Source organism: Muntiacus reevesi, chromosome 1 (genome assembly GCF_963930625.1).
Source record: "Muntiacus reevesi chromosome 1, mMunRee1.1, whole genome shotgun sequence".
Classification (NCBI taxonomy): domain Eukaryota; kingdom Metazoa; phylum Chordata; class Mammalia; order Artiodactyla; family Cervidae; genus Muntiacus; species Muntiacus reevesi.
In genome coordinates this window covers 275,280,497-275,352,585 of record NC_089249.1, presented here as the reverse complement: position 1 = coordinate 275,352,585, position 72,089 = coordinate 275,280,497, and the positions used below count along the sequence as shown (strand labels likewise).

Genomic DNA, 72,089 nt, shown 5'->3' with positions numbered 1-72,089 from the left:
TTCAAAAGTATGCATTGGTAAATTGCTTACTGATATGGTAAAGAAATTGCAGTGTGAAGTCACTTTTCTTCTTAGATAACGATAAGTAAGAACATTTAGGTGTACTAATGAATATTGTAGCACATCCTTTCTCACACTCATGCACCTGAGTGTGACTGGGAAATTGATGAGTAAACTAGAATTCTTTTGGTAGGACGGCCTGGAAACCACTCCTCTGTTTTGTTTTATTCCTCGGTTTTCCTGTGAGACTAAACTCAAATAGCCTGACTTTGACACGGATCTTAGCTATTTTTACTTCTTTGAACTGCATCCTCAATCCCTACCAATGGTTTCTAAAATTCCCAAAAAAACTCAAATCTCTAAATCTCTATCTTAGAATCAGTTTCAAGGAAAAACCACTCTAAGATACCTAGTTTTACTATCTTGCTAAAGTAATACTGTAGCCTGCCAGGCTCCCTCTATCCATGGATTTTTTTTCCAGGCAAGAATACTGGAGTGGGTTGCCATTTCCTACTCCAGGGAATCTTCCTGACCCAGGGGTCAAACCACATCTCTTGTGTCTCCTGCAATGGCAGCTGGATTCTTTACCACTAGCGGCACCTGGGAAGCCCACAGTACAGTCCAAAAGAAGCTCAATTATCTGGCTGTTGCACAGAATGTAACTGTAGCCCTCTATATTAATGATCTCATATTAATCAGAAATGAGAAGCAAAAAGTAATAAGTATCTTTCATGCCTTAGAAAGACGCATAGAAAGATGTGAGAAATGAAATATAAAAATTCAGGAACCTGCTATTGGTTGAAATTTTAGTCAGTGGCCTGGGGAATACCAGTGTATACCTTCTGAAGTATAAAGCAAATCATTACAGGTGTCCTTCCATTTACTAAGGACATCAGTGGTTGATGGTTTTCTTCAGGGTTTTGGAGGCAATGCACATATTGATTCAGCTCATTTATCAACTGACTTGTTGGCTGATATAGGAAATTCCAACTAACCATGTAGCTTTGCCTTTAAGCTGGGAGATCCCATTTAAATCTAGACATTTAAGAAGGATGATTATCACACAAAGAGAAATTTAAGATTCCTGAAGTTAGAGATTCTAAATATTAATCACACTGTTGGCTTTATCTTGATAAAACAAGGTGATTCTTGTAGATACGAAGTTCACTGAAGCCATAAAGCAGGAGAATTTTAGGAGGAAATATTAGAAATCATGATAGTCAGCCATAGATGAATATAAATAATTAGAAAAAGTGAGTAAGGGTTCAATTCAGGTCAAACAAAAGCATACATTGAAATTAACATGGATGGTTACATTATCCCCCCAACAACCCTCACCCATGTCAAATAAGGAGAGGAAAAAAAACAAGATATAATCGAGATGCCCAAGCTAGGGCTTCCTTGGTGGCTCAGTGTAAAAAAGCTGCCTGTCAGTGCAGGAGACATGGGTTCGATCCCTAATCTACAAAGATCCCTACATTCCACGGAGCAACTAAACCGATGCATGGCAACTGCTGATCTTGTGCTCTGGAGACCGTGGTCTGGAACAAGCGAAGTCACTGCAGTGAGAAGCCCACCCAACTAGAGAGTACCCCTTGCTCGCCTCAGCCAGAGATAAGCCCTCACAGCAGTAAAGACCAAGCACAGCCAAAAGTAAATCAATAAAAACCCTAGATTCTTAAAAAAAAAAAAAAAAAAAAAAATTACCCAGGCTAGATACTGGTAATGTGGGACTGGAGCAGAAACACTCGTGTGGGAAGTAGGGAGAGTGAAGTTGGAGTGAGTGGAGTGAAACTTAGCTGTGTATCATATTGCTGCCACAGGGCGGGGAAATGTAGTTTTTGAGCAAAACTCAGACCATTTAAATATTCTTTTAGGTTAAAATTTGCAAAGAAATCTTAAACTTCTTTTACCTGATGTATTGTTGGTAAAAATATTGGTTAGTTAAAAAAAAATGTATTGGTATTATAATTTTGAAATAATTACATTCAAATTGAAAGGCTTGAGCAAATGAAATGTTACTAATATTAGTGACTGAGATTCTACATGTAAGAGAAAAGAGGCAAAATTATAGAAACAACAAAGTTAAGAATTCAGCCATGTGAAATTTTAAACTTGCAAACATTAAATGATGATTCTTAGGTCACTGAAAGATCAAGACACTATAGTAGCAGTAAGTACCTCTAAAACTCAGAAACTCGGGTCTTGGTTTCCATATGCCCTGCTAAAAGAAACCGGGGCTCCTGGACACATTTTAAGATCAAACGTGAGAAAAAATGTGAGCCTAGGACTTTTGTTGTGCAAGAGAAGAAGAAAACCTATTGAGAAAGTGAAATGGCAACCCACTCCAGTATTCTTGCCTGGAAAATCCCATGGACTGAGGATCTTGATAGGCCACACAGTCCATGGGGTCGCAGAGTCGGACACAACTGAACGACTTCACTTTACTTAATGGGAAAATTGTCAAAAGGACATAAAATCAGCTTGAAAGGGTTTCATTGGCCAATTAACATGTAACAAGTGATTGCATTTGAAGGTAAAACAATGAATAAATAAGTCTGTGAATTTTTTGTGATACTACAAAAGAAGAAATATAAGAAAAATTTATATTTATATAGTATATGGCAAAAATAGTTATATTACTATTTAAATATTAAATGTGAAATCATTATGTCGGCTATATTCAAGAAAGAAATGATTTCTAAAATACACAAATTAGTTTTCTGATAAATAATGAGGGATTCTACTGGTAACTTTTACTTTGCTAAAAATAGAAACTTATAAACTTTGCTACCTAAATTTTACAACATTTCACAGGTGCTCACAGGAGAAATTCAAATTTATTTTTATGTTTCCTACTGGTACAAATGCTAGTTAATAAAAACCCATATCTATAAAAGAAGATGAATTAAATACATATTTAATTTGTGAAATAGTCTCAGTGGAAATTATAAACTCTTTAATAATGTCATATTTAAAATAATTATAATCACATTAACACATAATTTAAAGTAAAAATAAGAAAATACCATTGATACTCTTTTAAGAAATGAAAGTACCATACATCTGTTTGAAGTGGATTGCAGAAGGAAGCAAAAATTCTTCATTTTTGCTGACTTCGTTTACTTCTGATAAACAGTATTAAAGATGCTTAAATAAAAGATGCTTAAATTCATGGGCAAATTAGAAAGCTCTTCTATTCTGGGATGAAGAAATCATAAACGGATGGCACTGACATGAAAAAGAGCATCAGTGTTCAGAGTTTATTTGACTGTAAAAGTCAGGATGGTGGTCTTGAAATAACTTATGTGACTGGGTGGCCACTTAGGAAGCTGCAAATATGACATTTACAATCTTTGCTAAGAAATTGCGTGCTTTCTCCATGGGAATGTTTTGACTTTCTGTGAGAACTGTGTCTTTCAAAAATAACTTAGTGCGTTCTGATTATGGTAGCTTCATAAAATCCCTGCTTCTATAAATTCTTATAAAAATAAAATGCACATATTTACATCTGTAATTTCACTAACTTCCATTATTCAAAAGTGATTAATGTTTCTTTCCCTTATATTTACAGAAATCGGTAAGCATAAACAGAAGCAATCACAGAAAGAGAGCCCTTATTATAGCTATATGTTAAATGAAAGCAAATTATTGGTAGTTCTGAATATATGTAGCAAAAGGTGCCAGTTGACAGAGATAATTCAAAGAACTTAGGAATTTAGACATGGTGGTACACATAGTACATTTTTAATTCTAAAGGGATGTGGAATTCCATCATAAGTAGCAAAGCAATCTAAACCTATCCATTGATGGCATGTTTCAGAATGCAAAAGGAAGACCATGGGGTGTGTGTGTGTGTGTGTGTGTGTGTGCACCCGAGCGCATATACATGTACTTGTGTTTTGAGGGAGGGAGAATTCTTCCTCCAGTAATCCCCCTGGAATTGTTGTTTCTTCTTTGTGAATAATAGGCAAGGTTTTGCCTGATGTTTTAAAATGCCTGGACCTATGGGTACAAGTAGATATGGTTACAAAGGATACTGTTTACACAAATAATTCACAAGAAATGCACTTCTAAAAATATAAAACTGTTTTCCTTCAGAAAATTGAGGAACACTTTTAAGCAACATATTAAATATTTAATTCTCTCTAAGAATCTAATTTGCTTAGCTGGTGGAGTGTCCTTTAGGAAACAAGTTTTCACTTTAGTGTTTCTTATTCCTGGAAATGTGTTAATTTATTTCATGGTTATTTATTAACCCTATTCTGTGTGCTAGACATCATGTCATGCCTGGAGTTGAATACAAATGAACTAGGCAAAAAACTTGCTCACATGCAGTATTCATTTCTGTGTTGGTGGTGAGAGGGAAGGAAACATCAATTAAATAAATAAACATAAGCTAATTTTAGGGTGGGATTCAGTTCAGTTCAGTTCAGTTGCTCAGTCGTGTCCTACTCTTTGAGGCCCCATGGGCTGCAACACGCCAGGCCTCCCTGTCTATCACCAACTCCCGGAGTTTACTCTAACTCACGTCCATCGAGTCAGTAATACCACCCAACCATTTCATCCTCTGTCCTGCCCTTCTTCTCCTGCCTTCAAACTTTCCCAGCATCAGGAACTTTGCCAGTGAGTCAGTTCTTCGCATAAGGTGGCCAAAGTATTGGAGCTTCAGCTTCAGCATCAGTCTTTCCAATGAATATTCAGGACTGATTTCCTTTAGGATGGACTGGTTGGATCTCCTTGCAGTCCAAGGGACTCTCAAGAGTCTTCTACAACACCATAGTTCAAAAGCATCATTTCTTCGGCACTTAGCTTTCTTTATAGTCCAACTCTCACACCCATTCATGACTATTGGAAAAACCATAGTTTTGACTAGACGGACCTTTGTTGGCAAAGTGCTGTCTCTGCTTTTTAATATGCTGTCTAGGTTGGTCATAACTTTTCCTCCAAGGAGCAGCGTCTTTTAATTTCATGGCTGTAGTTTCCATCTGCAATGATTTTGGAGCCCCCCAAAATAAAGTCTGTCACTGTTTCCCCATCTATTTGCCATGAAGTGATGGGACTGGATGCCATGATCTTAGTCTTTTGAATGTTGAGTGGGATTAAGCAAATGCAATAAACAAGACATGGTAATAAGGAATAACTGGACTGAATTACAAGTAAAAATGGGAGACCTCTTTGGGACAGTGACATTTAAGTTGGTCCTAAGTCATAGCTGGACTTCACTACATGTGTGAAGAACCAGTAATGAACTCCTTAGTGACTACTTAAATAGCTTGCCCAAGGTCTGTTAAAATGAAGCCTAAATTCAAACTCAGATTTTCTTAGTAGAAGATTATTCCTCTCAGCCCAAAGCATTTCTATCCATATGCATATGCTAAGTCATTTCAGTCATGTCCGACTCTTTGTGACCCCATGAATTGCAGCATGCCAGGCCTCCCTGTCCATCACCAACTCATGGAGTTTACTCAAACTCATGCCCATTGAGTCAGTGATGCCATCCAACCATCTCATCTTCTGTTGTCCCCTTCTCCTCCTGCCCCCAATCCCTCCCAGCATCAGGGTCTTTTCCAATGAGTCAATACTTTGCATGAGGTGGCCAAAGTATGGGAGTTTCAGCTTCAACATCAGTCCTTCCAATGAACACCCAGGACTGATCTCCTTTAGGATGGACTGGTTGGATCTCCTTGCAGTTCAACGGGTCCTCAAGAGTCTTCTCCAACACCACAGTTCAAAAGCATCAATTCTTAGATCTTCATGACCCAGAGAATCATGATGGAGTGACCACTCACCTAGAGCCAGACATCCTGGAATGTGAAGTCAAGTGGGCCTTAGGAAGCATCACTATGAACAAAGCTAGTGGATGTGATGGACTTCCAGTTGAACTATTTCAAATCCTGAAAGATGATGCTGTGAAAGTGCTGCACTCAATATATCAGCAAATTTGGAAAACTCAGCAGTGGCCACAAGACTGGAAAAGTTCCATTTTCATTCCAATCCTAAAGGAAGGCAATGCCAAAGAATGCTCAAACTACCACACAATTGCACTCATATCACATGCTAGCAAAGTAATGTTCAAAATTCTCCAAGCCAGGCTTCAGCAATACGTGAACCGTGAACTTCCAGATGTTCAAGCTCGTTTTAGAAAAGGCAGAGGCTATGCTTTAGGTACATACAAAATTATGATTGATGATCTTCCTCTTAACATTAAGTAACCATTTTTCAGTTTAATTCAGTTCAGCTCAGTCACTCAGTTGTGTCTGACTCTTTGCAGCCCCATGGACTGCAGCACGCCTGGCCTCCCTGTCCTTCACCAACTCCCAGAGTTTACTCAAACTCATGTTCATTGAGTCGGTGATGCCATCCAACCATCCCATCCTCTGTCTTCCCTGTTTCCTCCCGCCTTCAATCTTTCTCAGCATCAGGGTCTTTTCCAAGGAGTCAGCTCTCCTCATTAGGTGGCCAAAGTTTTGGAGTTTCAGCTTCAGCATCAGTCCTTCCAATGAACACCCAGGACTGATCTCCTTTAGGATGGACTGGTTTGATCTCCTTGCAGTCCAAGGGACTCTCAAGAGTCTTCTCCAACACCACAGTTCAAAAGCATCAATTCTTCAGCTTATGTTCTATTTAACTTGCTCTAAGTTCTGTTTTTCACATAATGCTGCTTTTCTTTTGTTAGTTGTTGTCTACTGAATCCTTTTCCACCCTTTAATTTCATCCTCTTTGTATTTTTAAAATATGGAAGTTCCTCTTTTAATAAGCAGTTATATTTATATAATTTGACTCTTTTGTTCTGTAAACAATATGCTTATTCCATCTGTCTTCACTGCTGATATTAATAATAGTGTGCATTTGGTCTCACTTTGCAGTCTTGTATATAAGCCATGCTGCTTTTGCATTGTTTTCCTTTTACCCTTTTTTAAATCATAACTTCCTTCTCTCCCTCACTATTCCTTAAGTGATAAACTCTAACTTCATTGGTTAGCTTAACTATTGAACAAACTTACTAACATTATATGTCTTCTGATGAAGGTCAAAGTCAGCACATAAATATATTTCACCTCGTCCCCATGCTTCTCCTTTTCCCATCTTTTCCTTCTTATAAATTTATTCTATTTGCATTTAGCAACTTGGTTTGCCCATTAGTTTTTTTTTACCATTTCTTCTCGCTTCCCACTCTTTTTCTGTGCTCATTTTATTCTTTGCTGAAATATATCTTTTAATAGCCTTTCTCCTAGACTTCCCACAACCATTAAGCTCCTAGTCATGTTTTGCTTAAACAAGTATTTATTTTGTTTTCACTTTTGAGTAAAATATTAAGTAAATAGAGAATTCTAGGTTTATAATGAAGTTACCTTTCCATTTAAAATATACAATTATATTGTCTTCAGATATTTTTATTATAGATAAGGTGTACTATGGTCAATATTTTAAAAAAATTATTTGTAATCATTCTCTTTTCTTTGGTGAGATTTTTCTATTTGTCCTTTGTATTAAGTAGCTTTATTAGAATGTATAAATTAGTGGTGGTGTTCAGTCACTAAGTCATGCCTGATTCTTTGCAGCCCCATGAACCGAAGCACACCAGGCCAGCCTTCCCTGTCCTTCACCAACTCACGGAGCTTGCTCAAACTCATGTGCATCAAGTTGGTGATGTCATCCACCATCTTATCCTCTGTCATCCCCTTCTCTCCCACCTTCAGTCTTTCCCAGCATCAGGGTCTCTTCCAATGAGTTAGTTCTTCATATTCAAGGGACGCTCAAGAGTCTTCTCCAGCAATTCTCCAGCAATTCAAAAGTATCAATTTCTTGGCACTCAGCCTTCATTATGGTCCAGCTCTCACATCTGTACATGACTACTGGAAAAACCATAGCTTTGACTATATGTACCTTTGTCAGCAAAGTGATGTCTCTGCTTTTGAATGCTCTGTCTAGGTCTGTCATAGCTTCCCTTTCAAGGAAAGCAGATGGATTTTAATTTCATGGCTGCAGTAACCATCCACAGTGATTTTGGAGCCCAAGAAAATAAAATCTGTCACTGTTTCCATTGTTTCCCCATCTATCTTCCATGAAGTGATGTGACCAGATGCCATGATCTTCATCTTTTGAAGGTTGCATTTTAAGCCAGCTTTTTAACTCTCCTCTTTCACCTTCAGTAAGACGTTCTTTAATTCCTCTTCACTTTCTGCCATTAAAGTGGTATCATCTACATATCTGAAGTTGTTAATATTTCTCCTGGAAATCTTGATTCTAGCTTTTGATTCATTCAGCCCAGCATTTCACATGATGTACATTGCAAAAAGTTAAATAAGCAGGGTGATAATATGCAACTATAAAGTTGTTAAGGCTGTATGAAGTGTATCTTTTAGTTTTTGTTCTGTGTGTTTTATTCATTGTTAATTTAGTACGCACAGTTTTCTTCAATTCCCGAAAGTTTTAGCCATTATAATTTTAAATTGCATCTCCCCCTGCTTGCCTCTCTGAGCTATCCTTATAAATTCAATAACACACTTGTTTTCTTTCTCTGTTCTGGAACTGAGTGGTTTTCTGTTTTACATTTCTAATTATATGTTTTGATGTGCTTAGTTTACTGTAGAGTTTTTCTATTAAATTTACTATATCAACTATTTTATTTTAATTCCAATATTTTAATTAATTTTTAGATTCTCCTGTTATTGATTGATGACTACATGCTTTTATTCCATAATTCATTTGAGTGTGAGACTCCAAGATACCCACTAGCAGATTTTGCATAAAAGCGTCATTGCCACTTTAATGTGGGGCTCAAACACCTGCCTTCCATGCTTCCGCATGCTCTTTACAACTTCCTGTGTTCTTCAAGATGGTGATAAGAGCAATTTCTAAAGCCAGATACTAACGATGGGCAACACATATAAGTCCAGGTCACTGAACAATTACACGTGTCAAAGTCAGCGCCACACTCAAATTCCCATCCTTTACTGTTATGTGGGAAAGAACTGAATGTCCTGTCCTTTAAGTCAGCAAATCTTAATTTGAAAATGGGTCTTGCATTGGAATATTTCTGTTTTCTACTAGATCAGCCCTCTTTGTGCAGTATTTTCTGTGGTCATCAGTCCAGCCCCAGGGACCCAAAGCTCAGGAAAAGGTCATCCAAATGTGTTTGGAACTCTGGACAACAGGGTCTCTATCTTAGAAACCAGCAAATGGCTTGGCCCGGATCCAAGCGGTACTGCGACCTCTTTATACTCCCTCCACCTCATAGAAACAGTTTGCTTCTCCTACAAGGGGACCAAACCTTATCAACTACATTCTGTGACTCGTGCATGAGCTGTGAGGCCTTCTGTTCATATGCAAGGGTGGAAATTCTAGACTCAGTTCCTGTTTCTGAGCCTAGGATCTCTTGGACCGTGGTACTTCATTTCCTGTTGTGATTTCCAAAATATTCTTTGTTCATGTTTTTTTTTCAGCACTGTGATACAGTTTTAACTTTATAAACCATTTCTATGTATTTATAGAAGTTGAGAGCAGTTATCCTGTGTACTTTATCTAACATCATGACTTCTATAACTTGTCCTTAACAGTGAAATCCATGCACAAATATATATATATAAAGATGTTTATTTTAGGATTCTTAACAAAAACTCAGAAACTAAATAAATGCTTAACTATAGGGTTTGATTAAATAAATTGCACTATTCCACAAAATAGAATATGAAATGATGTTAAAACTATTGACTAAACTGAACATAGATTAATTTTTAAATTTAAAAATAGCTGTTTATATATATATTTATAATAGCTGATCATATATATATTTATGCATTTGCAGGTTTGAGTGCAAGTTTGTGAATATACAATATATTTTAGTGATAGGACATCAAGTTATTTTAAATATGTAGGCTCTGAATTTGCATTTTCTAAAATTTTTTATGATGAGTATTTTTTAATCTCAGAAGACAAGATAAAAAGCTAAACTTTTAAAGGTAATATTGATCTTTTGTAGTGAAAATAGGGGGCTTCCCAGGTGGCTCAGTGGTAAAAAATCTGCCTGTTAATGCAGGAGACATGAGTTTGATCTCTGGGTTATAAAGATCCCTTGGAGGAGGAAATGGTAACCCATTCCAGTGTTCTTGCCTGGGAAATTCCATGCACAAGGGAGCCTGGTAGCCTACAGTCCATAGGGTCACAAAGAGCTGACATGACTGAGTGACTGGGCGTGCATACAATGAAAATAGAGTTGATGTTAACTGACATTTACATAAATGCTTATAATAAGACATCATTCAGCTTCTGATCTGCTCATTCTATGGTTTCTGGCACAAAAACAATACCTATGCTTATTTGCAACAGCCTATTTGCAGACAGGACTGGATCTGGGATTTTGAGCCTGCTGCTTCCTCTGGCTTGTGTTTGACAAACAGATGGATCTCCCATCATGCCCCAAGGGCCAGAAAACAGAGGCTCTTTCAAGCGAAGCAGTAAATTATTTAACTTCCCTGTGGTTCCACTAATGACCTGATGGATCCGCACGGCAATGTGATTGGTAAAGTGCACTAAGTTAACGATGGTATGAAAAATTCAATCAGTATAAAGGGGAGAAACACATTGAGCAAAGAACCAGTAGAGAAAAAGAATTGCCAACACACGTTCTTTACAAAGGTCTATGGGAAATAATGAGGTAAATGGGAGCAGTGGAGAGAAGGATCAAGAAAGAATGAATTTGAATCTCTGAAGATGCCTTTTGATTGTGCGTATGTTTAGAAAAAACAAATAATATAAAAATTTTTGTTGTGAACTATGTCTTAAAAACATATTTAAAACAAAATCTAGAGGGCTCATGCAACTAAAAAAAAATCACTAGGTTCAATTTCTTTTAAAGCATTATATATAAGCTCCTTGAGGACTAATATTTGCTCCTTGAGGGCAAATAGTTATCATTTTTATTTTCCAATGTGTCAGCCCAGTGCCCTCCATGTAATAAGTGAGCATTACATCATTGATGAATTGAATAGAATTGACTGAAATTTCCAAAATTAAAAGGTAATATGCTTTATATACACGTGAAAAATGCCAAGGCTGAATTCAGAAAACCTATTCTTTATCTGATAGAAATAATGTGTCCTTTGCTTTTTCTACATGGAAACCATCCTTTACAAATTCTTGGGTTTTAGGGGATTTATCCTTGCTTTTAATTTCTTCCTGTGGCATTTACTTACACCTTCCCTTTTAAGATCTAAGAACAGTAGGAGCAGAAATGGGTATGAAATGAGCATTTTTTTCTAAGTGAAGCATTTTAAAACTCAAAGTTTATAAATAATTAACGCATCTTCACATAGAATTTAACTGATGCAAACATGAGCTGGTCTACCCAGTGAGGCTGACTTTTTCCTAAGCCTGGAAGGCAATGATAGCTTTAAGCTTTTTGGATGAAGGGAAGAAAGAAAGAAAGCAAGCCTCCAAGTAGGGGGCAGCTATGTTTATAAACCCTGAAGCTCAGCCAATAAACATTTTTGTAGAAAACAAGGCCTGCTAACCGTGGACGCATAAACCTAAATCACGTCAGTCCGCCAACTTCGATGGTGAGACAACAGCTGTAATGTTGAGTCTGACTCCAACAACACCCTTGGCAGGTTTTCATGTTGCTGCAGCTCATGTACATGTGTATCCACTCTGCAAGTGGATCTACCCACAAAACCTACCCACAAAAAAAGCATGCTGCTAGGGTACACAGACAAAAGGGAAAAATAGAAACCAAAATCTAGGTCTCCAGTAAGGAGTGCGGCTTGTTAAAGGTCCCTTCCTGATATCCATTGTACAAAATATCATCCCTCACTCTTTCTGAATTTTCTTGAATTAAACTCAAAATTTTGGACAGTGTTTTTTGTTTTTTTTAAGGTAAAGCACTGGTGACAACTACTGAATAGGTCAGTTAAGTCCAAGGTGATTTCTTTTTACACCATATTTGTTAATGTCTGCAAAAGATAGACATTTTTCACACAGCCTATATATTTTAAACTTTATATCCTTTTATTTTTAGTATTCTCCCATGAACTATCTAGCTCTTCCCCACTATTATTAACTGAGATACCTCAAAAATCTGAAGGACTGCATTTCAGTAGTGATCTCTACTTTTTTGATAGTTGAAACCTGTCTTTAAACCCAAGTTTTGTAATCTACAGAAAAAATAACATTGTAGGTCCCACGACCCACTTTTTTAAACCACATCCCATCAGAAGATAAATTAATCAGAATTAATACCAGAGAGTCTACTGTCCTCACAATCACAGTTTCAAATATCTCACAACCTCGAGCCGTTTTCCATCTGAAAAGCTATTTTTAATAATATTCCCATCACTTCCACAGCATTTTAATTTCTTCAAGATGACTGACCCATTGACCTCTTCACTTTCTCACAGTCCATCAATGTTGTGGTTTTCATCTCTCTTACTGTCCAGCTTAAATCCCATTGTCAATCATTTTCATCCTCACTTGCAAATACTCCCAATTGCCTTGTCTTCCATTTTTTCTCTTGCATGCACTTGGCAAAACCTAAATCTAGTTATATCCAACTATAACTTAAACAGCATAATGCCTAGACAATGGTCATTCCCCACTGCCTTTCAGACAGAAGTCTATTTATTATTACTGTTATTATTATTATCACCATACTATTCATGAGCAAGTAATTTAGGAAAGGTTGACTCAGCCCCCAGATGTAGGTTCTGATTAGACTAAGCCACCGTGTTTTCCCATTCCTCTTGCTGGGCAGTGGCTGAAGCTTGAAAATAGGACAGAATTTTGCCCAATGAAAGAAAGTTTTCTAAGTGGTTTCCAGAAACAGTTCCTTTACTCTTTAAAAGAAGTAGTGGTGCTATGGTCCGTCATTTTTTTTTGCCTAGATTGTCTGCATATGGCTCTAGAACTGTGGCAGGCATATTCCAGCCATGAGGGAAGCTAGTCACAGAAAATGCCAACATCTTGAGACTGGACAGAGGAAGTTGAATGAACTTTTGTCACCATAAACCACTGACTTAATCAACATTGTGACAATGCAATGTTGGGACTTTTTACTGAGAAAGTAAATCTTCCTTACCTTTTTTGGAATTTTGTCTTGTTTGTAGTCAAACAGATCTTGAGAATCTGGAGATACTGTTAAGTAACCACATACCTGGATTCCCTTTCAAATTGTGATCAGTAACTTTGAATAGACCTTATAAACTACTGAGAGCTGAGCAATCTCATATCCTTCCTAGAAATTTTGCTGTTCTACTGGCTCAAATTGCTATTTTATACCATCTTGCCTCCCCTTTTTCAAAGATATCTTTATCATTTTCTTAGCTCCATCCATACTGATCATTTTCTCAATATCAAACGTGAAACCTCTCATTTTTTGTTAATAATTTTTCAATCCCATCAGTGTTTACATCCAACTTCTCCTTCCATCTTGTTATGTCTAAAGAAAACATTGTTCTCCCATAAAGTATCAAGTCTTCCCCTTGAATTCAAGATCCGCATCATGTTTGCTTTCTAAAGATTCGATTCCTTCTCTGGGTTCCATGTCTTCACTGGGTTTTCTCTGTTGTAACTACTTGATCGCAAATTCAGACTTAAACTTACATTTTCCGGCTTTCATCTCCATCATTCAGATGAGACTTAATCTAGTAAGGCCACCAATAAATTTCATGTTTCTAAACTCAATATATGTTTTTATGTCATGTTATTAAAACCTTCAGCAGGATCTGATTCAGTTAACTACTCCATTCCATCTTTCCTAAAGTATTTTCCATTTTCCTTTCTCAGCCATGGTGTCACTAACTCATGGTTTTTCTCCTTTATTTTCTTTTTAAAAATTCTTTTGTGTATCTCTATCCACTAAACTGTTGAAGTTTCTCTGAGCTGAGTCTGTGTCTCTCTACTCTGCTCCATCTGTACACACTCCCTAGGTGATTGGTGACCCCATCCAACTCGAGAGCTTTTATTTTTTCCAAAATCAAATATTACTTGCACAGAAACATGCCTACATGTTTTATGCAGTCTGTGATCTAATAGCTCAAGAGCACATATAACAGAATTCTTCACAAAGTTTCTACACTGAGTTTCCTCAGGCAGTGATCTTATGACTTTTCTTCTCTAAATCTATAGAATCTCCCTAGGTAATTTCATTTTTCACCCCATGATAAATGTCTTTATGCACCTTAAATGCTGTCACTATTTAATGCACAACATTTTTGTCTCCATCCAAGAGTCATGGATTTAGATATCATTGCATTTCTGAAATGTGTCACTCAGTCGTATCCGACTCTTTGCAACCCCATGGCCTGTAGCCCACCGGGCTCCTCTGTCCACGGATTCTCTAGACAAGAATACTGGAGTGGGTTGTCACTCCGTTCTCCAGGGCATCTTTCTGACCCAAGGATTGAACCCAGCTCTCCTGCATTGCAGGCAAATTCTTTACCATCTGAGCCACCATGGAAGCCCTTCATTTTAGCAATACTCAAATGCATATTTTACTGCCTCTGTGTTCCTGACCCAGACTCAACTGTCTGTTTGAGATCCTTACTTGCCCATCTCACTGAAATCTTAAAGTTAACTGAACAAAACGAAAACATTGATTTATTGGTCATCCCCCCAAAATAGTTACTTCAAGCCTCAGATCAGTTCAGTTCAGTCACTCAGTCATGTCTAACTCTTTGCAGCCCAATGGACCACAGCAGGCCAGGCCTCCCTGTCCATCACCAACTCTTGGAGTTTACTCAGACTCATGTCCATCGAGTCTGTGATGCTATCCAACCATTTCATCCTCTGTCATTCCCTTCTCCTCCCACCTTCAATCTTTCCCAGCATCAGGGTCTTTTCAAATGAGTCAGTTCTTCGCATCAGGTGGCCAAAATATTGGAGTATCAGCTTCAACATCAGTCCTTTCAGTGAACACCCAGGACTTACCTCCTTTCAGATGGACTCGTTGTATCTCCTTGCAGTCCAAGGGACTCTCAAGAGTCTTCTCCAACACCACAGTTCAAAAACATCAATTCTTTGGTGCTCAGCTTTCTTTATAGTCCAACTCTCACATCCATACCTGACTACTGGAAAAACCATAGCCTTGACTAGACAGACTTTGTTGGCAAAGTAATGTCTCTGCTTTTTAATATGCTGTCTCGGTTGGTCATAACTTTCCTTCCAAAGAGTAAGCGTCTTTTAATTTCAAGCTTCACCTCTTGTTAATTTCCCCTATCTCAAAATGCTATAACTGACCCAATCATTAAGGTAAAGATCCTGGGAGTCATTTTGACTTCATCTTTTTCTTTTTCTTTATCTCCCCCATCTAATCTAGCAATAGGTCCAGTTGGTCTGAATGTCTAAATTGTATCAAATATCCTTTACCTAATCCATTTCGTCTCTTACCACGTTAGACCCATAACTACCTACTTATTTCAAAAGCCTCCTAACTAGTTTCTCTGATTTCTTCTTAATTCGCTCCAGTCTAGTTTCTGTCTAAGAGCCAGAGGGATCTTTTTAAACACAAATTAGATTAGACAACATCTCTACTTTAAAAACCTTTCCATAGCTTCCCATTTGCATTTCAGTTATAATAAAACCCAAGCTTCTTGCCAGGCCTTTATAGCTCTGCGTAATCTGGCCCATGTTGGCTTTCTAACTTTGCACTAGTCTCTTCTAACTCACTAAACCCCAGGCAGCCTGGCGTTCTCTGTTTCTATAATGGTTCAAATGAGTTTCCATTTAAGGAACTTGAGATTGCCATTCCCTGGAATGCTTTCCCACTGGTTTTTCTCACATCTGTCTCTTTTCATTCCTCTAGGTCCCTTTTTAAATGTAACCCTCTTTGGGATGCATTTCTTCAATTCCATGCTAAGTAGCTTGCCCTGCCCCTCCCAATACTTTTCTAACACAGCTTCTTTCTTGGGATTCAGCACCGTCGGTAATCATTTCACCCTTGCTTGCGTACTGGTCTACAGTCTGTCTCCCTGGATGTGCAGGGCTCAGTCGCTCAGTGGAGTCCGACTCTTTGAGACCCCATGGGCTGTAGCCCGCCAGGCTCCTCTGTCCATGGGGATTCTCCAGGCATGAATACTGGAGCGGGGAGCCATGGCCTCCTCCAGGGGACCTTCCCAACCCAGGGATCAAACCCAGATTTCCTGCATTGTAGGCGGATTTTTTACCCTTTACTGTCTGAGCCTGTCTCCCTTATTGGAGTATAAACTCTATGTGAGTGAAGATCCTACCTGTCTTCTCACCTTTAGGCAGAGTGACTAGCACATAGTAAGTTCTTAACAAAATTTTGTGGAATTGGTGACTAAACATAAAGACTCAATAACGTTATTCATGGCCTAAAGAGTAACACGAGGTGGTAAACATTTTACAGAAGACCTTTAGAGCTCTCCCAGAAAAATCCTGAGATACTTTCTAATGTGCAAGTCTTAGGCTTTCATGCAACCTTAAAAATATTTTAATACTCAGAATTACTTATATTTAAGTCATGTCTCATTTCAAAAAGAAACTTCAGAACCCTGAGGCACCTTTTCAAAATAAATATAGTAAAACTTTTAAACTGAATAAAAACTAAGTTAGGAGATTGCTTCAAAGTGGAAATAATATACAATAGCAATGACTGTTACTAGTATTGAGAACTGTAACTATTAGGATTGGCTCCATGTAGATATTATGTTAATAACTACTTGCACTCTCCTGTTAATAAATTGTTGTCACACTACGCTTATAATGTGGTGTTGTTCTTCCAGTGTTTCAAAATAGGAATACTACGGTTTATAAAAAGTCATCCCCAAGGCCACCCAGCTAGTGGCATATGGAAGCCACTGAGGCCTGAGCGCTGAACCTGCCATGTTAGATTTGTAACTTTGCTATGTTGCTTTTATAGGAAGAATACAATAAAAAAAAACAAGTGTGGCTGACTCTATACATCCACTTGCATCCCTTTTTGCTTGCTTTTCTGTAAATTGAGGCTGTAAAGCTAAAGACTACAGTCCTGAGACTGCTTTGCAACACCCAGCAGAAGTCTGGCAATAGAATGAAGCAAAATGAGTCAGCCTCTGTGTAGGGAGATCTGATCTTCTGGCACGGATAACCAGAGAGAGCTGTTATTCTGGGGCAGCTGTAGCAGTTTCTGTTTTCAAGTGCCTGGTGTTACAAGTGTTAGGTGACAAGCCATGGGAGCAGTAATGTTTCCCTGTGAATTATTTTTTCCCTGGCTCTTCTGGGTTTTTTATGAACTAACTGTTGCTAATTAAATTATTTAAAATGCATTGTTCTACACGTAAGCACTGCATTTGATTCAGTAATTGTTACCGGGTCACAAACAGGAACTTAGATATGGACTTGACTTAATGGAGAAAGTGGAAAGAGGAAAAGTCAAGTCTTAGATACTTGACACTGGAAAACTGGTCACACTTTATATACAATGGAAAATACTGGGTCAAATCATTATCTGATGAATTTTTTTGAGTCAAACTATTCCTGACTGAGGCTGAAGGTTGGGAGCAGTGGGGACTGATCAGAATGTTGGCTAGTGCTGACTCTATAGCCACCTTCAGGAAAAGTCTGCAAGAGCCGGATGAACCCAGATGAGAAGTAGATAGCTTGGGAGCACAGATAGGGGGAAAGGCAAGGCCACTTTAGTAAGAGAAACACTCTCTCCCTACAGTGAAACATCTATATTGCCGGAGAATCCTCCAATTTGGCACCTTGAAAGGCTAAACAAACAAACATATTTTACATCCTAAACAGAAGCCATCACAAGGGCAGCAAAGCAGCAGTAAAACTGGTAGGGAGCCAGGCAAACGGAACTGCACGAAGGCAAAAATGAGATCAGGATTTGGCCTCACCCCAGCCAGGGAGCTCAGCTGGTAAAGAATCCGCTGCCAGTGCAGGAGACACTGGTTAAATTCCTGGGTTGGGAAGGTCTGCTGGAGAAGGGATAGGCCACCCACTCCAGTATCCTTGGGCTTCATGTCCAATTCTTTGCGACCATTCCATGGGATTCTCCAGGCCAGAGTACTGGAGTAGATTGCCATTTCCTTCTCCAGGGGATCTTCCAGACCCAGGAATTGAACGCAGGTCTCCCGCTTTGCAGGTGGATTCTTTGCCAGCTGAGCCACTGGGGAAGCCCAAGATAATATGTGTGGTTACAGTTATATCTGAAGGATACTGACTGACACAGGTAATCTGCTAACATTCTGACAATACAGTAAGTGATCAAACACCCAGTCTGGATTGTAAAGTCTTGTGACTGTCATTGTGCCACTGAAAAAGGTATGAAACAATTTCCAGTCTCCACAAACACACAGTAATAGGCAATTGCTTTTGAAAAGTACAATAGCCTGAAGTACCAGATCTAAGCATCATCTCAGAGAGCAGAGCCGGGGACCATAAAAAGAGACTCAGACCAAGACCGGCTGACCCAGGGCTTCTCTTCTGCCGCTAGTTCAGAGTCCTTGCTGTTCTTATCAGCTAGGTTTGAAACTTATTCTGGGTATTACTAATTTGTATTTTCTTAATCCTCTCTTTGCAAATGGAAGATTTCATTACAGTTCATCTATATTTTCTCCAACATTGTGCATATTTTGGGGACAGTTTACCTCTTAGCGTAATAATTACCAGACAAGCAGGAATTGCAGTGGTTCTAATGGCGAAATTACCTGTCATCAAGATTACACATCTTGAACTTTGAGCTGGATGCGGCAACTAGAAGAGAATTTGGGATGTCTCTCTTGGATTAGAGGTGGTTCTATTCAAGATTAAGTGTCAGTTGCTCATTCGTGTCTGACTCTTTGTGACCCCATGGACTGTAGCTGGCTGGGCTCCTCTGTCCATGGAACTCTCCAGGCAAGAATACTGGAGTAGATTGCCATTCGCTTCTCCATGGGATCTTCTTGACCCAGGGATCAAACCTGGCACTCCTGCATTGCAGGCAGATTCTTTACCATCTGAGCCATCAGGGAAGCCCTTCTTCCTTATTGTATCTCCTGTTTGAGTTTGCAATGAATCCTGAAAAAAAAAAAAAAAAAAAAAACCCCAAACACATTTTCTAATGTTTGCACTATTCCCGTACTGAACACTGAAACAATTCTGACCAATGAGTAAAATTAAAGTGTGTTAAAGGCTTCTGGGAATTTTTATTTTTCTGATGACATAGATAATCTTTCTACAGATGGCCACCATAAATTCCTTCCTTTTTTACATGCATGTTTCTTCATATATCAAGGGGTGAAGTCTAATTCCTTTTTCATGAATCTGGGATTGCCTTAGTGATGATTTGACTGATAGGATATAGCAGGAGTGATGGTTAGGAATTTTTAAAGTTAGGTCATATGAAACCTTTTAGTTGGACAAAGTTTAGTGATGATATGCTACAGCAATGTAGAAAATAGAAAATGGTCCTAATGAATTGATAGATCAGGCAAATGAGATTTTCAGACAGAATGTTGAACATGTTGATTGATTTTTGTTAGATGCATAGTATAAGATAAAGATAGAGAAATAATGAGATAAAAAAGAAAATATGCAGTGTTTTATAAAAGAATTTAGAGGGAAGAGAGGTAGGATTTACTGGGCTCAAAAATAGAACTGTTTATCATCTCCAGTCTTTGCAAGCAGCAAGAGGCTTCTCAAAATAAGAAATGTCCTCAGGGCAAAACTCAAATCCAAAATATTTCCAGTAACACATAGCAGGAGAATAAAGTTTGGTTCAATGGTGTCTTTAGAACTCCCTTTAACTGACACTTCGGAAACATTTCTGGTAGGACCTCAACCAAGACAGAAAGAGTCCTGATATCAAATATCAAAGTGTCTTATAGACTCTGCTAACTAGAAAATAGGATTCCTAATAATATTAAGGATATAATTCCATAGCATCAAGTCTTTCAGCCTAAAATAAAAGAAAAAAAAATTGTGGGGATGGCTTTTGTCTAATGGAGTGAACCGCGCATAAAATTGGGCTAACAGGGATAGAAGTGGTTCAAACTAAAAGAGAGCCTTTGGGGACTCCAAGCTAAAGGCAGAAAGTAGGCTGAGAAAGCTACCCAGCAGCAAACACAGGCCAGTTCTAAATGAAAAGGGAAGCGTCAGAGGGCAGAGTCTAAACCTGGAAGGCAGGCCCAGTGACACAGAGACTCTACCTCGGGAAGCAGGACTCAGCCCAATCAAGGAGCAGGTAGATTTCAGACTTCTTGAGGATGAGTGACTGCGGTGTGGCTCTCTGAGACTCCACCCTCTTAAAACTGGAGTTGCTGTTTTGCTTTGCGCATTTCATACCTTTGTTAACAACAGTGTAATATGAGTGTGTTGGACAGATAACTTACTGAGTTCACTGAGCAGATATCTCTTTAGTTCAAAGATCTTCCATTAGAGAGAAATCATGCTCGAGAAATTGCATTTGAGAAATCGGACTCTCATTGTCCCACGCACATCCTTTAAAGGATGACTCCTACACTGTAAACTGGTGTCATAATGGAATACAATTTGGGGCATATTGAAGAGGAATCAGTCTATTCTGCATGCAGGACAAACATGAATATTGATAGCCAGAAAAGCAGTAGGCAGTCTTCAGAAATGTTCACCACGGATCCCTTGTCTCGGTGTCCGCACATGCTGTAATTTCCTTCCCTTGAATCTGAGTACACCTTAGTTCTTTTCTTGACCACTAGAATATGTGTCAGAAGCAATATTCAAAAACATCTGAGACCAGGTTATTAAGTCTTTGCTTTGGTCATTTTCATCAATTACTCTTGGGATATTCCCTCTCAGAACCTAGCTGCCATGCTAGGAGGAAGTGTAGGCATTTCAGCTGAGTTCCCAGCCCACCGGCAGCATCAACGCAGCCACATGAGTGAGTCACCTTGGACTCTGAGCCCAGGGAAGCCTTCGGTCGTCCCCAGCACCAGCCCGTCTGACTGCAATCACTCGGGAGATCCCAAGTGAGGATAGTCAGCTGAGCCTAGGCAATATACAGAAGCATATGTGATGGTAATAAATTGTTTCAAGCGGCTCAGTTTGGAGGAGGTTTGATGTGAAATAATAGATGGCAGGAACATCTGTTATCAGGACCGACCATGTTTCTTCTGGTCTTTTCCTCCTTCCTTTTGCAAACAAAGGCATGACGCCTGCAGCTGGAACAATCATCTTAAACCCATGAAGGAAATACCGAAACATTTTTAGAGACCTTGGCCCTGAATTCCTTGATCTATAAATGAAGTGCTGGCAACCATGAACTTCCTGACTTTAAAATACTAGGAAAAAGACTCTCCTATCTTGGTGTTTAGCCACACACAATCATATAAACAAACTGACACTCCAGGCATGAGATGAATATGCAAAATGATACCATAAAGTGTTGTCCTTCACTAAACTGGGGCTACTAGTTCAGCTTTGAGTTTTGCAGGTTAAGAAAAAGGATCAGTCATATAATTAGAAAATTGCCACAGTATGTAAAACAAAAAAATCAAACTAGCTGTTCAACGGAAGCCCAAACATTTCTGATACAGAGTTCAAGTAAAGATCTCTCATAGATCCTTGTTTAAAAAAAAAAAAAAAAATGGTGTTAGGCAGTATACAACTTACTCATTGTTAACAGGTTAAATATGATCTTCTCTTTTACAGCTATATATTTTTATAACATCTCTCTCACAATGCCAGACAGTCCAAAGCAGTTCTACAAAACGAAAAGCAATTAAGTCCAGTTTTATAGTTGTTAGCAGTCTGAATTAACCCAAGAATAAAATTCATAATATAAAGCGGCTGTTAGGGATTTCTACTAACAATCTTTATAAAAACTTTGATACTAAGCTGTTGATAAGCCAATCTGATAAAATCCAGCAGTGTAAGTACTGACTATAACTGAAGACAGACACAAATGCTGATACGGAGATAGAGTGAACATTTTCTTAGGGAAACGGAAGAGACTGATTAGGATTTGTACCTGGATGGAAGGCTGATTAAATCTGGAGATGGGCTGAGGGAGTAACGCAGTAACAGAATAAGAGTTTTCTCCTAGAATGTTTCTGTTCATTTCACAATAAAAACGGCAAACTGATATATTAATGATCAGGCCCATAGAGTATTATTGGTGTTCAGTCGCTCAATGTTGATTTGGATATAGGAGGTGATGGAAACGCTAAGGTTGTTTTTCCCTCTGTTCTTTGGACTAGCAACAGAGTGACACTGAGTGACATTTATGGCACCTTTGTAGCAAAAGTACGGAATTTCAGAGCATAGATGTGAAGCCATTAAATCACAGGATGACCGTGTTTTCCTACCTTTTGTTTCCCTCAGCCTGTTTCCTCACCTCCCCAAATCTTTTTATTGTATATACATTTATCAACTACTTTTCTTTGGAAACAAACTGAGATTTACATTAGTAAAAGTACATTTCCTGAACTCATATTCAGTAGGCCATTCTGCTATTTCATGACTGTTTGACTTGGAGCAAATTCTTCAATTTTTCTAAGCCTCAGTATACTCATCTGCAAAATGAAGACAATAATCTGAAAGAGTTATTATGAAGACTGAATGAATTAACAAATCTAAAGCATTTAGCACATTAGCATTCAGTTAGTCTGAACTATTAGTTAAATGTGGAGAATAAGAAACTGTGGAAAAATAAATATGGAAGATAACTAAGCTGAGGAAAATGATGGAGCCAAAGTCCAGTATAAATCTATTCGTCTCTGAAGCTAATCACAATGTGGCTAATCTTCAGAGGATCTCAATCTGAGGTTACAATAGAATCATTTGCGGAGCTTCTCACTGTACAGATATTTAGACCACTCTGTATATCCATATAACATGAATTCTTGAGGGTGGGATCAACACATCACATATATTTATTAAAAATTTCCATAGCCTAGGAACTGTCACACTTTCTGCAGGAAAGAAATCTTGCTTTTGAACACTTTTACAAAGAGTTCCCAGAGAAGGCAATGGCACCCCACTCCAGTACTCTTGCCTGGAAAATCCTATGGATGGAGACGCCTGGTAGGCTGCAGTCCATGGGGTCGCTAGGAGTTGGACACGACTGCGTGACTTCACTTTCTCGCATTGGAGAAGGAAATGGCAACCCACTCCAGTGTTCTTGCCTGGAGAATCCCAGGGACGGGGGAGCCTGGTGGGCCGCCGTCTATGGGGTCGCAGAGTCAGATACGACTGAAGTGCTTTAGCAGCAGCAGCAGCATGAAGAGTTCCTAGTTCCTGCTAGTAATTTTGACTTTCTGGTCCCCAGATATCATGCACATCATAAACAAGTTAAAAGTAAATACAACTGTGGGTTTTTTTCCCCTGGGAATAATGTTAAGTACCTTGATAGGCAACTAGTTCAGGAGCAATAAACATTGGACCTTGTGGATGCTAGAAATAAGCTTATAAATCTATCTTTGTCAAAGTCTATTTTACCATAGAGTTGAGAAAGAAAAAGGAAAAATCACCTCAAAAGTATGGCAATTTGTGAAATTAAATTCACTTATCTGTATCTTTAAAATAGAACACTGAAACTCATTATAAATGAGCCAGAGAATAGGAATTGTTACTTTTTTGTAGACCAGCTTACCATATTCCAAAAAGAATTATCAGCAGAAATGACAGAGTTTGTCTTCTCTGAAAGACTACACCTATTAATTTTACCTTAGATTTTAGGATTTGCTCAATCCAGGCATGGTGTAATGCAAATTTGACAAACCAAGGGCAAATAATTAAAGGTCACATGTGTTTTGCTTAGAAGTAAGTAAATCTGCAGGCTTCTTGGACCTTCCTGACTACACTGGTGTTTGTTCACCTAAAATTTAGGTCAATTATCCACAAGAAGCTATTAGCCCATGAGAAACCTACTGGGTAAAGTAAAAGTGGAATTTTAGGGAGGGAGATCAGGCACTGCACAGATGAACAGTAACAATAGCATTAGTGGGAAATATACACAAGACAAGGGGATAAGAGCTAAAGTCTGAAGCTGAAAGACTGCCATCTTTCACATTCGGAGTTAAAAGGATTAAGAACAAAATGAAACCACCACCACCACCACCACAACAGTCTAATCATGCTAAAGAATCTTCTTAAGCCAGGGGGTAAGCAGAGTTACAGGATAAAATAAGTTCCTAATCCTTTTGGAGTAATTAAAATAAGTGTGGGGCCAGGTTGCCCTAAAAGGACCATGGCTGATTAAGAGGAGTAACTGTCAAAGATGTTTGCTTACTTTGCTTCAAATGCCTATTTGAGAAAAACTGAGAAATTTTGACTTATACCTGATGACATGTCATGAGTACTGAAGGAACCTGTGTAACTAGAATGGAGAAAAATCCAAGGAAAAACACATATATTTAAGAGTTAGATGAAAAATAGAGCCGGAAACCTGGCTAGAGACCCTATACTGTGTCTTTATAATAGGATCCTGTAATGAAATACGCAGCATCCACGGTCTTTCAAACAGCCAGGCATAAAGGTTTGGGGAAAGAGCCCTCTTCCATCTTCTTCCGTTCTACCTTTACCTTTTGCCTTGTATCATGCTATTAATATGGGCAGGCAAAATATATTGGAAACTGTAGATTTATAAAACATTCAACTTCTGATGTAGGGACTGATGCAAAATTAAAGGAATTATCAAACATCTATCTTAGTAAGCATCTCTCAAGCATAGCATCTGTACTGAGAATCATTTTTGCTGGATTCTTATAAGTCACTGAAGATAAAGCTGTTTATGAATGCCATCCTTGAAAATGCTGGGAAAGCTTAAGGAGTATCGGGAAAAAAAAATTCCTATCACACTTTTATGAAATGGATTGTTTTACTATATTCATCCCTTCAATAGTTTTTCTTACAAGTTCTTTTACCTTCCAACATGAGAGAAACAAACTATTTTTACTTTACTGTTTTATTTTAAAAAGTAAATTAGGTAAATCTAAGTTGAATAAGCAAAAATGAACAGAACTACAACTAAAACAGCAAAAAAGAAAGAAAAAGAGAATAGATAATAAAAGGTAGTAGATTATATCCTTGGTAAACAACTAAACTCCAGAACTAGAGAGAAGCTGACAAGGTGGAGGATGAGTACTCAAGCCAAGAATTTGATTTCACAGTAGTGTTTACTTACCTAATAACTATGGGAAATCAGGCAAAAAGAAATGATGCAATTTTCCAGCCATATGCAGTGGCTGGTCAGGCTTCCAGATCAAGGGTAGAACATCTGTAAGTTACTCCAAACCTGTTCTTTCTCTCCACTTACTCCCCTCCTGAGCTATGAATGCAATTACACCAGTTTCCACTGATCTCTAATTCTTAGGTCATGCTCTTTCTAATAAAATAGCCAAAGGAAGTGCAAAAAGGAAAGAATAGCTAATATGTTTTCAAACACCAGCTACTTTACAATGTGCATTTAGTTTTGTAGGTGAAAATCCTAACCATATTCTCACCATGCTTGCTATGTATCTAATGAAAATTTATGTACATTGTGTGCTAAATAAAATCTGGTGTACTATCTGGCACTTAATCAAAGTAACTAATGATAATTAAAATAGTAGATTTGCAATACAAGAATGACTATATGAAAGTAATGAAATACAAGCATTTTTAACAAACATGTCAGAATTTCATACTCAGATAAAAGATATCCTTTTTAAAGTAGTAACCTAGAGAAACTGTGTATTTCTAATAAAGTTGCTGCCACATATTAAAACATTTGGCAACATCCCCTTTAACGCCAACTTACAGATCATGTACGAAGATTATCATTGCTTTATCTTAATAGCTAGTTTTCTTATTTTTTGACAGATTTGATTCTTACTTCCATTTAGTTTTAATGCAAAAATCAGTTTATAAATACAACAATTATTAAATGAATTAACACTATTTCTAAGACATTACAGTAAATGATTTTCAAATATCACAAAATGTTAGGTATGATCTGGTTTTAATAACATTTTTAAATGATGAAGCTTCATATAAGAAATCTGGAGGCTCAGTTTCTTTTGGAAACTAAAGTATTTATCAACACTGTGTAAATAGTTCCTCATAATAACTATTAGTGGGAGCTGAACAAAGGCTGACCCCTTTAGAAGAGGAAATATATTTTCTCTTTAGTCTCTGTTTACATAATATACAGAAATATACTGACATTAGGGGGACTTGCTCACTGTGGTACTCCAGTCAGCCTACAGGAGAAACTAACTTGGCATTCTATACTCCAAGTTACCTCATTGCTAGGGGATTACCTGTCCTTGCCTTGCTGAACTCTAGAGAGGCTTCAGGGTTTATTTTGGCCAATAAAATGTAGATGGAAATGAAATATACCACTTTAGGGCAGACACTTATGAACCAGCATGCACATCTGGACATTTAGCTACAAGACAATATGCCAGGCTGAGGTTTCTTCATCAGCTCGGCCCTGGAGAAAACACTATGAAGAACAGAATCACAGTCCATAGCAAACGGGCAGTGTGAAGGAGAGATAAATCTCTGCTGTCACTCACTGTGATCTGGGGACCATCTGTTACTCCATATCAACTAGCCTGTCCTGACACACACATTTAAATTACCTTCACGACCCCTCTAGGCAAAGGAGTCCATGACCCATACTTTTCCTGTAAGTTCTCCTCTAATTTTTAGAATGTGAAAAACTGAAGTTCAGTAGGGTTAATTACATGTTCAGAAGATAACGAGGTCAGTCTCTGTATCTAGGTCTGACTCCAAAGTCTACGAAAGTACTTTAATTCCTTCCTCTTCTACGTCATAACGTGATGGGAACATTTTCACTGGTACTTCTCTCACAATACTGTAAACAAATTAAATGGCTTTGAAATTCACTGGTTTCTGAAATACCTAATCAATGTGGTATCATACTTTAACAAGGAAGTTGTTAAAATACAATAACTTTTTGACAGATTTTTAAAGAAATCATATAAAATACATATGCTAATATGTAACTATAGCTTACGGTTTACTGTATAAACACACTTTGTTTATACCACATTCAAAGAATTTTAAATCATATTTATTGTTTTACACACAACACAGACATTTTTATTATTTAAAAAATCCAAACTCAAGATAATAAATTTGGCTTCTTTTCCCCACAAAAATGGGAAATACATCTTGGTAAAGTTACACACCAGTTGGTTGTTGGGATTTATAGTTCCAGGGAAAAAAAACAAACTTAACCAGCCAAAAAATAAAATTTATATATATATATACATATATAAATAAAATTAACTGATTAGTACATAAACAGCTTAAAATAATAAGGTAAGCAAGAAACAGAAACTGATCAGAAAACACACTGCTTTAAAGTAATTTTCAGATCTCTATTATAATACAATTTACTCCCAACAACTCTGAGCCCATTAAGAGCACTTCTATACAGAGAAAAACTAACAAATGATACATATTTATTGCAACAACAAATTGAAGGTTATCATAATATATGTAACTTAAATACCCCCCCCCATTGATAAAGTGGCTTTTTATTCCTTAAACACAGACATTCTGCTCTTCATTGTAGAAGATGAAGTTTTCTCATCAAAAGGCACATTCTTATCTGCAAGAAAAAAAATACTATAAATGCTTATCCTGGAACAAATTTATACACACTTTAAAACATCCCCAAAGACTTGGAGTACCAGAAGATAATGAAAGTATTTAATATAAGGAAATTATAATGAAGGGCACTAATAAAACACATAGTTACTTTGTCTACACTAATTATATCTGATACTACTCTTTAAATTATACTTCTAACTTTTTCAAAGGAATTTTATACATAACTAGTGTGGGTACCATGAACAACTTTGACAAGTATACAATGTAATTATTTATTTATAGTTTCTGTAAACACAATTCTTAACAGATTCTATTTCTAAAACTTCAGAAAGTAGCATTAATTGAAGCTGCAAGGCCTGGAAGTATATTCAATGAAACAATCAAAAAAAAGCTTTTAATGTTTATAATACTTATATTTATAAATATTGTATATTTATATAATTTTTTATAATTTCATATAAATATTTATAATAGTTATAAAAATTTTCCATACAAAAGATAAGGTTTTCTATAAATTATATGATGTGATAAATGTGCCTATTTTCTTACCTTATTGACTAGTTTATGGTAAGATGAGGATATATTTTCATCACACTTTTTTTATACACCTTAATTCTAATTATACATCAGGCTTTACTGCTACTTAATCAAAACCACAGATGCTAAGGAACTTCTACTAATAAGACTCATTACAACCAAAAGCATTTAATCCAACCAAAAGCAAACGTATGCAGATTTTACTAACTTAATAAGTTCTCCTTTATAATCATCATCAACATATAGAACTTCATTGGAGATACCTATGAGAATGAGTAATACTCTTTTCCAACTTACTGTTTATCTGAATCTTAGTAAGCAATCTACAATAGATCTCTAAATGATTAGGTTATTACAAGCTAAGGGAATTCTAATATATTTTGAAAGTAAATTTAAGTTTTTTAAAAAAACACATATTGAAGGTTAATAAAAAACCTGTTACTCATGAACAATAATTGCTCAAAATTCATGCATTCATTCAGGGTCCCCTGCGAAGCCAATTCTCTCTTGCCAGTTGCCAAGTTTAACTTTCAGAAAATACTCTGAATAGTCAGAGTGACATATTTTAATTATCTGCTCAACATCTATTATCTCCTCTTTGCTAATAAAAATACTGATTTATTTTTGTGAGCAAAGTAGGGTGACAATATGCTGGAAGGAAGGGTCGGTTCTGGGAAATTTTGATTTCCTGATAAAAGGACAGATATGGCTTGGGTTCTTGCCTCTCACCGTCTTCTTTTCTGGTATGCAGATGTGATGGCCGAAACTGCATGAGCCATATAACCAGGATAAAACTAGCATCATAAAAGCTTTAGGAAAACCACATAGATGTAGATCTTGTCATCAAACTGCCATTGAACAGAAGCCAGCAGCCAACTTCTGCAGGCTTCTCATGATACGAGAAAAACTTTTGAACCTCTGTAATACTAGATTCTCCACTACTTGTATTAAAAAATAGTCAAACTAATAGAAGTAGAGAACAGAATGGTGGTTACCATGGACTGAGGGAAGAGGGAAACGAGGAATTGCTACTCAAAGGATATGGAGTTTCAATTATGCAAGATGAATATGTTCCACAGATGTTCTTGCTATATAACACTGAACCTAAGGTTAACAATACTGTAATCTGTGCCTAAACATTTTAGAAAGCAGATCTCATTTTAAGCATTTTAAGCATTCTTACACATGCTTTTCTATGAGGTAAAGCAAATGTGTAGTAATAGTACATTTTATGGAAATCTCAGTTTGGATATTTTTCAAGCTTCAAGAATGTTCTGTCTCTAAACATTATGCAATGATACAATATAAAAAAAAGACATTTTTCAAGGACAACCTAAGAGCTAACTCAGAAAAGCTTAAACTATCAAAACAGCTATTAAACCAAATCAAGTTGGAAAGGAAAAACTGTCTTAGTGTAGTCAAGAATATTGCTATTCCTTCTTCATTTAAATACATTTGCAAATATTAGATTCCTGATTTTTTTCCTCCCTGATCCTTTTTAAAGAAGATATAATGTCTGGATTTTAAAGAATGAACACTATCTGAGAATGCTCGGGAAGGTTAATGCCTTAATAATTGTGTTTAGGACATTTTTGCTCATAAACTTGAGATACTTGTCCCTTTACTGTCCTGCGACCCCACTCACATGAGTCAGCCTTATGGGTGGCAAGCTCTGCCTGCATTGTCCATCCAGCCCAGCATATACCTTAGAGAGTTTGTGATCCAGACTATCACAGCAGAACACAAGTCCTAAACCAAAGCCGTAAGCAAGCATTTTATTAAACAGATCAACTGTTGTATGAACAGAAACTTGTGATTCAGCTTGTCATTAAGAGTTTCCACTTGACAGAATTACTTTAGAGCAGTCTAACACTTGTTCTAGCTCTGTACTGTCTAAAACAACAGCAATCTGGCAATTAAAGTTAAAATTTCAATTAGTTAAAACCCAATAAAATAAAAAATGGACATGAGTTTGGGTAAACTCCGGGAGTTGTTGATGGACAAGGAGGCCTGGCCTGCTGCGGTTCATGGGGTTGCAAAGAGTTGGACATGACTGAGCGACTGAACCAAACTGAAAATTAAAAATTCAGTTTCTGGGTCACACTAGTCAAATTTCAAACTTCTGAAAAGTCACAGAAGGCTAGTGTGGCAACCAAATTAGACACGGCACTTCTAGACCATGTAGAGAGATAAGAAAACAGCATTACCAAATAGTGTTTAATGTTATATTATCATTTAATAATATACAAATTTTTCATGTTCTTAACCAATAAAGACATTGCGATGATAACTGGAGCAAGGCAAAATTTCCTTCTAAGGCTCAGTGTCCACAGAAAAGTAAAACACACAGAAAAACCCCTAAACCCTACACAAACACCCTCTTTAGCTACCTGTGTAAATAATAACAAGGACAGCATGGTTCCCAAAGTGGATAAGGTACAGACTATCGTACTATTAACACACACTGGACATCCTCAAATACCAATTTCTATCTAAAATAAGCATTAGTACTTTGACCGATTCCTATATATACTCTATTTAATTTGAATAACCTTAAGTGTTTATTCTGATAAAATGTTATGCTCCACATTGAAAGTAGTGATTTAGAAATTGGAATTATTTTCAAATTGATAACTGCTTGAATAAGATCTTCTTAAATGAGAGTTTCTGGTTAACACACTTATATCAGATCTGTTCCCTGACTCCGATATGCTGTTGCTAATAACCAGAAAATATTCTGTGGCCAAGTAACACTGAGCACAAATGTCATGAACACATATAAGACAGTATTAAATTTAATGACGCAGAAGAGAGGAACTAAGAAGCAAATTTAGAGTTTTTAAAATTACATACATGGCAGAAATTACTAGAATAGCCTTGAAGTGATAGAAGTACTGGCTTTTAAAAAGTGCCAACCAAGACTGTCAAAATGTCCTTTAGTGTACACCATTATAAAATAATAATAACTTTACTCTTCAGTAGAAATTAAACAGAATAACAAGGTATTATTTCCACTTGTTTTGTGTTACGAAGTAATGTTTAAAACTACATTTTTGAGACTGGTTATGAGTATTTATTTCCAACATGGTGGTAAGAAAATGAAAGGTAAGTTTTGGTTAATACATAGTTGTCTCTGATTTCTCATCACATTTCTATCAGAGAGAGCTAAAATGTCCTACACAATTGTTAAAACATGGGTATGTGGTTTACAGTTTTATAATTCCTTTGTGTAAAATGTTTCACTAACCAAAAGAAATTATGTCTAATATACAAATAGATGTAATAGGCTAACAATAGAATAACAATAGGATAAGAACAGCAAATTCAAGAGAAATTATATTAACTAAACAGCCTGAGCTATTTTTTCCCACATACATACAAATTTTCCCAATAAACCTCAATGCTTAAATGACTAGACCTAGTGGTAATGATGGTTAAATCCCCAATATCCATTCAATCCCAGATGATGATTCTGAACTAATTATGCCATTTTCAATTTTCCTGACAGGGTTCAATTTAGCAATGATCACATAACCAATGATACGAAAAACAAAAATAAAACTCTGTCAAACAGAGTTTCTGGGGAAACTTTTCTCATTCCTAAGAAAGAGACACAAGATAGCTGGTCCCCAACTTTCATTGAAAATTACTGCTCAGGGCATGATTATAGGAACTGCTGGCACCATCCTATTACTGGTCTAAAAATGAAGCTCACACATGAAGACAGTCAGAATTAAGAGGATTGGGGGGAACAGAAGCTGGAGTATTACAGAAAAAATAAACTTCTCTCAGGAAATTTAGATTAAATCATATAGTAGCAGTTCCATATGGTTCAATCTAGTGCAAAGAAACAGTAAAATTATTACTCCAAATTTTAACCACCAACAACAATCATTATTAAAATTTTGATATATTAAAAGCCACACCATTCTGTAGTCACTCAGGAAGAGTGGACTACAAAAGGCTAGTTTCATACTGTGATTAAATCATAGTAGAGAAATTAATCTACCTCTCTGAAAATGACTTGTTTCTTATTATTTTGTAGACAGAGTTTGGAAAATGAAGATGAAGTAATTTTAGAAAGCACTTGAACAATGAAGGAAGCATCAGTAAGAGATGATCCAACAAGAATCACCAGCAGTTTTATTGCAGACTAATATGATACTGCGTTGCAACTGACAAAGCAGGCAGATAATATTTATATTCCTCATTTTAGGAGTCTTCATTTGATTGCTACTCAGCCTTTCCACTAAGATAAAGTATAGGGGTACCCATGTTAAAAATGAACAACAATACTGTGTGCTAGTATAGAAGACAGAATGAACAGACTTTGGAATTATTTTCTTTATGGGTATAAATCATATAAATATTTAAAAAATGAAATGAGGACTGCAGTAGGACGAGAAGCCTAGATCATTTAAACTCTTCGAGCCTCAGTTTTCCTATCTTTAAAGCAAAAGCAATAGAAACTACTTTGTAAGACAGTCTCGGTGAATTCATTGTATATGTAAGGAGCTTATTATAGAGTCTGGGACATCCTGCACTAAGGTAGGCATTTGCTATTAAGAGATTATTATAATTATACCTATTATAGTTCTGCTACCCTACTCTCTCCAGTTTTCCTCCTGGCTCAGTGACAGGACCCGTGCCTGATCTTATCCCTCTGAGGACATTCTCTCTACCACTATCATTCATTCCCTTGGATTTTCTACCATTTATATGACTGCTCTGGGAAGCCCTTGGTAAAAATCCTCTTTGAGGGTCTACAAGGACCTTGTGATACACTCTCCATGTAAGTGTTGATTTTTCCCTTTAACTGAGAGCAATGAGCAACATTAACCATGATTATCAGCTGTTACCAAAGTGAGTCACAATGGCATCTATAGAGAACAGTCCCCAACTTAGGACAGTTTGACTCAACAAGTCTTTTGATTTTATGATGATGTGAAAACAATATGGATTCAGCTGAAACCATACTCCCAATTTTGAATTGAAGATGATCCAACAAGATCTTTTCTCAGGCTAGCACGATCTCCTCTGAGATGCTGGGAAGTGGCAGGGAACCACGGTTCCCAGTCAGCCATGAGTTCATGAGGGTAAAACGAAAGATACACTTAAAACCATTCTGTATTCATACAACCAAACTTTAAGTGTAATATTCAACAAATTACATGCGACATTCAACACTGCTATAAAATAGGCTTCGCGTTAGATGATTTGCCTAACTATAGGCTAATACCAGTGCTCTGGCTAATGTAAGTGCTCTAAGCATGTTTAAGGTAGGCTATGCTAAATACTGACGTTCAGGTTAGGTGTATTAAATGCATCTTCAACTTATGATATTGTCAACTTATGATGGCTTTGTCCAGACATAACTCCATAGTAAGTTGAAGGAGATCTGTTCATCTTCTCCACGAGATAAATTGGAAATGTTGAACAAATTGATGGCATAATGCATGTTTAGCATCTAACACCAACACTGGAGGGCTTCTGAGGTGACTCAGTGGGTAAAGAATCTGCTTGCAATGCAGGAGACACAGGAGACGTGGGCTCGAATCCTGGGTCGGGAAGATCCCCTGGGGGCAGGCATGGAACCCTACTCCGGGTATTCTTGCCTGGAGAATCCCACGGATTCTGGTGGACTACAGCGGAGCCTGGCGGGCTACAGACCCACAGTATCGTACAGAGTTGGACATGACTGAAGCAGCTGGGCATGCACGCACCAACATTTGAAAATCAGAGGAGGCCCCGCCTATTGAATCTACTTCAAATGAAGTAACAGAGTTTGTACTGTATATCTCATCAGAAAATAACTCTATGTTACAGAAGGTAATAGGAATACAACACATCTCTACCTACTTGTCTTTGAAACTTCTGCCCAGTAGGAGAAAAGAAATGAGTCTACCTTCCTCAAAGTGAGAGACAGAAAAAGAGATCCATGTGTGCATATACTTTGGGGGGGAAAAAAAATCACAGCAGATATCTAAAATCAGTATAGGTATTATTTAATATTGTTTGAAGAAGAAAATAAAAGGAGAAAAGGAAAACTAGCCTTTGTTTCTTGGCACCCTGAAGTATCCATCCATCTTATTGCTCACTTCAAAAGGCACAGAAGTAGGTTGGGCCCAGAGAAGAGCCTTTCCACTGGTTTTAGCAAGGCTAAAGAATGATAATCAGGAATTCCAACTCTAGTTCAGACTTCTTTGTTCTTTATTCCTGGCCTATGGATGTGTATCTATTGTTAACTGCATGAGGCTGGGTATTTTATCCGTTTTTGTTCACCACTATCCCCAGAGCTCAGTGGAGTGCTTTGGGATACATGGCAGACAGTTTATCATTGCTTTTAATGAAGAGATGAATGCATCCAATTTATTATGTCCTCTAGGATATCACAGGCACCTCCAATACTCATGGTTAAAAATGACTTCACACTCTTTGACAAAAATCCCACTCCTATAAATTTACCCTGAACATACACCTCCAACCATACAAAAATATGTATGTGCACTGTTATTCACTTCAGTATAACTTGTACCTACAAAATAATTGAATGAAAACTACCTAAACATGAAAGTATAGGCAACTGATTCAATAAACCATGATACCTACACAACATGGAGTACTACACAGCTGTGAAAAATAAAAACTCTATGAACTTACATAGCATGACTCACAGGAGTACTATTAAAAATATAATATAAGAGTATATAAACTATATGCTACCTCTTGTGTAAGAAACAGAAATATAAGAAATATATATTCCAATTAACTTCTATCAAGATAATCACAGGAGGACCAACTGGAAAATAATGAAACTGATTATCCACAATGGGTGAGGAGGGAAGAATGGTGTGGAAGGGGTCAAGAGAGCAATACTTCCCTGAGTATATCTGAGAGTGAGCGGGTATATGTTCTTAAAATTTTCTGGTATAGTTTTTATTTTTGGAGGCATGTTAGTTTTTTTCAAATAAAAATAAAGACAATACAAATGGGAAAGGCAGAAGAAAATCTAGGACAGAAGTAAACAAGTGACTTAAAACTGTATTTTAAATGACTACTATAAACACAACTGAAAAGGGAGAGGAAAAGAACTAAGCCAAATCACTTACAGTACCTGACTACCCTCAGTCCTGGGCAGGATGAGGTGGTAAGGAGAAAACTGCAAACAAATCCTCAACTCTTAGTAGTACGTTTGTCTACTGTATATGTAAAGTGATTCTCACACAATATTAGTTTTATTGTAAGACTGAGCAATAAGTAAATGTGTTGATGTTGGGAGCCAGGATGTTGCTGGAAGTCATTCTTAACACAATGAACAAGAAAAATCCCATTATGGAAAAGGAAGAAAGCAAGAAAGAACCCAGTGGGGATAAACTGGAATGGCAGAATGGGAGGTGTGAAGTAATAGTATATAAAGTATGCATACATATGTAAATATGCATGTATATTGGAGCAAGAAATGCAACCCACTCCAGTGTTCTCGCCTAGAAAATTTCATGGATAGAAGAGCCTGGCGGGCCACAGTCCATGAGGTCACAGAGTCGGACATGACTATGCGTGTACACACAGATACACTCATGCCTGTATAAGGGCATATTATGTTTTGCGTATGTGCTTGTACATGAATTCATAGAATTGTCTGCTGAAGGACGTTTGGTAGCAAAGAGCTCAGCTAGTACCCAAAGGAACCAGGGCCCCTTCAAGAAATGACTGATTCCATGGCTGGAGCAGTGCAGATACAAAATGAGCCTGGAACACCTTGTTAGGCCAGAATGTAAGGAAATACTTAAAAAAAATGGGAGCAAGTCACAGGGGCAGAGAAGTCAGCTTGAATAGGCTCCCACTGGCAAGCACAACAATGAATTATTATAAATCCTTACTGCCAATAAGATAGACAGACAAACAGATATATGGATAGATAAAGAAGAAACAAGGATAAGCTCTTGCTAACAGTACACGTCAATACCAACTGGTAAATATGGAGGAAATGTTGAAGTTGGAAAATCATGATTTTGCAACTATCATGGTGAACATTAAATCAGGCAAGAATGACGACAAATGGGTACTAAATCTCGGGGGGAATTTTCATGAGAAGCAGAATACTGTATGATTTTAAAATGCCTTTTTAGTAGTTGTAAAGGGGAAGAAAAGTACATATTGGAAAATTAGACAAAATTTTGAAGAGGAACATCACAATTACCGCTGCTACTGAAGGACAGATGAACTCTACGTGTCTGCAGATAAGGATGTCCCGAAAAGGATGTAGGAAGATCTATGGAGTATTTCCACCAAGAATGCACACTCTGAAGTGTGCACACTCATAAGAAGGAAATATCAGAAAATCACTTATATATAAAATGAGAGGGATGCATTCTTCTGTATCATTAGGACTGGGAAAGAGAGAATATAAGAAAACAAATGAAGTAATGTGTCAAAGACAGGTGACTCTAGATTAAAAGTTTAGGGTATTTTTCGTACTATTTTTATTTCTATAACTTTTCTATAGAATTGAAATTATTCCCAAGGGGAGGGGGATTAAGTAATGCATGCACATAGGCTCTTTGAAGAAAAAAAATCCAACAACATAGAAGTATATAAAAGGAAAAGTAAAAAATGAAAATGAAATGTCAGTCCTCAAATCTCACCTATTCTCCACTGGAAGGCACGCTTTACAAAGTCAGGATATTTAAAATTTTTCTTTTCTGTTTTGTTGCTTTAATGTGTCCGAAGCCCCTAGGCTAGTGCCAAGCAATAAAAATTGCTGTATGAACTAGCTGCTATATCACTGATTTATTGGATGGATAAGGCTTAGACGATAAAGAATTGGCCTGCAATGTGGAAGACCTGGGTTTGATCCCTGGGTTGGAAAGATCCCCTGGAGGAGGGCATGGCAACCCACCCCAGTATTTTTGCCTGGAGAATCCCACGGACAGAGGAGCCTGGTGGGCTACAGCCCACGGGGTGGCAAAGAGTCAGACACACTTCATGATGTGCTGTCCTCCTTACTTAATCCAGACATACGTTTGTCCCAAGTCTTCTAAGTAAATGGTATCATAACACTAAGAAATTCAAGCTTATTTCATTATCAATCATCATTGATAATTATCATTATTCCTGAAACTTGCATCTCCATTATTACTGGGTTGTTTGTTCGGCCTGAATGAATGCCTTGGCTGATCCAGTTATTTCCATTTCTCTATCCTTCATCTTCTAAACAGAATACTTAAATTCTGTTGACAATATCTTTCAAAGCCTCTTGAATAATTCACTCCACTCTAATTCTCTTTTCTAAAATTTATTTGAAAAAATTTATTTAAAATTTATTCTCCTTTCTATTTATTTGGCTACTCCAGGTCTTTATTGTGGCATGTGGGGTCTAGTTCCCTGACCAGAGACTGAACATAGTCCCCCCTGTATTGGGAGGGTGAAGTCTTAACTGCTGGAACATCAGCGAAGTCCCTACTTCTCCAATGTATGTATATCACCTAACTGATCTTTTTCCTGGTTCCTTACTTCTCCAAGAAGTCTCTACTCCTCCAATGTATGTATACCATCTAACTGATCTTTTTCCTGGTTCCCTTACTTCTCCAAGAAGTCTCTACTCCTCCAACGTATGTATACCATCTAACTGATCTTTTTTCTGGTTCCCTAACTTCTCCAAGAAGTCCCTGCTTCTCCAGTGTACGTATACCATCTAACTGATCTTTTTCCTCGTTCCCTTACTTCTCCAAGAAGTCTCTACTCCTCCAATGTACGTGTATTATCTAACTGATCTTTTTTCTGGTCCCCTTGCTGTTTATCATAATCTTCTTACAATTTATGCACAGTTATCTTCAAAATATAGCTTTCATTATGTTTTCCCTGTCTTAAAATTTTCCAAGTGGCTTTTTGCAACCTGTAGAATAATTTGTAACTGATTTAACATGGATCACAATCTGCCTTCTAATTTACTGTTCTGCCTTTTGCACTCAAAGCTCAAAAATAATTCCTTCACCCATTCATTTCTTTCATACATACTAATATAGTATTCACTTCTTTCAGTTTCCTGAATATATTTTACTCTTTTGCTTCTGATTCTCTGTGACTGCAGTGCTCTCTCCAACTCTCAGCCCCTCTAGTCACCCTTCATTTAGCTAATTTTTATTCATGTTTCAAGTCTCAATTTACCTGTCACTTCCAAGAGATTTTCCTGGATCATTCGTTTCTGTGAGCCCACTATATATTCCCACATCATCCTATTCTTCCTCTTTCTCTGTTTCTGTAACTCTAATGTTTATCTCCCTGACGGAATGCAAGCTTCATGAAAAGAGGGGTATATGGAAGATAAATAGGAGAGAGAGGCCTGTGATGAGGTGAGACGCAGAGTAAGAGATGGCTGTGGGTGACGACATCTCATGGAAACTCTCGCCTTCTTATATCCCTCCCACCTTCCCTGCTTCTGCCCCTCTTGATCTCTCCTAGGCCACTTTTCCCACTATGACAAGAGGTCCCATTCTTCAACACACATCTGATTATTTGCTTATGTATACTCTGGCCAAATACCATCAGGAACAATAGCAGGATAACAACAAGCTCCTTAAAAAAAAAAACAAAATTTTTTAACTGGCACGTTCCCAGGACTTGTCACAGCTGATCCCCACATGGAACACGTTGCACGTATAAACACACACGCACATACAACAGTCTGCATTCTAGACATTTTCTGCTGCTCACTTTCTGAATAAACTATCATCTGTCACAACTACAAACTCTGGGTAGTTGTTGCTGACTGTACAACCTTTGTCTTGAGTCAAGCACACTTGAAATAGACAAGCTAGGCTTCAGGTTCAGTTCCTCTTTGGAAACAACCCTGACTTCCTAAGTCAACAACTTCCTTTTCTGTGTTCCCTATCTGTGTTTGTGCAGAAGAGGTACCTCATATGCACTGAGCTTTTCAAAACATGACCAATATTACACTTCTAAAATATATTAAAAACTTTGCAGAAGATTAAAAGAAAATGATTACACAAAAAGTGAGACTCTGCCTCCCAATCCTGCTCAGTGAGCACCTTCTGTAGGGTGAGCCCAAGAGCAGAGAAATGATGAGCTGTTTGCTGAGTCTCAGTTCCCAACAGCATCTGCAAATGACTCTCACTAGTCACTCTAGTGTGTGAAGGTGAGGGGCTGTTACCCACAGTGGCTCCTAAACGCAAGTGAGCAACCTCACCTGACCTAACAAACAGTCCGTAACGCGATATTAGACTTAACGGGGACTGTACAGTACTTTATAGCCAATTTAAGGGCTTTTCCGGGGGTATCTCTGAATGTTCTAAATAAACCTTAGAATGTTCTAAATAAATACATTTTAATGTATTTTATTTGTATTGTATTTTCACTAAGATACAGAACTGCTAATGAGCAAATACAGTTGTTTGGGTCACACTTTTACATCTAGACTCTACTACTACTATGGCATTTTATGAATATATTTTTATTAAGTGAATTAATTACCAGCACCTAAAAGCTCATATATATCTGAGTTAATAATCCAATTTTTGTTGAGTCTGTTTTTTTTAACCCTCAGATTGCTACACTCTTTCTATATATGTAGCTGCCTCTGGATGCTGGTTTTCCTTCACCCAAATAATTCCTCCTCTATTCCAACATGTCCTTCCCTATTGAGTGGAAACTTTATTGCTTCCCTTCTTCATGCCATCTGCACTGAAACTAGTCTATATCCATGTAACTTTGTTTATTCAAACCTTTTAGGAAAGGTCTTAACTCAGTGAGAACAGATATGAGAACAGACATAATAGTCGTAGTATCAGACCGCTGACCATTAGCCCCACAATTCTGCCAAAAACATGGTTTACAAATAGAGTAACAGAGACTAAAACCAAAATATTTTCAGAATGCAAAAAGAAAATCAAGTTTACTCATCTCCCGCTACACAATGAAGTTTACTAATCAAGTTTACTAATCTCCTCTACACCTCCCAGAACTGCCCCCCCCCCCCCCCCCCCCCCCGCCACATGCATACACACACACAGAGGATTATCTTCATGCAGCAGCAAAAAGAAGGAAGCTCCACAAGGAGATCTACAGTAACGATTTCTCTGGGGGATGGTATTCTGTCGTCTACGACTATTTTAGCAAAGCAAAGCGAATGCGAGCTACTGCCTGGGTAGCACAAAGAACTTCATTAAACAGAACGAAAACCTCATCATTTAGGATAAAAACTGTTAAAAGAAATTCAACTTTAAACTGCTCAACACTTACCTTCGAGGATGATTGGCATCAAATAATGTGTTGTCATCCTCCTCATCATCTTGCTCTAAAGGGGTCAGTTCCATGTTTTCTATGTTAGTGTCCAAAACCCCATATCTCCTAGTCTTTCGGTTTCTTCTTCTCATCCTATTAAATAGAGCATATTAATGAATAAAAATTATTTAAGTGTGGTATGATTTCTATTTTATACTTATTTGTAAATTAAAAATAAATTACTCCAGTTTCTGACACTGAAGGCATTCAGTATCAGAATGGCTACGTCTTGGGAATGTAATCAATTAACCATCTAAGATTATTTACTTGTTTTTTAAAAACCTACTCCTGTATGTCTGTGTGCCATCACCATCTCTTCTGCCTGACACACTTTCTTCCCTGTCAGCTGATAATGTTGACACACAAAATCTCTTAAGTCTTTGTTCTTGTCCAATAGTTTTACTGAGGCCTTCTATTCCAGCCTTTCTCCCATCTCCTCTGAGCCTTCTTACTTTCTGCCCCTCTAAGAAACTGTACGTGTATATGCACTCAAATTCTAGGCTGGGGAGCTTACAATCTTGGCTGTATGAATCAGAATCACCTAGGGTGTTTTTAAAAGCTCCTTACTTGATCCATCAGTTCAGTCATTCAGTCATGTCTGAGTCTGCGACCCCATGGACTGCAGCACGCCAGACCTCCCTGTCCATCATCAACTCCCAGAGTTTACTCAAACTTATGTCCATTGAGTTGGCGATGCCATCCAACCATCTCATCCTCTGTCGTCCCCTTTTCCTCCCACCTTCAATCTTTCCCAGCATCAGGGTCTTCTCAAATGAGTCAGCTCTTTGCATCAGGTAGCTGAAGTATCCATATCCCCACACAATTAAATTACATATTTTCAGGGACAGAAACTAGGCATCAGTAGTTTATTAGTGTTCTACAAGTGATTCCAGAGTAATGAAATCCAATATCCTAGATCAATGGTTCTTAAGCATGGTCAGTCATCTAAGGGCTTATTAGAAAAACAAATCCTCATGCGTATCTAGACCCACTGAGTAAGAAACGCTGAATTTAGGGCCCAGAAACCCATGTTTGAACAAACGTCCCTTGTGAGTTTGATGCAAACTAAGTTTGAGAACGACTGCCCTAGAGGAAGGAAACTATTTTAGAGTACTAAACATTATTATCTGTATATATATGAAGAGGTCTCATGTTTTAGAATCCTACTCTCTCCTTTCTCAGATAACTTTCCTTGTCCTTCAAATTATTTACCTCCATTTACATTTATATGTGCTAATTATATACACTTGAGTGTTTGTTTGCCTGTCTCTCACTAAGTTCCATGAGGGAGAAACCATGCCTATCTGGTTCACCACTGCATTATGACCTTGTAGCACAGTGTCTGATTAATTCTCCTTAAATATCTGTTGAAGGTCTGCGTGACATCATATTCTAGCTCAGAGATCCAAATTTGACCTTGATATCAATGCCTAAGTCACCTCCAATCTAACAACCTTAACTCCACACACAGAAAAATATGCTTCACACAAGTATCTGTAGGAATTTAAAACCAAAAGATATCTCAGCAAGTGATAACAAATACGTTTATTTAAATTCTGATTCACTTTGTATGAGGTAATAAGCGGGATAAGAAATACTACAACTAGAGCAGCAAGTATATAGCAATACAAGCCTCTATATAAATGATAATGGGGACCCCTAGGAGATAAATGTCTTGCTTAAGACAAGACATATTTGAGTTTCACTAAGTATAGGGTGTTGCGCTAGTTTCTGGATATAAAGTACTTGGCCTAGTGATCAAAATTTAGAAAATATTACTTAAACTCTAGGAAAAATTAAGATAATTTCCACTGATCACTGCTTATAAATCTATCTGCCCACCCAAAGATGGTAGAAGAGAAAACAGAGGTTTAAGTATGGTATTTAAGCTACAAATATGACCAATGTAAGAATTAATACTAACATAACTAGCAAGAATGAGGTAGATTCATCACCATCCTGGTGATCGTTTGAAGTCTAAGTGAGTCCTTTTTGTATAGTGAGAAATTACATGGGTTATGTTGTTAAATTTACAAGCATATATAGGTGTGAATTTATCTATGCCACACACACACACACACACACACACACACACACACACACACCCTCCCCCCTCCCCCATGCAGGCCAGAAATCTAAACTTCTGTAAAGGATTAGACAGTATTTTAGACACTGTAGATCGCATATGGTCTCTGTCACACATTCATATTAGTTTCTTTAGTTGTGATTCATCTTAATTTCTTCTGTTGTTACTTTGATTTTTTACAACCCTTTAAAGTTGTAAGACATATCCTAGGCTCATGGGCTTTAAAAAAAAAACAGGTCAGCAGACTGGACTTAGCCTATGGGTCAGTTTACCAATCTCATCTCTAATTTAGACTCATGAAAGTAATTCACAGAAAAACTAAGAGCAGAAATGACAAAAGTACTGACACTTTTGTAGGAATAGAAAAGTATAGGGGAGTTATAATTCACCATCGGTAACAGTGGTAAAGAATCCGCCTGCCAATGCAGGAGATACAAGAGACACAGATTAGATCCCTGAGTATGGAAGATCCCCAGAGTAGGAAATGGCAACCCACTCCAGTATTCTTGCCTGAATAATCCTATGGACAGAGGAGCCTAGTGGGCTACAGTTCGTGGGGTTGCAGAGTCAGACATGACTGAGTGACAGAGCACACTCACTGGTCCTTTGGAACCACGGGATTTAATAACATTTGCATGCATTGCTTTGATTTTAAAAACTGAAAACTTAAGAATGAGTTAAGAATACTCAGGGTTTTAAATTCTTCTCTTCTGTTTTGCCAGTCTGTTGCTCAATTTTCTAAATCATATGGCTTTCCAAACATTCTTGCAGTTTTAGCCATGTGAAATTATTTTTGGAAATAAACTAGAGTCTTCCATGTCATTAAACTGTCAATATGTTAATAACCAGGCCATCATCAGTCATAGAATACCTTAGCAACTCTTTAAAAAGGAAATGATATGAACATCGATCTTAAGGACTTTTGATAATTATCTCAGCTAACATTCTCCATTTCCAAGGTCATCATTCCTTGAATGACTTCCCAATCTTTCAATGAGTGGATAACCTAATCTGCCCAATAATGCTATTTTTCTCTTTCTGTGTAAAATGTAAACATTTGACTGCGTTCCTATGAACACTTTATTATTTATTCTAGCTTCTACTGTCTTTTAACATATATAAATGCTACCTTCGGAACGTGACTCCAAGCTATTTGATAAGGACCTATTTCATATGCAAAGAGAGTGCACTCTTTGGCACCAAATAAATTGGGGAATGCAGTTCAATTAAAATAAATTTTGTATTTTAGGAAATGTTACTAATTCACCTAAAAATAAGTCAAATTAAAAAAAAACAACAACTACATATCATAGAATAGAATTTAAACTTAAAATGAGACTCCCCTAAGAATATCTTTCCTAAGCCCAAAGATATATGCAATAATGGCTACATGGTCATGGCAGCTTTATGGCCATAAAAACATTAAATACAATGCATCCATCTGCAGTGATTTTTTTTTTTTTTGGTCCTCAGGGAAAGCCAGAAACACTTAATAAAGCCTTAATATCAGGCTGATTCAAGGGACCATCTGCTTAAAATATTAATAAACAATAGCGTAAAATACATATAAAAAATGTATTGAAATCTTAAGTAAAAGACTAATATGCAATATACATTATTTTTGAGCAAAATAGTAAAGGCGGATTTAAAATTCATGCAATTTTAACAGCTGTGGTTCTCTACACAAATTATTATTTTCATTAAGCTCACAATGCCCAAACTTGTCTATGTATGTTAATAATTACATACATACCATTATATATGTGTACATTATTTTACCAGAGTAAATGCATAATTTAAATCTGAAAACAAATTTTGTTGGGTCTTAAAAAATGGAACTTTAAATGTTGAGAGGAAAATATGTAAGCCTAAGAAAGCAAAAGAAAGTAGCAGTATGGTTTATAATATTGAATTACATTCCTTTATCGCACGGCGATCACAGGTAAATGATCTTGATCAGATACCTTCTAGATACTCAAGTTATTATTCAAATAGTTGTCTCAACTGAATGCAGATTCCTCAATGTTTCATTATACTCAGGTTGGTAAGAATCATTTCTGTTTAAATAACATGTAAAAGCTACAGTAGAAAAATAAAGTTAAAGTACTAAAGCAAGGTTGATAAAGTTTTATGTAAAAATGTATGATGCCACATAAAATAAACACAACAGAATAAAACTCCATTTCGTTTTACTACTCTGTGAAAGGGAGACAGGCAATCAATGTAACCTGCTACAACCTTCTGCGCTGATCTGATTTTCCTGTTTTAACTGAATGCCTGTAGGACATTATTAAGTAATTTCTTCTATTTAACATTCAAAACTAGACTGAGGAATATAGTATTTAATGGATATTTTATATACATACACTCTCCTATGTGATCAGGTACAATGATAAAGCTGAGTCAATCTTAACAAAGGTACAACTAATGATACAAAATTTGCCTTGAGTATTTTGGGGCAAAGTGACCAAGAATGATTTTTGGAACTCATTTTGGTTTTGCACTGAGACATAGCTAAATAAAAATTGCTGAGCCACAATTTCAGTTGTTTCTGACAACACAGTATACAACATATAGCAAAAATTATTTTATCTGAAATTTCTCTCATCTCTCATCTCCCATTTATTTTTCTCCTTGCCCCTACCCCATATCTAGCCTTGTCAGACCTAACCTCTTGCAGATTATAGTTTCAGAGTTCATATATTAAAAGAGTATGGTTTGTGGGAGGTTTTAGAAAATATCATGAACATCCCCACCAAAATATTACAATAGAAATCATAGATACAAAAATAATTCACTAAAAATAATTATTATTTCCTGGGTGTGCATGTAAGTCAGGCAATTGAAGTAAGTAGCTTACAAGCACTACCTGAGGTAATCCTCACCACAAGCCTTTAAGTATCCTTATTCTAAACATAGGAAGTCAGACCTTAGAAAAAAATTAAATTTGGGACCATAAATAGTAGATCAAATAATCAGAGAATTTTATTCCCAAGTCTGGGTTCTTAAACATTAGGCTATATTGTCTTCCTATATGATTCAACGTAATTTTAACCAAGGTCCAAAGTTAGCTACCAGTCTTCTGATCCCTAACACAAATGATCTTACATTATACAGACTGGATATATTGTTTTAAGTGAATTGCATTTTCTGGTTCATCCTTTCCTGGTAAAAAGTAAGAACCTGGTAGCTACTAGCAATAACAAGTGCATTTATGTTCTTCTGGTTAGGCCACTTCTTAGTTTTGTTGCAGTTTCCCTGCAACAGTTATTGGCTTTTTATTTATCCTAAAGGAAACCTCTGCCTTAACAGAACCATGATTTTGCTTAGGCAGCAACTGATCCCAGCCCCGTTGTTGTTGCTTAGTCTTGTCCAACTCTTTGCAACCACATGGACTGTAGCCACACCAGGCCCTTCTTTCCCAGGATTTAATTCACCTTTCCTTCTGCGGAATTTGACTCCTAAACTAAGGGACAAAGAGACTGAAAACTACTGCATACCTTCACAGTGGATTGTTCCTGCGGAGAAACCTCTGTGATACTTCAGTCTCTTCTCTCCTAAACTAACTTAGTTTCTACCTGTGAATCTCCAGTTGCTTTTTGACTTTCTGTTGTTGTTCAGTTGCTCAGTTGTGTCTGACTCTTTGTGACCCCATGGACTGAAGCACACCAGGCTTCCCTGTCCTTCACTACCTCTCAGAGTTTGCTCAAACTCATGTCCATTGTGTCAGTGATGCCATCCAACCACCTCATCCTCTGTCGTCCCCTTTTCCTCCTGCCTTCAATCTTTCCCAGCATCAATGTACTTTCTGATGAGTCAGCTCTTCCCATCGGGTGGCCAAATTATCGGAGGTTCAGCTTCAGCATCAGTCCCTCCAATGAATATTTAGGAATGATTTCCTTTAGGATTGACAGGTTGATCTCCCTTAAGTCCAAGGGACTCTCAAGAGTTTTCTCTAACACCACAGTTCAAAAGCCTCAATTCTTCAGTGCTCAGCCTTCTTTATGGTCCAACTATCACATTCACATATAACTAAAAATCATAGCTTTGACTAGATAGACCTTTGTCAGATGTCTCTGCTTTTTAATATGCTGTCTAGGTTTGTCATAGCTTTTCTTCTAAGGAACAAATGTCTTATAATTTCATGGCTGCAGTCACCATCTGCAGTAATTATGGAGCCCAAGAAAAAAAAAGTATCTCACTGTTTCCCCATCTATTTGCCATGGAGTGATGGAACTGGATACTATGATCTTAGTTTTTGGAATGTTGAGTTTTAAACCAGTTTTTTCACTCTCCTCTTTCACCTTCATCAAGATGTTCTTTAGTTCCTTTTCTTTCTGCCATAAGAGTGTGTCATCGGCATATCTGAGGTTACTGACATTTCTCTCAGCAATGTTGATTCCAGCTTGTGACTCATCCAGTCCAGTACTTTGCCTAATGTACTCTGCATATAAATTAAATAAGCAGGCTGACAATATACAGCCTTGACATATTCCTTTCCCAATTTTGAACCAGTCTGTTGTTTCATGTCAGGTTCTATCTGTTGCATCCTGACTTTCTGAGATCTCAATATTCTTCCAGGAAATCCCCTTTAGTTTAAGTTTGTCAGGGTCCTTCTATGTGTTTAATTAAAATAGTAACTAATAGAAGTAGTAATCTAATATTCCTTTAATATTGGAAGGAAGCATTCAAGGAAAAATACAGAGGAGATGGAAAATGTTATTTCCTTTGAAAAATCTAATAAAATAACTGTTTTCCCTACCCGAACATTTCTCAGTCTAATCAAACCCAGTTCATTTAGTTAATGTCTGACTGCAAAAACTGTACTTAGCCTTAGCTAAACAATGATTTGTAAATAGCCTTTGTTCTGAGGTTTTTGAGTCTTCCCTAGGCCCACACTGATCCCTGATTAAGAACTAAGAATGCTCATATATTAGGCAACTGCTTACCCAGTACCTACCATATTTGTACATAATGTTCAGCACTGGAGATATAATAGAGAATAAGACATACAATGAGTCTCTTTTCATAAAGACTATATACCAATCTTAGGAAGCCTACTCTATTCCTTCTATATATATATATTTCAATTTCCACAGAGAGAATCTAATTTTTCTTTGGAATATTTTTAGACTCAGAGGGGAAGTTACTTCTAGTTACACATTCATAATATCTAAACTAGATTAAAAACAATACAGAAGTTTTATGGAGTTCAAGTACAAGTAAAATATTCTGTGTTTTCTCATATCAGTTAACGAAAGGATGATTTTTGGCCCATTCTTCCCTGTTGGCACAAATAAATAATGCTGCTATGTTGCCACACCTATTTTGGAAGTGGAGAGTCAAAATGGATATTCACCAAAATAAATGATTTTCATAATCTGAAAGCAAAAAAGAATGAGTTCTGTTCTGAACAGTGCCCAGACATAGTTAGCATCAATCAAGTTGGACATCAGGTGGCCAACTATATTTAGAAGTTGGCTTGAATGAATGTACTAGATACTGGTTAAAGAGTCCAATTTTTCTTAGCCATAGATTCAGAATTTTTCTGTTAACAGAAAATGTTAGTGAGTCATTCAATAGAATCAGACTGAAAAGACTGTACCCTTATAAGCTTTACAGAAATGAAGATGGAAAATCCATGGCAAGAAATATTTATATTTTAAGATTACAGATAAGGTAAAAGCAAGATGAAAAAAGATCATCCCCCAAAAGTTATCATCAGACTCATCATTTATTTTGCGTATGAAACAATACTTAGGGTACTCCCATTCTATATGGAAAATAGACAGCATTAAATAACAATTACATGGTGAGAAAAATAATTACTGCTCAATTTTCTTCTATTTTTTTTTTCATTTCAAGAAGAAAGTTTCACTTTGGTGGTTATACGTCTGTAACACCTCATGAACACTTTCCAGCTTTCTCTTTAATAAAAAGTGGGCCTGGATTTGCTGGGTTTTGTGAACCAATACTATGCAACTCAAATAATGTTTTCACCAGTGATTTTCAAACATTTTGAACTTAAAATTGCTTTACATTCTTAAAAATTATTTAGGACCCTGAATAGCTTATAAATATGTGAATTATAAATATCAATTCTTATATATTAATTAAACCTAAGAAAATTTTAAATACCATTTGCTTTTTAAAATTATAATAAATCCACTACAAATTAAATAGCTCTTTGTGAAAAATACATTGTCAAAAAGAAAATCAACAAAGGTGAAAAATGGCACAGATTTAGATTCTTTTTCAAATCCTGTTAATGTCTGGCTTAAATGTATAGAACTAGATAGAAAATGAAAAGAGAGAAATTAGAAAAATAGAAAACTGCTAGATTTTCCTATCTGCTTCAGCCTTCAATCATTTGCTATGTGTTGTCTGGTTGAAGGCTAAGAAGAAAATCCAGGTACAGTAGATACGAGCTTGGAAAATGGAGGTACATTTTAATAGCTTTTCTGATACTGGTGTTTATGTTTTTTTGATAGAACACCAAAACTCAACAAGAGGTAGTTATGACACTTATGAGTTAGCTGCACTGTGGAATTTGAAACTATATCAATGAACTTCTTGTGTCCTATACACTTATAAGGGAATGTATTATTTTGAAAATAGTCTCAATCTTGCAGATACCTGAACAAGTCTTAGAGAACCCTCCCATCCTCCAGGGTTCCCTGGATGACACCTCTAGAACCACTGGCTTAGGCTGTATTTTTTCAGTTAGTTATTTAAGCCAAGGAATGTTTTCAAGAAATATATGAAATAGTTGAGCGTAGGCAGTTATAGGAAAAAAAAGTGAAATAATTTGGAGAACCAGTGCATTCCTACACACCTACCTCTACCTCTACACACCTACCTACACACCTTCTATTCCTTAAATAGAAAGAATCTACCGAGTGCTTCCTTAGCTCTTCTCCTGGCTGGCTGCTTCTAACAGTGAGTTCTCGGCTCTGCATGCCAGCTCTTCAGAGAGGTGGTCCCCAACTCAGTTAAAGAGCCTTTATTACTATTTTTCCAAATCGGTCTCATTACACAGTTGGAATGTTATAATACCATGACTGATGCCATTAAATAACTTTACTTCTATAACAATGGAATGTATCAAGTGGGAGTTACTTACAACAGTATAAAATATCACTAATTGAACTATGTAATTCCTTGTCTATTTGATAAGGCATTAAAGTGAGTAGAAAAATAAATGATAGTTATTCATAACCTGGTACAATGTAAGCTCCTGGTTTACTTAATCAAAAGTTTGATCACAGATTTGGACAGATATCATGTTATTAGAGAAAAAAAATTCAAACAAAGCAAATGATGGACAGTACAATCAACCATGATCATTAGATATCGTGGGACACCACTTTATTCTCCTAGGTCAGTTTTATCATATGTAAAGTGAAAAATATCATTTAAGTGTCCGTATTTGTATCAAATCTGAAATTTAAGTAATTCTCTAATAACATTCTATAGTAAGAATAGGTTCAAAAAACTATTCAGGTGTAACTTTAAACCTCTGAATGACTTAGAATTATTTACAGATGAATTCATTTTAGAAAAGTTTTTTTTGTAAAACAGCAAATCTATTTACTAATACAAATTTTTGTAAAGTTAAAATCATATATAATTAAGATATTAAACATACTCTCCAGCATTATAACGTGATCATATTTATTACATATTTTTTTTCCTTTGCTGCACAGGTATCAGTTTTCCATCTTATCAAGAAATCGGTAAACACTTCGCATCGTTTATTTAGTGTCATGCAAAATGAATGCTAGACATTTCTAATGGAGACTCTAATAACGACTGAACCATACGAAGTTATCAGTTTTCCCGGTTCAAAAGAGATGGAAACTTCATAAGGTACAACCGACGGTGGCAAGTTAAAAGTCAACAGCAAAAAAGTGCTGTTAAAAGAACTTCTCTTCTTTTTACCTTTTATAAAATAAATCACCCTTAAGATCATTTTGCATTACTATTAACTTAAATATTGCTACAGAGGTTCGATGCTAATTTATAATTTAACATGAAAGGGAGGCAGCAGGGACTTGGTGGTCTAAGCACTCCTAAAGGTACCACAGGCTTTCAAGACCGTCCTCGTCACAATCTCACTCAGCAGGCACCACCTGGGGTGGTGGGAGGAGGTCAGCAGATAAGCGCGCCTCAGGCCTGCCGGGGAGGCTCGGGGAGGCTTCGCCTCACCTGACCGTCCTGACGACGAAGTACACCAGCACCGCGCCGCTCACCACCATCAGCACGGTCAGGGCCCGCTGGGTCATGGGCTTGTCGCCGGGGTCGGGGCTCACGGCCAGGACGCCGCCCGCCGGGCCCCCGGCCCCCGCCTTCCCGCCGGGGTCGTCAGCGGCCGGCCCCGCCCCGGGCGTGCTGCCATTGCCGCCCTCGGCGCCCCGCGCGCCCGCGGCTTCCAAGGCCGGAGCGCGGCCCGCGGCCCGGGCGGCGGAGGGCTCGGGCGGCGGAGGGGGCCGGGTGCGCGGGCCGCGCGCCGCGGGCCGGGGGTCGGGCGCGGCCCGCGCTGCTGGCGGCCGTCCAGCTGAGGGCCCGCTCAACTCGGGCAGCAGCAGCGACAGCAGGAGCGCCGAGGCCAGGACGCGGCTGAGGCAGCAGCTGCAGAACGTCGGCTGCATGGTCCACGGCCGGCTCCCTCACCGCGCGCGAGCTCCGGGGCCCGCCGCCCTGGCTCCAGGCGGGACCATGGGCGTGTTAACTGAAGAGACGGAGGAGAACCGCTGACTGGACCCGGGACGAAGACCTGGCCGGCCGCAGGTGGCGGAGGCGGCAGCCGCGGCAGCTGCCGGCGACAACCGGAAGTTCGTACATCTCAGCTGCCCCCTGCTACTAGGGACGCTCGTGGTTGCTAACCTTCCGGGGCTGGCGCGTTCCGTGACGTCAGGTGTGTGAGGCCGTCTGCGCCGCGCGCACTTCCGGAAGGCAAGGGGAGAGAGCCTGCGGTTGGCTCCCTAGAAGGAAAGCAAACCGGAAGAGAGTTGTGTTAAGTGTGCGGCAACGCATGCAGCAAGTGTGCAGGAAGAATCCGGGAGAGAGTGGAAGCTCGTAATTTGAGTTTGTTGGTGCAAAACTGAAGAAACACAGCCAATCATTTATTTAAGACCTCCTTGACGTTTCCCTCAGCTCAGATACACATTTTACTAGACAGGTCGGTCGGCTCACTAGAAAGAAAGGAAACAGAGTTGGTGTCAAATGTGCAGCAGCTCTTTGCAGGAAGAAACCGGGAAAGATGGGAACCTCATACTTTGAGTTTGTTGGTACAAAACTGCATAAACACAGCTAATCATTTATTAAAGACCGCCTTGACGTTTCCCTCAGCTCAGGTACACATTTTATTAGGTATTTTTTTCCTGCCTCTAGGTCCTTGACCTAGAGCATTGCGTTAGAGAACTGGTAACTCTACCACTAATTGGTACAGGTATTAGTAACTGGTAATTGATTGTCTTCATTTTAGGAATGTAAATCTTTTTAAAAGTTCTTTCCCGTGTTACAACCCAGGGCTGTGTTTCTTCAGGAACTAGTAGTCATCCTTTTAAAATGTCAGGAAAGGAGACATCACCCATAGCTCCCAGTCTCCTTGGGAGCGTAGAAGCCTAAGTTAGGCAGGCGCTTTGTTTGAAGTTGTAAAACGGCCTCCCGTCATGCAGCTTAGAGAAAAGTTACTTTTTCTTCGTGAAGGCTTCCCTAGTAGCTTAGATGGTAAAGTATCTGCCTGCAGTGCAGGAGACCCGGATTCAACCCCTGCATAGGGAAAATCCCTTGAAGAAGGAAATGGCAACCCACTCAGGTATCCTTGCCAGGAAAATCCCATGGACAGAGGAGCCTGGCGGGCTACAGTACATGGGGGTCACAAAGTCGGAATTTCCTTTGGGTAAACAGAACTGGCCTAAGAGTTTTCCTACTCTTAAAATATCTTAAGCTTTCTGTTGAGTTGAGTTCAAACAGAGTCCTGGCCCCTCTTTTCTGTTGTGATCGTCTTGAATAAGTCTCTGCCTGTTTAACTTTGACATCAGTAATGTGGAACTTTGGGGTGAGCAGATATAAACAAAAACAACAGACCAGAAATTGAAGTTAGTATCTGTTCTTTTAAAAACTTACTCTTTCAACAAAATTTTAGACTTTCTACTCCTTCAGAACTGTATTTGAGTATTGAACAGTAGACGAGACATCATCCTTGCTCTCATAGCCCTTAGGGTCAAATGGAAATAACACAATAGTCCCATTCATTCTTATTTTGAAGTGCATGTTATAAATGACAAGCACAGAGTCTATAGTAAAAATTGTGTAAACAACTATTGTAGGTAAGGTGGTCAGTATAGTGTCTTCTAGCTGCTTGGGGCTAATAGACTCATGCAGTTGCTCCTGTCACGTAGAGTTGCAGGGACTAGGCATCTTAATGCTCGCTTCCACTGTGAGGAAGACCATTGGTGACACACACTAATTTTAGTTTCCAACCTGGACATTTATCAATAATGAAGTGGCTCCTTGGGTTTCTTCTCTCCCTTATCCACAATCTTATTCAGAGCCTTACATGGAAGATTAGTATTTAATGGTACTCCTTCCCACTCCTCAAAAAAATCCAATATTCAGCACACCAAAAAACAAAACAAAACAAAAGCACCATCTTTCCTTCCTCACAGTGTCTTGATTTACCATTGTGTTCCTCATCTTGATTAATGGCATTATTCTTTACTCAGGTGTTCGGATGTAAAATCTTGGAGTCATCATTTATCCTTATCTTTCCACCTGCAACAGTGCTTACTGGTTATGGCAGTATAGTAAATAATTCTGAAATAGCAGAGTTAAACTGATGATTCCAAATGATTAGAGCATTCTAATCATTCTAGTGTTTCTGCAGCTAGGTACTTGAATCAGAATCAGAAATGGAATTTGTTAAAAATGTCGGTTCTAGGTCACTAGTCCAGAAATTCTGAGCCAGAATTTTGGGGATTGGGAACATGTATTCTGTATGGATTTTTACTAAGCTCTCAGGGTAATTTTTATTTGTACTAACATTTAAGAATCTCTTCATTCCCTCACCACCTATATCCAACTGTTATCAACTTTTTCCCATTTCCCTAGTGTCTCTGTCATTAATCAGCCCTTTTCTGTTCCCTGCTTCTGATAAACAATTATTTTTAAATTGCTTGAGATCTTAAGCAAGCAGAGAAGCTGCAAATTATTGTGATTTTTGCATAATACCATATTATTTGTAAACTGTCATGAAACAGTATTTTCAATTCCATCACAGGAACTAGGAACCAGTTTCCTGGGAGAAAATATTGTATTTTGCTTGTGTAATATAAAATGACAATTTGGGGCACACATGCCTATTTAAAAGACAGAATGGCCAACTAATTGGTGTTTCTGAATTTTTTCTATTAGTAATAATGCTACTTGTTCATTTAAATGTTTTTGTCTTACAAACAAGTTGTATCAATCAGGAGAGATTTAAAAACATAAAAGAAAAGAAAAGTTATACTTACTTAAATTAACCTGCATACTAGGAAAAGACCCCTATTATTCTGATTTATCAGGGAACACCCCAGCTGACAGAACAGCAGTCTTCCATGGAAATGTGTAAAATACCACTGGCCTATTAAGTAAAATCTAATCCTCCCTCCCTGGTCCCATATTGAGTAATAATATTGCATACTAATTAAGAATCTGTTGTGTACCAGATCTCATGTTATGAAATGCTAAGCAATTCTCTTTATTTAGTCCTTACCAGGAAAAAAAAGCAAAACAAAACACTAAGCCATGATTATTCCTAATTTACAATTAAGAAACCACAATAAAGGATAATCAAATTGGTGAAAATCAGCCTGAGTAAAAGCAATAGAGCTGGGTAATAAACTCAGGTGCTGTGGCCGCAGAGGTCAATATTGCCTACTACATTTTGTCTTCTCCTAATTGTAGGCTTCCATGATTTGAGTCTAGCTTTTTGTCTCAATCAGCTACTGTTAGAATAATGCTGCGTAACTACTATCCAAAAATATCTCAGTGGCATACAGCAAATAGGCATTTTTTTCCCACATGTTTTTGGTCAAGGTGAGAGTTACAAATTTAAGTTGGCCTTATGGATAAGTAGATAGGGTGTGGGGAATAGGCATAAAGAGAAATGAGCAGGCATGTATGTGTGTGTGTTTTTTTTTTTTTTTTTTTTAACAGAGACTGGTTACCCAAACTCCCACCTGATGGCCTTGACATATCTCATTGGAGAGAGAGATGTCACATGGATGCTTCTAGCTTCTGGTAATCTGAGAATTTTGGTATTAAAATGGGCATATTCTACTCCCTATAGAAATTTATATAAGGAAAAAGAAGACAATTCATATTGATAGGGATTTCATTTATATTAATGTGTGTGTGTGAAAGTTGCTCAGTCGTTTCTGACTCGTTGCAACCCCATGGACTGCAGTCTGCCAGATTTCTTTGTCCATGGAATTCTCCAGGCAAGAATACTGGAATGGGTTGCCATTCCCTTCTCCAGGGCATCTTCCCAACCCAGGGATCGAACCCAGGTCTCCTACGTTGCAGGCAGATTCTTTACTGTCTGAGTCATTTATATTGATAGGCATGTCAATTTTAGCTCAGTGTAGTAGAGAACAAGGCTCAAATAAGTGTTCTCTGGTGGCAGAATTTCCTTGCTTGTCCATTAAGGAAGAGAGAACGTAGGAGGTTGTCTCAACTGTAATGGTCATTCATAGTGACATCTGATAGAAGGAGTCTCTTATACTTTTAAATGGCAGGATACTGCCACATTAGGTGGATTGTGTATACCCTGAGGTCCAAAAGGAAAAAGTTCAATAGTCAGGAAAAGGGATTATGAACTGATCACAAAACCAGAAAGTGAAGAGAATGTACTAAAAATCTTGAAGGTGAAGGAAGAGTTGGAATTTCAGAGGACAGCTAAAGAACAACATTTCAAGAATAAGAAGGAATAGTGTTGTCGGGTAGGCAATGCATAACTGAGTAGGAATCTGAATAAATGTTAAGGTTAAAAGTCTAAAACACACAAACAAACAAACACTGACTATATATAAATGGGTTGTGGTTCCTGAGAGGAAGGAAACAAGATGAGTATCTCTGGAGCTTTGCCTGTGGAAAATTTCTCAGCTATAGTGCATGAACCTGGAGTTCAGTCGGAATACGGGAGTCTCTCTTATCTGAAGAGGCAGAGATCAGGGTTCTGGGCTTTTAATGGTTGGCATCTGTGGGCCAAGGCGTTAAGAAAAAGAGTCTGTGGAGGTCATGAAGTTCATATGGAGGTTCCCCACACATCCTTGGCTGAGAGCTGGACAGAACTACCAGACTTGGCCACACAGAGTTAATAAGAAACTTGCTGTTACAGAGGTGAGAGCAGAACAGAGACATTAGATATTCAGCAGTGCTGGGGACTTTGGAATTAGGGCCCAGACATACTGAACAGATCTCTTTAACACCTCCTAACAAAGTGGAAATCAAATGGAATCACTGCTTTATGATAAAGACCACACCCAGAGAAAGGCCCTCTTTATACCTACTTTAACAAAGCTTGGAAACCAAGCCCTAACAAGATTCTTAGAGGAGAAAGAGTTTGAGATTGGATCTCACCCATTTACTAAGGAGCTTCCCAGTAGCACTAGTGGTAAAGAATCTGCCTGCTAATGCAGCAGACACAAGAGACGCGGGTTTGATTCCTGGGTTGGGAAGATCCTCTAGAGTAGGAAATGGTAATCCATTCCAGTATTCTTGCCTGGAAAATCCCATGAACAGAGGAGCCTGGCAGGCTGAAGTCCATGGGGTCACAGAGTCAAACATGACTGACCACATGGGACACAGTTTACAGGGACTTACAATAGATAAACAGAGATTATACAGTCTCAAAAAAGGAGATATAGAAAGATTCAAGAAGAGAACAAAACACTTTGAACTTACACAGCAGTATTATATAGTTTAATATATATGCACTGGAGCTTGAAAAGAAAAAGCAATATAATGAGGCAATAAAATATTTCAGTAAATGATTGAAAAACTTTGATTTACAGGTCCAAGAAGATCAGAAAGTAGTAAGCAAGATAAATACCAAGAACATCACATATAAGCATATCAGAATCATACAGAGTCGCAGATAACAGAGTCCAAATTAGAACATCTAGAAATGGGCCATAGAAAAAGATGCATTACACACCAAAGAAAAATAACACATATGAAGGTATAGTTCTCATCTGAAACAATGGACACCAGAAGCAGTAGCATCTTTCAGGCGCTAAAAGAAAAAGTTATCAGCCTTGAATTCTATATCCAGTTATCTTCTAAAAAAAAAAGAGTCAAAACAAAGATGTTTTCAGGGAAGTGAAAGCTGAGGAAACTCATTTCTAACAGACTAAACCTCAGGATGTTTTTCAGGCTGAATGGAAGTGATACAAGACAGAAATTTCGATTTACACAAAGTAGAGAATGGCAAGCAGAAGTGGAAAATCACTGTGTAAATACAAAAACCTATTTTTATTTCTCCCAAAGTTTCTTAAAAAGAATGCAGTGCTTTGCTTAAGGCCATGTTTATGATGCATGTACATATAAAAACATAGCAACAGAACGTAAAGGTAAAGGACAAGGGAGGTGAAGTGAGTGGAAATACACTCTTTCCCGTTTGTGAAATTTGATATGGGACATGTGAAGTTCTAAATGTCAGGTGTGAAAAGGGATTCATGAAGTAGGAAGCTCCTAAGGTTAGAAGTGGGATGTTTATAAACAGAATCATGCTCTCCTAAGGCTGTTACATTTGTGAAAGTATGAGGTGGGAAATGTTAGGTGTGAAATGGAGTTTATGAAGTAGGAACTACTAAGGGTATGAGTGAAAATTGAAGTGACCCAATATTGTTGCTAACTAGGCATTGTAACAATAGTAATACAGAGAAATATTCTTAGAGCAACCAGCAAAAATAATGAATAGAAGTTTTATATATGAAAGATAATATGAATAGCACCAAATAAAAATTTGTCTTTGTCATTTATTTCTTACAGTAGATCATGAAAATGGCATTTTTAAAAAATAATAAATGTGATACATTGATACCACTGAGGTTTAGAAACTTATAAAGACAAAATAATTCTACCACCCTAAGAGTGTCATTTCAATATTCCAGTATTGTATATGTGCCTGTGTGTGTATATATGTATTCAGTTCAGTTCAGTCTCTCAGTTGTGTCCAACTCATTATGACCCCATGGACTGCAGCATGCCAGGCTTCCCTATTCATCACCAACTGCTGGAGCTTGCTCAAACTCATGTCCATTGAGTCGGTGATGCCATCCAACCATCTCATCCTCTGTCATCCCCTTCTCCTGCCTTCAATCTTCGCTTATATATTTAGAACAATGCTTGCATGCTCAGTTGCTCAGTCATGTCAGACCCTTTTCTACCCTATGGACTGTAGCCTGCCAGGCTTCTCTGTTCATGGAGTTTTCCAGGCAAGAATACTGGAGCATGTTGCCATTTCCTACTCCAGGGGATCTTCCTAACCCAGGGATCAAACCTGTCTCCTGTGGCAGCTGGATTACTTACTACTGAGCCACCTTGGAAGCTCAATCAGAGCAATAGACTATATATAATTTATATTCTATTTTTATATTTATATCATAAATGATATTTTATTTGTCACAAAGGTATTTGTAAACATGAATTTTAATGATTTCTTTTATGTATTTACTATATTGGACAGTTTCCCTGTAGCTGGAACACTGTTATTACAAATGTTGTAATAACATTTATTGTGTCCAACTCTTTGTGAGATGACCTCATGGACTGCAGCATGCCAGGCTCCCCTGTCCTTCACTATCTTCCAGATTTTTCTCTTGAGTTAGTGATGCTTTCTAACCATCTCATCCTCTGCTGCCTCCTTCTCCTCCTGCCCTCAATTTTTCTCACCAGTAGTGTCTTTTCCAATGAGTCGGCTCTTCATGTCAGATGACCAAAGTATTGGAACTTCAACATCAGTCTTTCCAATGAATATTCAGGACTGATTGATTTCTTTTAGGATTGACTGGTTTGCTCTCCTTGCAGTTCAAGGGACTCTCAAGAGTCTTCTCTAGCACAATTCAAAAGCATTAGTTCTTTGGTGCTCAGCCTTCTGTATGGTCCAAATATCACATCCACCCATGACTCCAGGAAAAACCATAGCTTTGACTGTACAGACCTTTGTCGGCAAAGTGATGTCTTTGCTTTTTAATGCACTGTCTAGATTTCTTATAGTTTTCCTTCTAAGGAACAAACTTCTTTGTATTTCGTGGTTTCAGTCACCATATGCAGTGATTTTGGAGCCCAAGAAAGTAAAATCTGTCACTCCTTCAACTTTTTCCCCTTCTATTTGCGATGAAGTTGAAAGGTTGTTGCTGAATGATAAGACGCGGGATTCTTGGCCTCTGGAGGAGATGAATTCAATCCAGGGCCAGAGACGAGGCTGGATCGCTCAGAGCTTTTGTATAATAAGTTTTATTAAAACTTATTTAATAAGTTAAAACTTATTTAAACTTACTAAAACTTAAAAAAAGTTTTATTAAAGTATAAAGGAGATAGAGAAAGCTTCTGACATGGGCATCAGAAGGGGGCAAAAGAGTACCCCCTTTGTTAGTGTTAGTAATGGAGTTATATACTCTCCAGTGAATCCAAAGAATGTCTGGAGGTTGTAAAGACCTCACCAGACCTACTCCCATAATTTACATTTTAAGATAACAGAGTTGGCCAGAAGGTCTGATCCAAAGACTGTCCTCAGGCAGGATTCATTATTGTCATATAGTCACTCACAATCTGTTAAGAAAAGAAAGGAAGGTCATAAAACTTAGAATGGCACCAGATAATTCATCCCTGGCCATAAAAGGATTGACTTGAATCTTGTGGAAGGGCAGATTACCAACAAATAGTTTTGTTTACATAGATTAGGGGAACAATACCTGAGTAAGTAGGTTGGGCCATTTGGCGGAACCAACTTGAAGATAGAGTCTGGGGTACATTAACATAGCTTAAGACAACATTTCCATAAGAAAAAGAAATGTATTGGTTAACTCAAGGTTTGAGAGTAGTTAGCTTCAGGTGAAACCAGGTGTCAAGGCAACACAGCATTTTAAGAGAAACCTCCTTTTAAATTTGTAAAGAGAAGAAATAATATCGCTGGTTTGTTTCCTCCTGCCGCTTAAGAGAGATAAAAATGTCTGGCACTTGCAGCCTTTTTCCTCCCTTTGGAGACCCCTAGCCTTCCTGCCTGTTACCCTCTCAAAGTGATGGGACCAGACGCCATGATCTTCGTTTTTTAATGTTGTTTCAAACGAGCTTTTTCACTTTTCTCTTTGACCCTCATCAAGAGGCTCTTTAGTTCCTCTTCACTTTCTGCCATTAGAGTGGTATCATCTGCGTATCTATATTTATTAAAAATACCACTGAGGTATTATTTTGACTAAATATTTTCTGCATCTTTGCCCATGAATTATTTCTTAAGGGAATGTGTGTTGATGCTTTCATTTTAGGGCATTAGGTATACAGACTCTCTCTGCCTTAAAGATTAAAAAAAATATTTTGTTTTGTCACTTGTTTAAAAAGCCGAAGTGGATAGAGCTGAGGCAGTACGAAATGGTGAATGGTTTCCCTGACTGTAGCTGAGCACCCAACCCAATGAATAATATTAATAGCTGTGGAAAGTAAACCCAATACTGTGGTCTAAATACAGGTAAGAACACAGGAGGGCGATGTTTGAGACTAGAGCCTTACTGTGAAGTAAGGCTATAATACCTTTGTCTCCCATTCTTTGCATCATCACTTGTGAGATAGTTAGGCCTCAGAGGAGGGTTATACTTGTTCACATTTCATCCTGTAAAGCAATTTAGTATTCCTGAGGTGAGGGATAGTGTATTGGCAATGAACCTAAAAGTAATAGTCAGTGTCAGTTTTGAGGGGGGGAAAGGAATGAGATTATTGTGTGAAATAAAGCAGTTTTGACTGGTTTTATATGTGCACTGCACAGCAGAATCCTCCTTAGCATGAGTGTCACCAAGTGGGTAAAAAACTGCACTTACGGGGCAGTGGGAATTTACTGAGGCTTGAACGGTCATTGGGATCAAAGGGTCATGAGGTTTGTAATCTGGAAGTGATACGTCCGCAACTGTCTTCCCTAGGGCCTCTTCAGTGCAATATAGTCTTTGGTGGTTGATATTAGCAGGTCAGAGAAGGGAATGCAGTTTATGTCTTGAAGGTGAGAAACACGATGGGCACCTCAAAAAAGAAACCAGATTTACCAAGGCCGTTAAATATGTAAACATTTGTGAACAGATATTGCCATTATTTGATAAGGCTGGAACCCAATTTGGAATTTGCTGGAGATACTATACTTGTGTGTTTCATTCCAGAAACAGCATATGATATATGGATAGCCATCACTGCATACCAAATCAAATATATGTGTAAGCTGTAGAACTCATTGGTAGGCAGTATAAAACTTTTGTGTAAACTTTTTGAGGACAGGAATTTGTATCTGCCTTGGGGTTTAACAAGTGTGCCTGCATGTGGTTGGTGTTCAGTAAATATAGGTGAATATACAGAATGAATTTAAAAAGTAAGACTTCTTATTTTGAATAGTAGTCATGTTTCTTTTATTCATATATCACAGCTTGCTGAGGAATAAAGATGGAAAGATGTAGTGCAAATTCTTCTAGTTGATCAAACCCCATTATTTGAAAAATTTTAACACTAAATAGACTTTCATGTATCTATAGAGCCTTAGAATTCTTACATACTTACAAAGAATTAAGTGTAATCCCCTATATTTTGTTGAAGAGAAAAGGAATGTCTATAGAGGTTGTATAATTTTTTTAGTGGGCAAAATTACCAAAGGCAGACTGAAATTCAAATCTCTTGATTTTTAAAATTGGGCCTTTTTGTACTACATAATGTTTTCTAGTGTGTCACTAGTGCTATCCCTCAGCAAACATTTGCATAATAAGGGTTTACTTCCTACATCTATAAGGGGTTCAAATTTTTAAAAATTAAAGCTTCTGTTAGGAAAATTTGTTTAAATTAAATTAATCTCTTTTCCTTATTGTAAATGGAATTACTATAACTATTGGATACACACAACAAAGTTTGATTTTATGAGTATGATACCATTAAAAATCCTTTAAGCCATAATGAAAGTTGTAACTGGTCTGAAGACCACTTTTGCCATAGTTAATATTCACAGCAAGGAATGATTCTTCCTGTTATATCAAATAAACTCATCTTTAAAGTTGAAAATATTGTAGCATTTCCATAATGTTGATCTCAAGAGATGACAAGGTGTCAAAGGATGATAAGAAACATTGAGTAAATATCTAAATTTGCTGTACAGAAAATAAGAATTTTCCTTTAAAAATTATCATCAAATATATTTGTTATATGTTTTGCTACAGTGCTAATAAGGATTCCCTATTATACTAATAAGGATATGCTAGCAATTAATTGATTATTAATTAATTATTAATTAATCTTAGATATCTGATAAGGTTATCCATACTCATGATCACCATCAGCAATCAGCATATGCATACCGAGAAAGGAAGTCTGAGTAGATCGTCAAGGAAGTATTTCTTTCCCACAAACATTGTTGCAACTTCCTAATTTTGATTTTGTAGAAAGGGTACAGTACAATAAACTGATGGCAACCTACCTGTATCCTCAGGAATGCCCCCAGAATGTGTATAAATTTGCTGAACAGGTCCTAAAGGTGGAAAGTGAAAGTCATGTCAAACTCTTTGTGACCCCATGGACTGTAGCCTGCCCGGCTCCTCTGTCCATGGAATTCCCCAGGCGAGATTACTAGAGTGGGTAGCCCTTCCCTTCTCCAGAGGATCTTCCCAACCCAGGGATCAAGCCCAGGTCTCCTGCATTACAGGTGATTCTTTATGGACTGAGCCACCAAGGAAGCCCCCTAAAGGTGGAGGGAGAGGAAATTAGCCTAAAACTTCTTAATGGAGCCAGGTGGTACATCCACACAGCTTTTCATATCAAATAAATGATCACAAGCCACAAGCTCATGATGCAGTTGAAATATTTATCCAGCATCACTCTCCTGTTTATGTATTCAGTCTGCTTATTTATTTAATTCTTGGCTTGGTTTTACTTATGTTTCTATGGAAGACATTTACCTTACACTTGGCTTACTGCACTGCAGCATCAAGAAAGACCTTTGAAAACTTACAGGATATGTACAGGACTATTCAACATCCACTGGGTCACAGGAAAAGTTGGAGAGTTCCAGAAAAACATCTGCTTCATTGACTATGCCAAAGCCTTTGACTGTGTGGATCCCAACAAACTGTGGAAAATTCTTCAAGAGATGGGAATACCAGACCACCTGACCTGCCTCCTGAAAAATCTGTATGCAGGTTAAAAAGCAGCAGACTGGTTCCAAACAGGGAAAGGAGTACGTCAAGGCTGTATATTGTCACCCTGCTTATTTAACTTATATGAAGAGTACATCATACAAAAGCCTGGATGAAGCACAAACTGGAATCAAGATTGCTGGGAGAAATATCTATAACCTCAGATATGCAGATGACACCACCCTTATGGCAGAAAGCAAAGAAGAACTAAAGAGCCTCTTGATGAAAGTGAAAGAGCAGAGTGAAAAAGCTGGCTTAAAACTCAACATTCAGGAAACAAAGATCATAGCATCCAGTCCCATCACTTCATGTCAAATTGATGGGGAAAAAAATGGAAACACAGTGAGAGACTTTATTTTCTTGGCTCCAAAATCACTGCATATGGTGACTGCAGCCATGAAATTAAAAGATGCTTGCTCCTTGAAAGAAAAGCTGTGACCAACCTAGACAGCATATTAAAAAGCAGAGTCATTACTTTGCTGACATAGGTCCCTCTAGTCAAAGCTATGGTTTTTCTAGTAGTCATGTATGGATGTGAGAGTTAGACTACAAAGAAAGCTGAACACTGAAGAATTGATGCTTTTGAATTGTGGTGTTGGAGAAGACTCTTGAAAGTCCCTTGGACTGAAAGGAGATCAAACCAGTCAATCCTAAAATAAATTAGTCCTGAATATTCATTGGAAGAGCTGATGCTGAAGCTGAACCTCCAATATTTTGGCTACCTGATGTGAAGAGCTGATTCATTGGAAAAGACATTGATGCTGGGATAGATTGAAGACAGGAGGAGAAGGGGACAACAGAGGATGAGATGGTTGGACAACATCACCAATTTGATGGACATAAGTTTGAGCAAGCTCCTGGAGTTGGTGATGGACAAGGAGGCCTGGCGTGGTGCAGTCCATGAGGTCTCAAAGAGTCGTACACGACTGAGTAACTGAACTGATTAATTAAAATTTTCATTTATCTTACTGGGTCTGTGTGAGAAAACATCACTAAATTAAATGAAGATAGTTACAGGAAGTACAAACTGGGAATTCCATTATTTAGTATCTGCATAGTTCCTATCTTTTTTTAGAACAAATGACTTTGTTCAGCTTGAATTACTGGAGGATGCTAATAAATAGAACAGTTCTAAAAACATACACTGAACATCCTGTCATGTGAAAACTTCATATTCTCTCACAGCAGAAGAAACGGTGATGAAAAGCCAGTTCTTCATTTTACAGTTAAAGCAAATACAGCAGAGGAAAAAGGAAGGAAAACAAGTATCCAAGAATGATGTCAATCTCAAGATACTGATTTAATTATTATCTTGCTTATCACCAGGGGAAAAAATGCTTTATATTCATGGATGTATCAATGAGAGCTTATGGAATAGAACTTTTAAAGTGGATTTTATGCCTTAGTGTGATTCATTCATGCGTTACTTCATTCATCCTTTGAATTGATCAAACCTGCATGAGCACTAAATGAACATCTTCAATATCCCCTCTTTGAGAGATATTCACATTCACACTTCCATGGTCATCGGGCAGGCTGACCCCACTTTTCATCCACAGCTGGCAAGCTCAAGGTGGGCACCTGACCCAAGGTAAGCTGTTCAGAATTCATTACAATGAATTTGGAACTAGCACTAGGATTGCACTCATACCTGGGAATGTTTTTTGAACAGTTAAACTGTAAAAACTCAGTCAGGTTTTCTCCCATGTTATCTAGGGTGTAGCTGAAGCCGATATAAATATTGAAAAAAAAATATGACGGAGACAAAGATGAGGAGTGGATAGTGTCAGTAAGTTTTGTTTTGTTTTTTGCTTTTCTAGGTTTGTTTGTTTTTGTTCATTTTGTTGTTTTGTTTTTCTTTTAAATAACAAACTGCATTTTAGTTTCCAGTTGTGGAATTTTTTCAAGATATTTTCATACCATTGTGTTTTCTGATACTGTGCCCTTATATTTTCCCTTAGTTGTTTTCTTATACTGATATGTTGTCCTTGGTCTTCAAACAATCCCAAATAATATTAGCTCCATGGATGAGCTACTGTGTTAACACACTGATATTATAACCAAGATATAGTCCCAACTTTTAGGCCCTCACAGTAAAATGACGGAACTAATATAATAAGATAGACTCAGTAAAGCTAAAATTGTAATTACTTTTTAAAATAGAGGAATCACTGTATGAAAATAAATGATAACCATGCTGTTGTACAACATTGGGTTAAAAATTTACAGATGGTTTAAATAAAATGAATTTTTGATCTCTTCACCCATGTGATTAAATAAGTAATAAAACTATTTCATGTAATGTAATCTGCATTAGCTAACTTCAACTGCGTTGCTGGATTTTATTTCACTTGAATTTGCATACTTAACTTCTCTGCCAGACTCTATAAAGAAAAACAGTAAGTAATAATAATAATGTACATGGATCACAAAGAGTCAGACATGACTGAGCAACTGAGAACACACATGGCGGTTACATACAACAAGGGTATGTATCCCTTGTCACATGTGTCCCTTGTTACATGTATCCCTTGTTACATGTGCATGTTACAAAATCACCAATGCTATAACAAAAAGAAAACCAATAAACTAGGTTACTGCATGAATACAGGATCTTAATTTTATTTTCTTAAATCTAAATTCCACACGTCTAGTATAGATTTCTTCTTAGAACAATTTCCCCAAACAGATTAAAATAAGAATACCTAATTGTGTGAAATGCTTCTGTGTTATATATTGACAGATCCTACTGTTAGGTAATTTTACACAGAAATATTGCCTTCACAGAATACTTTTAACAAAGCAGGACAATATCATATGAGTCAGATTTTTGTGTTTCTAAAATTCTCTGTTCTTGAGAGTTTTAAATTGAAAGATAAATTTTTTAAATGAGATGCAAACAAGAATACCTATGAGAGTGAATGCAGCTTCTGGTTAAGCCAGGTTTTCAGATATTTTGAATATTTGAACTTTCAAATATTTAATATCTGAGATAACCACTAAGAATTTTATTTTTTGTAAAGCACAATGAGTTTAAAGTTCTTTGTAAAACATAGTGATGAAAAGTCTTTCCCAGAAATACTATATTAGTGAAAAGTGATATGAAGGAGGAAATAGTTCAGTCTGGGAAATTTAATCTCATTCTGGAAAAGAATCTTGCAGAATTATACTTTGGAGTGACAGATCTTAAGTGTCTGCAAACTTCAGATTCTTGGCATATTAAAATTAAAGCTAAGTGTTAAAAATTCATCTGAGGTCACTCGAGAGAGATCTTCCGTTAAAGGCAAAAGTATATGTCTAGGGAATACATTAGGAGAACTTTAGAATTTAGTTCACTCGGTAATAAAAATGCCAATGGTAATAAAATGCCAACTGTTCTTCAGAAAGGATACAAGAAATAGTGAAAAATATATATTTGAAAAATATATATTTATCAAATGATTTCAATTTTTAAATGTTCACTTGTAAAACTGATTTATTGAAGTACAAAGAAGATATATTAGTTTAAGAAATGTACACAGTTTGTGCTGGTTTTCTATTTCCCTGAGAAGCCAAAAGATAATTTTTTGTAATAAATACGGAGAGACAGTCTAGAGCTGACATTGGGACAACAGTCTTTTGGGGCCTGGACAGGGGAATAGCCAGGGAGCCCCAAGTCACCCCCACTTCCCCATCTGTGTCTGTGAGTTTGTCATATTCAGGAAACTCCCATTCTTCCCCATCTCTCTCTCACCATGTTCAGGAAAAGAAATACTTTGATTTTAGAGGTAGTGCTATTGGCAGCAGAGAGGGAGCACTAGGAAGTTAAATTGTTAGCTGCCCATCTGAAAGAATCTGAGGTTTTATCTCTGGATCCTCCTGTCACCTCAGTATTCATTCTGTTAACCTGGATGTAGTCTTCTATTTGGTTCTTCTACAAAGAGGGCACACCAGGTTTAAATTCTTCCTTGAGCTTCTTCCTCCCTTCAAATCTAAGACATTTTTCCTCTAGCATATCTTCACTCATTAGTCTTTAGGTGACTTATGTCTCTGGCTCAAGTTTTATCATTTGACTGCAAATTTATAAATATAAACATACACGATCTGTGTCATATGTAATATACTTAAGTTTCCCACAATTCTGAAAATTCATTATGTGATGTTTAAAGTCTCTATCATCCAGATGGCTCTACAGAAAACTATAGATTTGTTGCAAGCATTCATTACAATAAATAAAATTCTTTTTTTTTCCTGTTTTTGTTTGTTTGTTTTTGATTTCAAAATAGAGAACATTGATAAACTCTTTGTGTTGATGGACTTTCCTGGTGGCTCAGATGGTCAGGTGTCTGCCTTTACCATGCAATGCAGGTAGACCTTTACTTACCAATGCAGGAGACCCGTGTTCGATCCCTGGTTTGGGAAGATCCTCTGGAGAAGGAAATGGCAATCCACTCCAGTACTCTTGCCTGGAGAATCCCTTGGATGGAGGAGCCTGGTAGGCTACAGCCTATGGGGTCCCAAAGAGTCCAACACGACTGAGCAACTTCACTTTCACTTTGTTCTGATAGGGACAGGGGAAAGTGGGAGAAACTCAAACAGTCAAATGAGCTAGTTTTCTAAATAATTTTAAACTGTGCAAAAAAATTGATTCATATATTTAAGAGTAACTTTCCTTGAACTTTAAACAGATTTATTTCAGAAAAATATTTAATTGACTTTAAAGGAGAGATTACTCAGTTAAAAAAAACAATAATTGCATTAAGAATTTTACAATGTGAGGTTAGTATGATTGCTTTTCAAAAACCAATATTCCAGGGTAATGATTGGTCTTACTTGTAACTGGGAATAGGTTACTAATTTTATTCATAATTTCCATGTTTTCACATCAGAATTGGAACCAAAAGTGAGGGCAGGGAGGCTTAAGTACTGTGTATTCTAGGGACAGCTGAGGACAAATGAAGATGAGATACTTCTTCAGGTTTATTTAGAGCACACTATTGCTCCTGTCCGACTGTGGATTCAAAGATGTCCTTAAATACAAAGGTAGTAAAGACAGACTTGAGAGAGAATTAGTCAGTCACTCAGTCGTGTCTGACTCTTTGCGACCCCATGGACCACAGCACTCCAGGCCTCCCTGTCCATCACCAACTCCCGGAGTCCATCCAAACCCATGTCCATTGAGTCGGTGATGCCATCCAACCATCTCATCCTCTGTCGTCCACTTCTTCTCCTGCCCCCAATTCCTCCCACATTCAGGATCTTTTCCAATGAGTCAACTCTTTGCATGAGGTGGCCAAAGTACTGGAGTTTCAGCTTCAGCATCCAGCATCCCTTCAATGAACACCCAGGATTGATCTCCTTTAGGATGGACTGGTTGGATCTCCTTGCAGTCCAAGGGACTCTCAACAGTCTTCTTCAACACCACAGTTCAAAAGCATCAATTCTTCAGCGCTCAGCTTTCTTCACAGTCCAACTCTCACATCCATACATGACCACTGGAAAAACCATAGCCTTGACGAGATGGACCTTTGTTGTCAAAGTAATGTCTCTGCTTTTTAATATGCTGTCTAGATTGGTCATAACTTTCCTTCCAAGGAGTAAGCGTCTTTTAATTTCATGGCTGCAATCACCATCTGCAGTGATTTTGGAGTCCCCCCAAAATAAAGTCAGCCACTGTTCCCACTGTTTCACCATCTATTTGCCATGAAGTGATGGGACCATACGCCATGATCTTGGTTTTCTGAATGTGAGGTTTAAGCCAACTTTTTCGCTCTTCTCTCTCACTTTTCATCATGAGGCTCTTTAGTTCTTCACTTTCTGCCATAAGGCAGAACTTCTTCACTTCTTCACTTTCTGTTATCTGCGTATCTGAGGTTATCGATACTTCTCCCAGCAGTCTTGATTCCAGCTGTGCCTCATCCAGCCTGGTATTTTGCATGATGTACACTGCATATAAGTTAAATAGGCATGGTGACAATACACAGCCTTGACATGCTCCTTTCTCGATTTGGAACCAGTCTGTGGTTCCATGTCCAGTTCTAACTGTTGCTTCTTGACCTGCATACAGATTTCTCAGGAGGTAGGTCAGGTGGTCTGGTATTCCCATCTCTTGAAGAATTTTTCAGTTTGTTGTGATCCACACAATCAAAGGTTTTGGCATAGTCAATGAAGCATAAGTAGATGCTTTTCTGAAACTCGTGCTTTTTTATGCTCTAACAGGTGTTGGCAATTTGATCTCTGGTTCCTCTGCCTTTTCTAAATTCAGCTTGAATATCTGGGAGTTCACAGTTCAAGTACTCTTGAAGCCTGGCTTGGAGAATTTTGAGCATTACTTTGCTGGTGTGTGCTGCTGCTGCTACTAAGTCGCTTCCGTCATGTCCGACTGTGCGACCCCATAGATGGCAGCCCACCAGGCTCTCCCATCCCTGGAATTCTCCAGGCAAGAATACTGGAGTGGGTTGCCATTTCCTTCTCCAGTGCATGAAAGTGAAAAGTGAAAGTGAAGTTGCTCCGTCCTGTCCGACTCCTAGCGACCCCATGGACTGCAGCCTACCAGGCTCCTCCGTCCATGGGATATTCCAGGCAAGAGTACTGGAGTGGGTTGCCATTGCTTTCTCTGCTGGTGTGTGAGATGAGTGCAACTGTGAGGTAGTTTGAGCATTCTTTGGCATTTACTTTCTTTGGGATTGGAATGAAAACTGACATTTTCCAGTCCTGTGGCCAACTGCTGAGTTTTCCAAATTTGCTGACTTATTGAGTGCAGCACTTTCACAACATCATCTTTTAGGATTTGAAATGGCTCAACTGGAATTCCATCACGCACTAGCTTTAGTCGTAGTGGTACTTCCTAAGGCCCACTTGACTGTGCATTCCATGTTGTCTAGCTCTAGGTGAGTGATCACATCATCATGATTATCTGGGTCATGAAGATCTTTTTTTGTATAGTTCTTTGTATTCTTGCCACCTTGTCTTAATATCTTCTGCTTTTGTTTGGTCCACATCATTTCTGTCCTTAATAATGCCAATCTTTGCATGAAATGTTCCCTTGGTATATCTAATTTTCTTGAAGAGACATCTAGTCTTTCCCATTCTATTGTTTTTCTCTGTTTCTTTGCACTGATCACTGAGGAAGGCTTTCTTATCTCTTCTTGTTCTTCTTTGGAACTCTGCATTCAAATGGGTATATCTTTCCTTTTCTCCTTTACCTTTAGCTTCTCTTCTTTTCTCAGCTATTTACAAGGCTGCATCAGAAAACCATTTTGCCTTTTTGCATTTCTTTTTCTTGGGGTTGGTCTTGATCACTGCCTCCTGTACAATGTCATGAACCTCTGTCCATAGTTCTTCAGGCATGCTATCAAATCTAATCACGTGAATATATTTCTCACTTCCACTGGATAATCATAAAGGACTTGTTCTAGGTCATACCTGAGTGGTCTAGTGGCTTTCCCTACTTTCTTCCATTTAAGTCTGATTTTGCAATAAGGAGTCCATGATCTGAGCCACAGTCAGCTCCTGGTCTTGTTTTTGCTCACTGTATAGAGCTTCTCCATGTTTTGCTGCAAAGAATATAATCAGTCTGATTTTGGTATTGACCATATGGTGATGTCCACGTGTAGAGTCTTCTCTTGTGTTGTTAGAAGAGGGTGTTTGCTATGACCAGTGCATTCTCTTGATGAAGCTCTGTTAGCTTTTTCTCTGCTTCATTCTGTACTCCAAGACCAAATTTGGCTGTTATTCTAGGTATTCCTTGACTTCCTACTTTTGCATTCCAGTCCCCTCTAATGTAAAGTATATCTTTTTTGGGTGTTAGTTCTAGAAGTTCTTGTAGGTCTTAGAACCATTCAACTTCAGCTTCTTCAGCATTACTGGTCGGGGCATAGATTTGGATTACTGTGATATCGAATGGTTTGCCTTGGAACAGAGACCATTCTGTCATTTTTGAGATTGCATCCAAGTACTTCATTTCAAACTCTTTTGTTGACTATGATGGCTACTCTATTTCTTCAAGGTATTCTTGCCTACAGTAGTAGATACAGTGATCATCTGAATTCATTTTGCCTACTCCAGTCCATTTTAGTTCACTGATTCTTAAAATGTCGATGTTCACTCCTGCCAACTCCTGTTTGACTACTTCCAATTTACCCCGATTCATGGACCTAACATTCCAGGTTCCTATGCAAAATCGTTCTTTACAGAATCAAACTTTACTTCCACCACCAGTCACATTCACAACTGGGTGTTGTTTTTACTTTGGCTCCTTCCCTTCATTCTTTCTGGAGTTATTTCTCTACTGATCTCCTGGTCTCTACTGTTCCACTGATCTACTGATTGGGCACCTACTGAGCTGGGGAGTTCATCTTTCAGTGTCCTAACTTTTTGCCCTTTCGTACTGTTAATGGGGTTCTCAAAGCAAGAATACTGAAGTGATTTACCATTCCCTTCTCCAGTCGACTGCATTTTGTCAGAATTCTCCATCATAACCTGTCTGTATTGGGTGGTCCTACATGGTGTAGCACAGTATAGTTTCATTGAGTTAGACAAGGCTGTGGTCCCTGTGATCAGTTTGATTACGCGTGATTAATTTTCTCTGATTGTGGTTTTCATCCTGTTGGCTCTCTGATTGATAAGGATAAGAAGGTTATGGAAGCTTCTTGATGGGAGAGACTGACTGAGGGGGAAACTGGGTCTTGTTCTGATGGGCAGGGCCTTTCTCAGTAAATCTTTAATTCAATTATCTGTTAATGGGCAGGGCTGTGTTCCCTCCCTGTTGTTTGACCTGAGGCCAAACTATGGTGGAATATTGAAGATAATGGTGACCTCCTTCAAAAGGTCCCATGCACACATTGCTACACTCAGTGCTCCCGACCCTGCAGCAGGCCACCACCAACCCGTGCCTCTGTTGGAGACTCCTGGACACTCATGGCCAAGTTTGGGTCAGTCTCTTCTGGGGTCACTACTCCTTTCTCCTGGGTCCTGGTGCACACAAGCTTCTGTCTGTGACCTCCTAGAGTCTGTTCCCCAGTCCTGTGTAAGTTCTGGGGACTCTATGGTGGGTTAATGGCCACCTCCTCCAAGAGGGTTTGTGCCATACCCAGGTCTGCTGCACCCAGAGCCCCTGCTCCTGCGGCAGGCTGCTGCTGACCCGTACCTCTGCAGGAGACACTTATAGGTAACTATATGAGATGATAACTATATGATACATAACTATATGACTGATAAATATGGTGATTACTAAT

At 37.9% G+C, this 72,089-nt stretch overlaps 1 protein-coding gene across 2 annotated transcripts; it reads right to left on the bottom strand.

The window, feature by feature from the left end:
• Nucleotides 1–26,965: 26,965 nt before the first annotated feature.
• Nucleotides 26,966–51,306, bottom strand: FAM174A (family with sequence similarity 174 member A). 2 transcript variants are annotated; one of them, XM_065919613.1, is made up of 3 exons: nt 50,660–51,298; nt 40,324–40,458; nt 26,966–27,526 (listed from the first exon to the last, which is right to left on the bottom strand). In XM_065919613.1, exons 1-3 carry the CDS (start codon nt 51,100–51,102, stop codon nt 27,523–27,525), a joined length of 582 nt encoding a protein of 193 aa, XP_065775685.1. In that variant the 5' UTR covers nt 51,103–51,298; the 3' UTR covers nt 26,966–27,522. The 2 variants fall into 2 exon arrangements, with proteins under 2 accessions (XP_065775685.1, XP_065775755.1); XM_065919683.1 differs by lacking the exon at nt 26,966–27,526 and having other exon boundaries at nt 40,320–40,458; nt 50,660–51,306.
• Nucleotides 51,307–72,089: the final 20,783 nt, after the last annotated feature.

Excerpts from the sequence above, each read along its gene's own strand:
- FAM174A (XM_065919683.1), bottom strand. The coding sequence starts at position 51,102 with ATGCAGCCGACGTTCTGCAGCTGCTGCCTCAGCCGCGTCCTGGCCTCG. Across the intron at positions 40,459-50,659 it reads TTCGTCGTCAGGACGGTCAG|GATGAGAAGAAGAAACCGAA; the intron begins GTGAGGCGAAGC and ends TCTATTTAATAG.